This window comes from Euprymna scolopes, chromosome 38 (assembly GCF_053919585.1).
Source record: "Euprymna scolopes isolate OS-2025 chromosome 38, ASM5391958v1, whole genome shotgun sequence".
Taxonomy (NCBI): Eukaryota; Metazoa; Mollusca; class Cephalopoda; order Sepiida; family Sepiolidae; genus Euprymna; species Euprymna scolopes.
Genome location: NC_136519.1, coordinates 10,209,446 through 10,281,534, shown reverse-complemented (window position 1 = coordinate 10,281,534; position 72,089 = coordinate 10,209,446). Strand labels below are relative to the sequence as shown.

Genomic DNA, 72,089 nt, shown 5'->3' with positions numbered 1-72,089 from the left:
AAAAAAAACTCGATCGCAAGGCCTGTATAATTTTTTTGTTGATGCTTTGACAATGACAAAGGAGTTTCTTTTAGTGAATAGCATGGTTTAAACTTGGTAAATGAAAGCAAGTAAACTGTTTATGGCACGTTCATGCAATAATTTTCTCTCTCTTGTATTTTTCGATCTAATAATATGTCTCTTAGTGATGCCATATTTTAATTTAGTAACCGTTCGTTTATAAAACGAAGAACTGGATTCTGGAATATAAGAATTTTCATAGCTCTGCCAATCAGAATGGAGGGACTTTGGAGAGAGCCTTTATTATTTATGAATCGGAAATTGGAAAGATTATGTTACATCTATGTATGTATGAGCCAGTTACAGTCGTGTAATCACAGAATCTGTGGAACATGTAGAATTTGTCCCGGTGACAACTGATAGCAGTGGTAGGACTAAATATTTAGAGATAAAAATAGGAACTCTTTCCTCTAAAGATGTTGCGATTGTGATGGTGTTGCTCGTAGGATGAAGTGTAGTATTTTATTATCACAACTAAATGTGTCTAAAATGGTGTTCAAAAACTACATAAGATAGTGGCTAATAGCTTAGATGTATTGAATTTGTATGTGGCATCTGTTGTTGCAAACCTACGATACTTTTGTCCAGAGGGGAATTCCTGTAGTCATTTTATTATATATGGAGATGATAATTATAGTCACATATCTTTGTAACCTCTTTTCAGACGAGAATATTCACCAGACACGTGAGAGATTTGCTATTTTTTCTTGATGATGGCCACAAAATGGATGTTCAATTTAGTAGGGCATTATATTGAAAACTTATCCCTGATAATAAAAGTCATTAAAAAAAAAATGTTTTTTTAAATCTTTTTTTTTAATCTGAAAGTTGAGTCTGTAATCGATGAGATTAACATTAAAAAGAAGTGAAAATTGTGGAATTTAGAGGGGGGGGGGATCTCGTAGACGTCTGCCAAAGTTACATATGACTTTATTATATCATCAGATCAATAAGGAAACCATAAGAAAGAAAAGAAACCGCATTGGGCTATGTTATTTCGAAGCTAAATGCTTCTCATCAGAAGAGAAGAAGGCCCAGAATTATAAAAAATGTAAAATATAGATAAAAAATGGCTTAAGAACGTTTAGATTGGAAATGAAAGTGAAGGATGTATGTAGCGAATCGCTATTTCGCAAGCATATTCGCTGTTTACTTTCAAAGGGAAATGACTCAATTGAAATTATTTTAAGTTTTTAAATGGATGCTAGATTGGGGGGAATGCTGGTTCGTCATACAAACAGATGGTGGGATGTTCACTGAATTCTTCGTCCCGAAATCATGTAAATTCTATGGCAACTAATTTTTGTCTTTTCATGCATAGGTACAGTAAACAGGCTGGGAGCATTGTAATTTTGATTATAAATACAGTATGTAGGAAAAATCGAATGTTTTAGTTGATTGCTATTTATTGGTGTTGTTCTTGAGTGTTACATTTTATTTTATTTTTTTACTAGCGGGGGTACCCGGCGTTGCCCGAGTGTTTGTTTCCGGGACGGGGGGGAGTTTTAAAAAATGTTATGGTAGGTAAGTAGGAAGGATCAAACCCGGAGTCATGAGTAAAAGTAGGAAAATAAAGTGTGAAAAAAAAACAAAAAACATCTGCAACGTTAACAGTTCGGCCACCAAGAAAAGTCCATTCCAGTTGTTTAGAAAAAAAAAAAAAAAACGACTACGGTAGGTCGGCGCGAACGTGAAAATATAATGTGAATTGTCCAGCACGCTAACCACTACGCCACAGAGCACTGCAGCTTAGTTTAGTGATTTTAAATAACTTCACATGAAAGAACTACAAAGCCAAACCGGTGTTCTCTTCTCAACTGTTCCTTGTGAACGATCCCCAAACGGTGTTAAGTGGTGGCAGGGGGAGGAGGAATTTATTAGAGAGAAAATATTTTACCACTTCCATTGATCTTAACCGATTTTGGCCGTGACTTCTCAGCAGAAAAAGTATAGAAATCTAAGATTATCGAGGAATTTGAGAAATAATAAGCCTATAACACACCTCAGATATTGTTCTGCCGTTTGTGCATATTATATTTGCATGAAATATCTTGATTTTAAATCCTATTAAGGTCAAAATCCGACGGGAAAAAATGAGTTGATTTTATTTATATAGAGATTATAAAGTATATATATATATATATATATATATATATATATTAAGGATGAAATGCTTCCAATATTTTTCCTGATTCTGATACAATTAGCAATTCTGATTCTTTACCAATCTCTAAATATTTAACTATAGATTTGTTATTTTTTTCCAGTTACCATAAAGACACATGTTAAATGTGCAGATATTTTCCTAAATGTAAAAATACACTTGTGGGGTATGTTCTCTCGAATTTAGTTTTATTGGTAGTTTAAAATCAATAAATATTTACTATTTTATCATTATTACCAACAATGAAAGGTGTTGCTTTAAACAAGATTAAGCAAAAAAGACAATGAAAAGAATCGTTTTTGCATTAGACACAAATTTTTTCGATTCTGATACCTTCAAATGTTCTGATTTTTAGATCCTTGGTTCCGATTCTGATTAATCGTCTCAACGTCTATATATATATATATATATATATATATATATATTATTATTATTATTATTATTATTATTATTACAGTTTTATCTGCTTAGTTACACATGTTTCGGTTACCCAATCGTATCAACAATCCAGTAGCTTCATCAGACTTTAAAGAAATGGTTATTATGATTAGAAAAACGATATTAGAGCAAGCACAAAAAAAAAACGAATTAGAATTGAACCCCCCCCTTCTTTTTGCTTTTTTCTAATATCGTTTTTCTAATCATAATAACCATTTCTGTAAAGTCTAATGAAGTTACTGGATCGTTGATACGATTTGGTAACTGAAACACGTGTAACTAAGCAGATAAAACGGTAATAAATATATTTGCTCTGCAATAGTATTGAGCACTTTCTTCAGGTTTTTACTAATTACCATTTTTGATATATATATATATATATATATATATATATATATATATATATATATATATATATATTTAAATGAATATTCAAATTGATAATAACTTCCTTTATAAGGATACTAGCAGAAAGGCCTGACATTGTCCGGGATTGAATGATGATTAATGAATGTTTCACACTCCCATATTTTTATAATCATGAAAGCTGGTGAAATCGGCCATTTTTCAATCAAATCGATTGATTGCCTTCTCTAGTTGGCGACCCATCACGCTACACCAGAAGGAAGCTTCACATGCATCCCTGCGGTGACTTAGTTCAAAATATATTGTAGTCTACATTGCACTGTAGACAACCTACTGTTGATTTTATAAAATTATTTTTATATATAACGGCTTGAATAAAATTTTAGAATGCAAAAGTCAAGTATCATGGTTCCATTGAGCTCTAAACAGAAACATTCATTTTGAATGCGTCCCTGTCATATCAAAGAATCTACTGTTAATTTTATATGCTTGGCTTTTCAGCTTGTGCAGTAATAAAACTACTCAAATGCACTTGTGATGTTAGGCTGTACAAGGTGTACACTTTGGTCAAAATCGGCTGTTCCTTCTTTTTCGACTATCGATACTTATCAAAGACATTCCGATACAGAACCTATCTCAGAACACTATCAGATACATAAAGTAAATTTGTTTGAAATTTCATAAAAATTGACTCAGCCATTTTAGAGTTCATAGAAAACGAACTCACAGACACACAGACAAGGTTTTTTTTATATAATAGTAGAAATATTAAAATATGTTAAAGCAGGTATAAAGTACAAGAATAAAAACTTTGAAAAATAAAAATATAATTAATTAAAATTACACCTCACTCACCTTCATTCTGTATCTATGTGCGTTCGGTTTCAGAAAAAAAAAAAAAAAAAACTATTTGCTTTCTTTAAATTTAAAATTATCACTCGGGAGGAATCGACCTTCTAAACCCTATCTGACTGTCAAGAATATACATTTCAAATCGGTAAGAAAACCTTCCTTTCCCGCCTAATAAAAAGAAAATAAATTTATTTCCAAGATTTTACACTGACTGACACAATTCTACTAATTAAACCAGAGTAAAATTATTATTTGAAAAATAAGATCAAATTACTTTTTCTTCTCTTCTCGTTTTTTCTTCTCTTTTTCTTCTTTCGTTTTCTCTTTTCTTTTTCCTTCCTTTCTTCTTTCTCTTTTCTTTTCATTCTTTTTTTTCTTTTTCTTTTTGTTCTCCCTTTCTTCCTCTTAATGGTTCAATTTTTAAATAGGGATTCAGTTTTATTTGTACGTCTACTCTGCCGGTAGTTGCTTGATGCTTACGTAGCATCCGGTAATTGGGGAGAGGTGTCTATAGTCATCCTCGTCCATGTACCTTTGCTAGTTTATGCTTGATCCTAGCTAACGTTCTCATTCACCACAATACCTCAAGCACACCGGGGGTCGTCCTACCTAAGATTTCAAAATCATATCGTGTGCGTGTGTGTGTGTGTGTTTTTAATAACTAGTAGGAAAGAGTTGTAGCAGCCGACACCCGCTACATCATAGGCAGGAACTACTTCTCACAGCTTCGAGATTTGAAATCCATTTCTCCCTAGCTTGTTCAATCACAAGCCAGCTCTCAGTCACGTGACCGAGTATATAAAAGGCAAAATCACAAACCTTTAACTCTCTTTCTCGCTCGTCTGTCCAACAGCAAAGGTCCTGGATATGACCTAAAACTATATCCGATGGTGAGGCCCCACCTTGCGGGCCTTGGGGAGTGTGGAGCCACCCTTTAATTGCCATTGCTCCCAGGTCCACTCTGACCCAGAGTGGTAGTACTTGTTAGGGTCCCAACTATGGGTTAAATAGAATCCGACTTAAAAAATAAATATACTCCATTAAAAATCGTTCCTCAAAATAACTAGATTCGGCATTAAATAACCTGAAGAAACAACCAACCAACAGCAAACATCGCCGGGGGGCTTTGGCCCCCAGGCCTAACGTGAGTACTACGAGCTAGCTATCGCTCTTTTCAAACTCCCATTTGTTTCCCCGTTCAGTACCCAAAATGAACATTCTTTATTCTGCTAAAGAACATACATCAATACAACTCACACACACGCATGACAACACGTCAACGCACTCAAGACTTTGTCCTTTCTTTCTCTTTTGCCCCGGCGACTACTAGCTATAAACACGTGCGTGCACAAACACTGAATTATTTTCTCCTTCAAACAGCCGGCATGATATTAAATCTATCTTTAAACACATTGAAAACTTTTCTCTCTCTTTCAATGAACTCTCCTACTAATGCGTTTCTCTCTTCTAATAAAGTTACTAACGAAAATGACAAATGAAGTTGTTTATAAAATGTTAAAATAAGACTTCGTTTCGTTGTCTTCATAATTAACTAAAGAGTTAAGCATACGTGTACAATGTATAAAATTAGAAATTTGGAGCTACTGAATATTGTCTTTCTCCTAAAATCTCATGGAAACTAGGTGATTAGCAAAGAACATTTTTCTCTTTAAAAAAACTCAGTATTTGATTCAATCTTTTATGACTCTATCTTACAACATCTTAAATTGCAATGTAATTATTAAACAATAAACCAAATAATTGTATCATATGACGTCTTTAGGAAGGAGAAATTGCGGTACAACCACCACCTATGTAGGTCGTAGGTCATGACACAGTTTCTCTGGATTATAACAATAATAAAAAGTGCCTGAGTATACAATAATTCCTCCTTCTTTGACCAAGAATATATATGAGGGGCATTCCAAAAGTCAGGCATCTGATTTTTTTAACTAAAACCTAAAATGCTGAAGAGCTACGAAGACAGAAGTGATACCATTAAAACGAGCAATCTTTTGCGTTCCATAATTTATTTTTCTGCATAGTCATCACTAGGGCTAGGACAACAGCATATTCTTTTCATTATTTTGTACCCTCGAGTGTGTATCCGTTGATATCTTATATGCTTTTATATAGAGTGATGTGGTTCTTTGTTGTTTAACTGTGTCGGATATATACTTGAAAGTCAAAACAATGAAAAGAATATGTTGTTGTCATAGCCCTAGTCATCACCATTCTCTTGCACTTTTGCCGGCCTTTTTTAATGCCTCGGTCATAGATGTCAGGAATGCACTTTGTCACTCACATCTCTGTCGCCACTCTGAAATCGACAAACCCATCTCCTAACTATGCTGACATCAACTGCATCGGCTTCATAAACATTCAACATGCACGGGTGAATATTGATTGGCTCAATTTTTCTGCATGTAGTAATTCAATGACGCATCTCTGCTTCTGATGCACATCCGTGACAGGAGTTGATTTTTTAGAGTCTCACACCATCAGTATCTGCAATAGAGAGATGAAAATTTAAGGTCATGAATGCATAAGTTCAGTCAGACATTACTTTTGGAAAGGCCCTCGTACTTTGATCCACCCTAGTTTGAAGGAGCGATATATTCCTATTTACTTGTTGGCAAACAAAAAGGACTCCCTACTCAAAGTCTGCAGCAAACGGTGTTAGGTCAAAATTGGTTCCTGATATTAAAGACTTCCTGTTTGGATTAAAAATTAATAATCAAATAGGTGCTAAAGAGAACCAAGAAACGTTTTAAACTAACTTTATGCCCAATTATTGCCCAATCGTAAAATGCACATAAAAATATTTTAATTAATACAAAAACTGAGACATATGCATGTAATTATTATGTTTTTTTTGTAAACAGTTCACTTTTTGTAAGTAAAAAAAAAAAAGATACTCGAACTGAGATCGAAACCAAAACCTAAAGGCAGTGAGTTAAGCAAGATAACCATTACACCAGTTTGACATGATCTTTATAAAGTGCTTTCCAACCTACTTATCCTGAATATGAAAATGCTGTCATGTTTCACGACCGTGCATGCGCACTCGTGAAATAGTTGACAAACAGAGGAAAATCTGATAAACCCTGTGTACTAATTTTTCAATTTTGATCCCTTAGCTACTCTTTTTCTGGATAAACACGGATTAAAAAGTTTTCCACATGTCTGAATAACATATATACAAATTTTCACGTTTGTAGATCAAAAATTGTTGAGTATATAGCTTGAGAAGTGTCCTCTCACTCTCTCTCACACACACACACACACACATTCTCACTTTTACAGATATACTAGCAAGCTGCCCAGCGTTGCTTAGTCATAAAATACACATGAATATTATATTTTAATTAAAACAGAAACTGAGACATGTGCATATCTTTTTTCACTCCTTGTAAGTAAAAGAAAAAAGAAAATACTCAAGCTAAGATCAAAACCAAAACCAGTGAGTTTTTTGAGAAAGTTTTTTTTTTTACACGTTTATTGACTGCATAGCTACTTTCCGAGATTCAAACATTTATTTTTCATGCAAAACAGCTCTTTCAACATGTTAAAAATTTGGTACATTTTTTACAGATCTGTTTCGTTATGCAGAACTAAACGGTTATTATCATATGTCAATATTATCTCTTTCTGTGCATATACTCCTCAGAAAAAATAGAAATTCCTTGCTTAGAAAGAAAAGAAAAAGAAAATTCATAGAAAATTCAACATCATATATTAGTTCCAGCAGCTGTCTTCGTTACAGTTTAAACCTCTCTTGGACCCCTACACTGTCCGGCACTGTCGAAAAGGAACAACTAAACAAAAAGAAATAAATCCGACTCTTTTTTTTTTTTTTTATTACATTTTCACCCCAAACAAGGCATGTTGTCACTTTGATGTAGGGGGCTACTATCAGGACCTAAGTTTTTTTTTTTTTTTTACATGGAGTTCACCACTTATCAAGGCCCGGAAGCCACTCGGGGATAAGGGTTATTGCGTGTACAGTAATCAATGGGGTAGCATCGTAGTAATCATTAGTATTGGAGATTTAATAAAGTTGCAAGGGTACTATGCAGGGAGTTTAGCAGCAAGATGTCTATTCACATTACACTTGAACTTCTGCATGTCAGTACAGTTGGGGAAGCAGGAAACCGGAAGAGAATTCCAAAGTCCTGCAGTTCTGGGGAAGAAGCTATTAGAGTAAAAGGCTTTCTTATATCTAGGGTCTCAACTGTGTAGGGGTGGGATTTCGCTGCTTGTCGGAGGTATTTTCGTCAAGGGGGTACTAGTGCTTGTAGTTCATCAGAGCATCCACCATTAAAATACTTGTAAAACAGGCAGAGGGATGCAACATTACATAGGTGGGACAGGGGCTGAAGTTTAGATGACAGTTCGGAACGTATTAGCTTGGCTATTTTCTTTTGGGCCCTGTCCAGGAGCGAGAGACTAGTGGCAGATGCACCAGCCCAAATGTGACAGCAGTACTCCATATATGGGCGAATGGTGGCTTTGTAGAGGTACAGGATACTTTCAGGAGTAAGTAACTTTCTAGCACGATAGAGAGAGCCCACCTTCTTTGCCTTAGCAATAATCTCAATGTATCTATTCCAACTCGTGTTTCCTGTGAACGTTAAGCCAAGGAGCTTGAACAAAGTGCTCTCAGGTAAAGTATCTCTAGCCATAGCTGTTGGTGGTTGGTAAGGTTTCATGTAATTATTAAAGGAAACGAGCTTTTTCTTGGCAGCGTTGAACGTTACTATCCATTTTTTACCCCATTCCACTACAGAATAAAGGTCTTCCTGTAGGGTTTCGGCCATTACCTTAGATATTTGCTCATTAGTTTTCCCCACATGCCTGCTATAGAGCGTGGTATTGTCAGCAAATATACCCATCTCAGAGATAATTTTATCAGGTAAATCATTTATGAATATTAGAAATAACAAAGGTCCAAGGATTGATTCGTGAGGCACACCAGCATTTATTTGAAATTTTTTGGATGTACACCCATCAAGGACAACCTGGATTCTTCTCTCATTTAAGAAGGATCTAATTATGCTAAGCATTCGTCCAGTAATACCATAGGATTTTATTTTCATCAGAAGACCATCGTGCAATACCCTGTCAAAAGCCTTAGATATATCAAGGGCTACTGGCCTTCCCTCACCTACCTTATCCAGTGCTTGATATAAACGTTCAGAGATTACAGTTAAAATATCTGCAGTAGAACGGGCTTGCCTAAATCCATATTGGTGGTCTGACAGAAGTTTAGCAGCTGTAAGATGGTGGACTAGAGCTTGATTAATTAAGGACTCAAATATTTGGCGAAACGAGGGAGGAGGCTAATTGGGCGATAATTTAATGGGTCAGTTCTTTCTTTTTGTAAACTGGTACCACAGAAGCAGTTTTTCACCAGCCAGGAAAGCAAGATTCGCTAAGGCATTTGTTAAAGAGTCTGGAGAGAACAGGAGCGACTTCAGCGGAGCATTTTTTTAATAGCACAGCCGGGATGAGGTCAGGTCCGCATACTTTTGAGGTGTCTAGGTTTTTTATAATATCATGTACTTGGGAAGGCGTTATCTTCAGATCATCTAGCATGGTTTCTGTCTGCAGAGGAAAACTAGAGAGAGAATAAAAATGTTTATGAAGTTTTTTTTTTAATCAAACATCAGAAGTGTTGGTAACATATTTTTTTTTTTACATCAAACATAAAAATATAACTTATAAAAAATATTTATGAACTGTTTTTTTCTTCCAATGAGATTTTGTTTAAAAAATGTTTATGAAGTTTTTTTTTTAAAATATATTTATGAACTATTTTTTGTTTAATTAAAAACAAAAACAAAAAAAAAAAACAGTTCATAAATGTATTATTGAAAAAAAAAAAAAAACTTCATAAATGTACTGGAGAAAAAAAAAAGTGTGAGAAATTATTTCTCACATCCCAATTTACTCCCTGCAGAGGCAAAAGAATCCACAAATACAAAATCAAACTAAAAATTTATTCAACTGTAACAGCAATGAAAGCTTATTGGTTCTGGTATAGTCCATTTGCAAAACGGTGGCTAGTTTTGCCTCTATAGCATAGAGTCGATAGTATGAACTCCTATTTACGGAGTGTTAGTTCTTTGTCCCTCGAAAGGATCTATGTATGTTCATAGTGGACTCGGCGGGAATGTTGGCGCCGATAATTAAGCATAATGCGAGTCACTTGGGACTCTAGTTGAATTGAGATAAGATTCAATATTTGGTAAATAAAACATGAAATATTCATAAATGTCAACCTATAATTACTCCTGATCTGAAATGGAACATGTACATCAAGTCTGTTGCCAAGGTCGCTGGAAAGATGGTGGGATCCTTCTACTGCTCCAGAAGATATCTCACTACTGACGCAATTCTCTATCTATATAAAAGCCAAGTACGTCCAAGGATGGAATACTGCTGCCATATCTGGGCAGGAGCTGTTAAAAACAGCCTATCCTGCCTTGGCAGAGTACAAAATAGACTTCGTGGCTTAGTGGGGGATGCCCTTTTCTCTACCCTGCAACCTCTCTCCCACAGAAGAGACGTTGCGAGCCTATCCTTGTTTTATCGTTATTTCCATGGCAGGTGCTCGTCTGAACTCCAATCTCTGGTCCCCCCTCGCCAATCTTTCACGAAAAACACCCGTCTAGCTGAATCCACTGTGAAAAATTTCCCCGACTCTTTATCTGTGCCTAAATCAAAACGTGGATTCCATGAACAAAGCTTCTTTCTTAGAACTGCACGCCTGTGGAACTCTGTTCCCTCTGCCTGCTTCCCACCTGACTACAACTTGGATGTCTTAAAATCCAACGTTAACAAATTCCTAATGAACCGCCCCCTTAAGTAAACACTTCATCAAATCTCCACATTAAAATAATGTACTTGCAATAACCCTTATCCCTAAGTGGCTTCTGGGCCTTGATAAGTGGTGACCACTGTGTAAAAAAAAAAAAAAATTAGGATAATTTCAACAATATAAAATTGTCTCTGCTTGTAGAGATGTGATCCTTTGTTTACCAGCTGTTTCGTGATACAACATGAAGAAATTGACGTGGCTCCCTTCACGTGTGGGAGCTGCTGAATTGGAGTCCATCCCTTGCCGAGTTCCTGCTTGGACTAAAAAATAAAACCATGATACAAAAAGGGCGCCAAGCAATTCACTTGACTCATTCAAAATTAACCAATCACGGCCGACCACCAAACTGCATGGGCGGCCTAAACAAAAAAGATGGCGAATGTAAATGGAATTTCTCACAAAAAAACATTTAAAAAATATTTTCTATAACAGCTCTATTTTTATGTTTGATGGGGGAAGAAATTGTCAACACCTGATGTTTGATTTAAAAAAAGACAAACAAAAAAACTAGTGCATAAATGTCTTTTTATTATAAAAGTTATAAACTATTTTTTATATACAATGTTAGTCATCCGTACCGTAAAATTTGTCTGACGTCACTTCCGCCGAATGGCTTTGTAAACAAAGTGAAACTCTAAACGGAGCCCCCCCCACGTTTTTTTTTTGTTTGTTTGTTTTTTTTAATTAACCAGGCTGAATTCTGAATAAAAACCCTGTTTTTTCTTGCATTATTTCAGGAGAGGTGCGTAACCAGTTTCACTATAGGTATCACACACAGACACCCTTACGGTAGGTGTGTTAGAAATTTCGTGAAAAATAGTGAATAATTCCACCCAGCTTTCCAAGCTTATAACTCCTCGAAAAATGTAATTCAAGCCCTAATTTTTTTTTTGTCAATTAAAGGAGCAAGGACCAAGGTTTCATTAAAAAACAAAACAAAACAAAAAACAAACAACGTGGTTTAAAAAAAAAAAAAGGTTTTAAACTTCGGACTTTACAGGTAAATTTCTAAAAAAACACTACTTTTTTGTTGTTTTAAATTTGAATATATTATTTATTGACCTTTTCTCTTCAATTTGTGATATATAACACTTTGGTGAGTAAATTAATTATTTACTTGTTAATAGACATTTCAAAATGGGAAGCGTGAATTATTCGACCCCCTGTCTTTCCAAGCTTATAACTACTCGAAAAATGTAATTCAAGCCCTAATTTTTTTTTTCAATTAAAGGAGCAAGGACCAAGGTTTCATTAAAAAAAGAAAAAAGAAAAAACAAACAACGTGGTTTAAAAAAAAGTGTTAAACTTCGAACTTTACAGGTAAATTTCTAAAAAACACTACTTTTTTTTTTAAATTTGAATATATTATTTATTGACCTTTTCTCTTCAATTTGTGATATATAACACTTTGGTGAGTAAATTAATTATTTACTTTTTAATAGACTTGAAAATGAGGGGGGGCGTGAATTAAAAAAAAACGTTTGTCTAAAATATTATATTCGGTTTATTGGAAAGAGCATAAAATTTCACATTGACCCTGAAAATATCGTAAAAATAGAATCAATAGAAAAATTTTGATAGATTTTTAAAGTTTAAAAATTGAAAAATATTGAGTTCGTAAAATTCATTAGTTTTTTAAAAAATAAAAAAAAATATTTCTATTACTTTTAAAACAACTTTTATAGTTTATTTTGGAAGTATAATCCATAAATAAAATAAACAACCCACTTTTAAAAGAGAAATTACGAGTTTTTTTAATATTTTATTCGCAGTTTCGCGTTAGGGGTGTCAAAAATTCCTACAAAAATTCTGATAAACCTACCCTTATGGAGACAAAAGGATACTTTTTTTCTTTTTTTGAAACATTTAAGTATTTCATCGCCCAAACTATAAAAAACAATGATGTCATTTTTATGACGTTTAAAAAAAAAAAGAAAAGAAAAGTGAATTTGGGACGCTAAAAACGTATAGTCTGTAAAGTGCCCCCCCCTTTTTTTGGGGTAACTAGATTTTTTTTTCACCTTCAAAATCGACCTTGTCTTTAAATTTGGCCTGGATAAAACTTTCGACAACATCATGTCATCGTAATTAAAATAAAAATCTTAAAAGAAATAATTAAGGTGCATGTCCAGAATTCGACCTAATTTAAAAACAAAAATACAGAATAATCTTTTTATGTACGTACCTGTCACAGAATGAAAATGTCATATTCCAAAAATCACGTAAATTGATCAAGTAGTTTTATTTTTAACTAAGAAAATCAAATTTTATGAGTAAAACAAAAAAGAGGCTCTCCTGCATTCCCATTTTGAAATAAATAAACGACTAGTAACTTTACAATAATTTAAACTTACGAGATCAGCCTTGTAATGCTAACGATTTCACATTAATCGCTTAAAAATGATTTTCTTCATTAAAAAAAAACAAAAAAAACTACTCGATCAATTTATGATTTTTGGAATATGACATTTTCGTTCCATGGCGAGATGATAAAGATTTTTCCGTACTTTTTGATTAGGTTGAATTCTGCATAAAAAACTGAATCATTTTCTATTTAAAAAAAAAAAAAAAAAACGTTTAGACGGAAATCATGAGAAAGTTTAGAGTTTTAAAGATTCAGCCAATGAAAACCTGGCATTATATTCGAAATTAACCAATCAAAAGAGACGGCGGGAGGAGAAATTGACCAATCGGAAGAAGTTTCGAGGCCAACCGTTCCTATTTAAAATTACTTGAGAGAAAGGGAACCTGTTCGTTATTCCTTCTTAGTAAGCCGTCATCTCCACATTTGGATTTTATTTTCAAACAATAAGTAAGTTCTATATTTTATTTACCAAGATAAAAATATCGACGTTTTTATGTTTCATTTAAATCTTTAAGACATTTGTTAATATAAATATTATTACTGTAGATATTATTTTCGTTTTAGTCTTAACTTCGCACTTCACGTTTTATAGTTTATTTTTCAATTTTAAGAGTAATTGTATCTAATTTATAGATGTTTTTGACCTTTTAGACTTACATTTATAAATATATACAAAAATCTGGTTAAAATGTTTAAGAGAAGATAAATTAGTCTTCCACGTAGCTGGATAAATTGTAACTTATTTTAAAGCGTTTATTTAGTTTGAAATCTGAGTGTTACTGTTGCGTTAGGATAAAATAATGGCGGACCTTAGACTGTTATCTTTGTTTTGCTGTAAACTCGAAAATAATGGTCAAAACCAATAAAGCAGTTTAAATTTTAACTTTTCGATTCTAACCCTTCATAGGTTTCTACTGTACGTCAATTAAATTTCGTCTTCTTTCTCCATTAGCACAATGCCGCAGCAAGATCCAGAACGTCTCAAATCTTACAAAAATCTCGGTAGAGATATGTCGGTAAGTTTTTTTTTTTTTTTTTTTTTTTTTTTAAATAAATTTGTTTCCCCGCTAAGTGAAAGCTAGACTGAACTCGTTGATCGTGCCCAAATGAGTAATGCCCGGGAGTAATAGAAATCGCGTTCAGACTACATCCATCATAAAACTTTAAACTTGGAAATACGATTTAATAGCGCGGATCACTCTGTATTAGCACCCAATTTAATCGTGGAACTTGAATACTAATTACAAAAATAGCATCTTAAATTAGGTGAAAGTACAACTTTTTTCACGAAAAGCCCCCCCCCTCCATGTTAAGAATGGCTTTCGTTTAGACTTGTTTTTATATTTTCCCCACTAAATATTTACATTTATTGGCAGTTCGTGGGAACGTGGCCCCCTGCGTAAACGGGTTTTAATTTAATGGCTACTCCCTGAGGTTCTTAACTTTGATCTTAGTGTATATCCTACAGTGTACGATTCAGACTTTTTTTTTTTTTTTTTTTTTTTTTTTTTTTTAGCGTATATTTTAATTCCTTTAATTAAATTGATTCATACTTTTATTTCGTATTTTCTGTATATTTTCCCCACTAAATATTTTGGTAATATTTTCATACACCTTCAAAATGCTTTTGGATTTTTTGCTTCAAAAGTTTTGTAAATAAAATAAAAACAAGCACGAAATAAAAGTATGAATCTTAATTGAAGAAATAAGAATTAAAAAAAAAAAGTACGCTCGATAAAGAGATATACAAAGTGAAAGAACCACAGGGAGCGGCTATTAAATTAAAACCAGTTTACGCAGGGTCCACGTTCTGACAAGTTTGCATAAGTGCTAAATTTGGTGCTAATAGAGGCTTGTCTTTTTGTTCTTGGCCTTTGGGCCGAGTTCAAAGTGTCTGTTCTGCAGATTATTGCTGCACTTAAGGTAATTTGTACCAGTCAATGGAGGCGAAGCCCTCTATACCGGGACATGGGACAATTATTTTTGGTAACGAGTGCCCCCTTTTTGCCTACTTTTAGGGGAGCTGATTTTTACCCCACATTAAAAACGGCCTTGTGCCTAATTTGCTTTGGTGGGAAACAAATACACAATTTGGTACTAATGCAGAGTGATCGATCCGCGCTATTTTTTTTTATTTTATTTTTTTTTTTTTAAATCGTTTCCACGTTTAAAGTTCTTTTATTCAATTGTAAGATTAAAGTACAGAATAGGTATAAAACATCCTCCCCTCCCCATATTAAGAATGGCTTTTTAAATAACGTTATTTCAGCACTGATCACACTTTGCATGAGTACCCTAAATTTAGTTCAACAGTAATTAAATTAAGGACCTAACGCACGCGACAGATTTAGCCCCCCCCCCAATGTCATACGATGTATTTGCACCATTTAACTGAAATTCAAATATTTCAGTAATATTTGAATTTCGTTTTGTTATAACGTACGAAAATTTCCAGTTCTCTTCGATTTATATATTTTATAAGCAAAATAAGCAGTCTAAGTTATGTCCCCTGATTCTGCAATCTTTAAAAAAATTGTCTAAACAAAGATTTTAGATTTTCAATATTTCTTACAATTTGTAAGGCTTTGTTACCACTTTAACTTTTCCAGATAAAATTTGAAAAATTAAACTTATTGGTGCCTATTTAAATTTTAAGGTTTAACATTGTTTGAAAGCACTATTTACAAAGAACTCTGCCCCTCATGTTAAGAATGGTTTTAAAAATAACGTTATTTGGGTACTAGCGCAGTTATTGATCCGTTGAAATGTTTAGAAATCCATTCCTAACATGGAGGGGGAGGTTGGTTTGTATATGTTCTGTACTATGACAATTTAGTAAAAACAAACTTCAAACTTAAATACAAAAATAGCGCGGATCAATAAGTGGACCACTTTTGTTCCAACAAAATTAGTTCTTGAGCCGTTTCACTTAAGTTAATAAAGCTACCGAATTTCCATTACTAACGATTACTATATTGTCCAATTGACCACTGTACACTCTTAACCCTTCCTCGAGTGGTCTCTGGCCTTGATAAGTGGTTATGCTTATGTAAAAAGTTCACAACTTAAGCTTTGGGTTTGTATTACTGTACACATAGATTCGAAAAAGTTGTCAAAAAAACAAATATATAACAAATGTTATCAAGGCAAGATAAGTTACTTTTCTATCAAACTGGATATATTTTTCGTGTTTTTATTCAATGTAACATGTTTATTCAGCTCGAAAAAGTGTTTACCGATGTATTAGAAAATTCAAGATGGCGTCTGATTCTCTCTTTAACACGGTAAGTGTGGGAAAAGGTGCTATAAATAAAAAAAACTATACAAAATACTGTTAAAAACCCGCCGAATATGTCAACCTATGTCACGGTAACATATATTGAGCGGGGTTTTAACAGTATTATATCCGGTTTTTTATTTATAAGACCTTTTCCCAAACTTACCGTGTTAAAGAGAATCAGACGCCATCTTGAATTTTCCAATACATCGGTAAACAATGTTTTTTCGAGCTGAATAAAAACACGAAAAATATATCCAGTTTGGTAGAAAAGTAACTTATCTTGCCTTTGATAACATTTATTTATTTATTTTATTTATTTTTTTTTTTTTGAGAACTTTTCCGAATCTGTGTGTACAGTAATACAAACCCCTTTTTTTCTTTTTACAGATGAACTTTTTCTTTGACTAATTCGATGCAATCAAATGCACATGGCGTCGAATCTTAAGATAAAAAAACTTCAATCTTGTTATGACAACCCTATCTCCCTTGTAACCATTCATCGTTACACGAGAATATAAGATTCTTTAAAACTGGACGGAAGTGTTTTTGTGGTTGTTTAAAAAAAATGAAATGGAAATTTTCTCCTGTTTAGTAAATTCACTCTTGTTGTATGAAATCTAACAAGAGAATGGGCCCAACTCTTTTCCTGATTAATAATCTCCCGAATCGCATCCTTACATCATCCGTAGACATTTATGCTGATAACACGACGGCAGTCTTGCAGTTAAGTCCCGGCAAAGTTCGACAACTCATGAAGGGTCACATCAGTATTTTACACTGTCAAATCACGAATATTACGAATTAGTTTTAAAGAATATGAAAATCTTCCATTCCATCTAATGGAAGAATTGTGTAGACGGCGTGAGAAAAGACTCATTTCCACGGATTATTAAAAGCATAAGACAATAATACACTCAAATGTTTAATTTTCAAAGTTTTATTTTGTATATATAAATTTATATTTTACGTGGTTCCTTCAGATTTTATTTTCTTTCTGTTGAGACAATACACTTTCTAAATTTTTCTGTTAAATAGTTATAAATGTATTTTGTTCGTTTACTTTAATCAAGTGCTTACTCCTAATATCAATATTTTTTATATTTTAAAACTAATTCGTAATCATGATTTGACTGTAAAATACTGATGTGACCCTTCTAAAGTTGTCGAACTTTGCCGGGACTCAACTGCAAGACTGCCGACACTACTAATCTGGCAGGTGTATCAGAATTTTTGACACCCCTAACGCGAAACTGCGAATAAAATATAAACACGTAATATCTTTTAAAAGTGGGTTTATTTTTTTTTTATGGATTATACTTCCAAAATAAACTGTTAAAGTTGTATAAAAAGTAAAAGATTTTTTTTTTTTCATTTTTTTTTTAAATGAAATTGAATTTTACGAGCTCAGTATTTTTCAATTTTTAAACTTTAAAAATGTATCAATTTTTCTATTGATACAATTTTTACGATATTTTCAGGGTCAATGTGAAATTTTATGCTCTTTCCAATAAACAATATAATTTAGACAAACGTTTTTTAATTCACGCCCCCCCCCATTTTCAAGTGTCTAAAAAGTAAATTACTCACCAAAGTTTTATATAACAAATTGAAGATAAAAGATCAATAAATATATTCAAATTAAAATTTTTTTTTTTTTTTAGAAATTTACCTGTAAAGTCCGACGTTTAAAACCTTAAAAAAAAAACTTTGGTCGTTGCTCGTTTTAATTGAAATAATTAGGGCTTGTTTTTTTTTTTTTTTTTTTTTTTTTTTTTTTTAGTTATAAACTTGAAAAGACGGAATTATTCAATATTTTTCACGAAATTTCCGACACACCTATGACAGCACATCTAAGACCGTAAACGACGAAGTTCTCTCGTTTCTCTCTCCTCTGATCTTGAGCAAGTGGTGGTGGTGGTACACACTACTGGTACAATATGGAAAGTGGCTTGTTACTTTTAATGCATCTAAAACCAAGCTTTTATCTTTACATCGACACTTTGGTCCACATCTGGCATCAATTGAAATGAATGGCTCGTCTTGGAGGCCTCATGTTTTGACAAGCTTCTGGGCTTGACATTTACTCCTGATCTGAAATGGAACACGTACATTAAATCCGTTGCCAAGGGCGCTGGAAAAATGGTGGGATCCTTCTATCGATATCCAGTAGATCTCGCTGATGCAATTCTCTAAGAGCCAAGTACGTCCAAATCTGGGCAGGCTGCTAGAAAGGACTTCTGCTTTGATAGTTCAAAATAGACTTCGTAGCCTTGTAGGGGATGTCCTTTTCTCTTCCCTGCAACCTCTTTCTCACAGATGTTGCGAGTTTCTCTGCTTTATCGTTTGCATGGCAAGTGCTCGATTGAGCTCCAATATGCCCCCCCTCGTCAAACTTTCAAACACCAGTCTAGCAGAAAACTATCAATAATCCCCCCCCCCACTCTTTATCTGTGCCTGAACCTAAGCGTAGATTTCATGAACAAAGCTTAGAACTGCACGCCTGTGGAAGTGTCTTCCGTTTTCCTGCTTTCCAGCTGACTACAATATGGTTGTCTTCAAATCTAACGTGAACAAGTTTTTGATGAGCCGTTCCATATAAGTTAAAAACTTTACCGAATTTCCATTACTAACAATTACTTTATTGTCCAATTGTCTACTGTACACTCTTTAACCCTTATCCTCGAGTGACTTCTTGGCCTTAAGTAGTGATGCTGATGCCTTTGTAAAAAAAAAAAAAAAAGTTTTAACATACGGAAAATTTTTAAGCAAATTATATTTACATGAAATGGATTTTAAAATGGAAAGTCTGTTAACGAAAAATTAAATGTTTGGAAATTTTAAACAAATTACAAGAAACGAAACTGAACTTTTAGGTACTTGTACAGTTTAATCAAGACATTAAAAAAATGAAAATCTTGGAAAAAGATATTGTACGTATCCGTTTTGATCTGATCTCCGAAAAAATTTTACTTAATTTGATCGAGTATTTTTTTTTTTTTTTTTTTTTTTTTTACAGCGGAAAAAACGTTTTTATGACAGCACGTTGAAGGCAGACATCTTGGAATTAAAGTTTTATTTGGATTTTTAAAAACGCCACGTAAAACTAATTGCATTTCCTTTTCAATTTAAAAAAGGATACTTGTACAGTTTAATACATTAAAAAATGAAAATATCGAAAAAAATTTAAATTGTACGTATCCGTTATGGAATGACCTCAAAACAAAATTTCCCTTTTTTATACAGCAAAAATTTGATACCGAGCAAAAGGTTCGATTTTTAGGAAGAAAAGCTAGATGGAGGGAGTGTCCGTGCTTTAAATTATCTCCCCCGTGGCGGTTTTTAAAAATTCCAATTAAACGTGCTGTCATAAAAACGTTTTCCGCTGAAAAAAATCCATTTAGGCGTTGAAGCTGTGGTAATGTTGACTGGTTACTTACTGGCCTACGACTAAAAATAGTTTGTCTCAGTTTTATTAAATAGAAATTTAAGGAAAACATGGAATCTTATACAAAGGAAATGAAACGAAACTTCTGTGTATTCCTTTCTTCCATTAATTACTGCAATATTTTGTCACCTATCACCGTAAGGAAAAATAAAAATACCCCCCCCCCCTCCGAAACAAAAACACCCCAAAAACAAATGAAGTTTTTGTTTAATTTCGATAAAAACAAAACAATCCTATGAGAATGGAGAAAAAAAACTTGTACATATTTATTGCAAAAAAGAGCATGGAAAAGATAAAAACGGGAAAATAAAGCAAACAAAAAAAAATGACACTGTGTAAATGTTAAAATTTTCCACAAAACAATTCGTATGGGACCCAAATGTTCAACCTGTAAGCAGACCCAGTATCCATTGATCCACGAAGATGCCATCAAAATAAGTTTAATGTTAACCAATTCAAGGAAGATGGGTAGGTGCGCATGCATGGTTGTCGATTGACTTTATTTTATTTTTTTTTCTGACTCTCATTGAATTTGTTTTCAAAATGAAAATAAACAAACACGTTATACATAACCCCCCACCCCCCAAGAAAAGTGAACTCTTAAGATTTGGCAGTCGTTTGTGTAATCCCCCCCCCCAATGCCACAACCTTTTTTAATGTTTAACGTAAAACTCATTGATTACAAACTTAATTTTCAGAAAAAATATGAATAAAAATCCGACTTATTGTCGGATCAGTTTTCAATTAAAATGTTCGGGGGAGCGGGGTTCATAAACATATGCCAGTTGCGTTCATATTTTCATTTTATAACTTTTGACAAGCCATCAATGATGTTTAAATCAAATGGTTAAATGAAGAAAGCTTCCAGTTTAGAATGAAGTAACAGTATTTTCATTAGATGTCTACATCACCAGATGTAGCTGCATTAACTTCTCTATATGGAAGTTATGACTTTGATTTGTGTAACTGTAAACTAAATTATAAATGATTTATGTAAATGCATGGTGATCGAGCGGACAAGGGCTGATGTGTTCAATTTTTGTATGATTTGGAATAAAATTTCATGGTAGCAGCCAATAGAAGGAATGTTAGTAGGGAGAAATTGTTCGAATAGTGAAGTGTAATAGTATGTATACAAGTGTTTAATCCAGTTAATAAGGGTCAGATCAAAATAAATGTAATGGTTATATATTTACCCGGTCTTGTCTGAGGAAAGTGGGAGGACTTCTCAGGTAGAGGGGAAAATATGAACTACTTCATCTAAAGATCTGGGCAATGATGATGCCCCTCCTATGATGTAATATAGGATTTAATTATAGTGAATAAGTGTATAAAGCGTAAAGTTACACAAGACAGGTTTTGAAGGTTTAGACAGTTGTGTGGCATATGTTAATGAAAATCTACAGTAATTTGGTGCAGAGGGGAATTTCTGCAATCAAGTTATATACAGGATTACTGTTTTGTGCAATAAACTGTATTCTATAGAAAGTTTCTGCTTAAACTTTCCTGATCCCAAAATTTGGCAATAGAAAAAATATTTGAAAATTGTACATTGTTGGGTGTGCTAGCCATTTTTTTTTTTTTTTTTTTTTTTTTTTCTTCCATATTCTTTCTTTGACACATGCTTATTTGTGAATTAAAATCATGCACACCATTTTTCAAGATTAAGGTTATTTGATGCGGGTCTTGCATCCACTCCTGCAAAGCAGGTACCCATGTGTCCAGCAAAGTTCTGTGCAAAGCACAAGTATCTTTGGTAATTGTATATTTTTTTTAACTTGAAATGTAAAAGCAAATTTTTCCTGTGTATTTTCAAACTAAACTTATATTAATTTCACTAAATTGTACTTTAAAGTCGCCCTTTCAAAAAACATTTTACTTGTATGGCTTGTCAGCCCAACTCTTCAAAGTATGTCTGCATGATTGAATGAGGGGCTTATCTTCGTGTATGCACGCTAACTTTCATCACATCTGGGTTTCATTCAAAAAAATTATTGCGGTGAAAAGTTAAATGAACGACTAACTTTTGTCTTCATCTTTTATCATTGTAGGAAATGAGACGTCGAAGGAATGAAATGTCAGTGGAACTCCGCAAGCAAAGAAAAGATGATCAGACTATGAAGAGGAGGAACATCGGAGATCTCTCAGATGATGCGATCAGTCCATTGAAAGAACGTAATCAGGTTAGTCCTCAATAGAAATCAAAGGTTTAGTCGTGTTTATGTTCTTAATCGCCTTTCAGGTGAGTCCATTACTTGTGTCCTGACAAAATTATAAGTTATGAAAAATTAAGGATGTGCTGAGTGTATTAACAAATCCTCCAATTTTTCTGTTTAAAAATGGACTTTTTTCATTTTAGTAACATGTCATGCTGAACTGGTCGCACAACTCTTCTACATTAAAAATACAGTAAAATTTGATAAATTTTAGTGCTTATTCACTTATGGCAGTAATTAAAAGTAAAAACAAGTTTGTACATACTCATTACATAATGTCATATTCCAAAAATTATGTAAATTGATCCAGTGTTAAAACTAAAATGAAAATTTACGTTTATTTTACTAAATTGCATTGAACATAAGGCTTATTTTTCACCTGTACATGTTAATTTCATATTTAATCATGGCCAAAAACACTTGGTCAGCAAATTTGATTTGCTTGAATAAAAACTAGAACAAACATGATTTTGAGAACTTCATCTTTGTTCCATGACTGATGTGTGCATCATACAAACTTTCGGTATTTTCTTTAATTGCGGCCATAACTCCAATTTTATTTTATTTTATTTATTTTTTTTATTTTTTTATTGGCATTTATACTTTGCCATTATACGTAAATGTTTCCACCTGAAATGTGTTGGTTTAAAACAAGCACTGAATATATTTTGGTATTATCAGATTAAGTTTTTAATGAAATTTGACTCTAATGCCCCCCCCTCTCTCCAACCTCCCTCACATGTGTTAGGAAGTCTTGGATGGGAAACTTGTGAACATGGGTGACACCCTTCCCCCTTCCTTGTGTCTTTCTAGTATTTCTTCGGTGGATAGCCTTAAGAATGTTCAATTACATCTTTTTGTTTGAAAGAATAGGGATACGATTTTAATTATCCAAGCCCTAGAGTATTGGAAGGGTTGGTCCTCTTGCTTTAATCCAGTAAATAAAACTGGTGTTTATAAAAACATCATTGAAATTAGTGGAACACCAAGTTTTTAGTAAACTCTCAATTCATTGTTTGACAATATAATCATGTTGACGTACGAGTGGATCAGATTAACATTGAGCTCTGTTGGTACTAAATGGTGACCATTTGGGAGTATCAGGCGCTGTATGTAGGTGGACCACCCCCACAAGAAAAACCTGTTATCTCCTCGCGATTGGGAACTGCTTGTGGTAGATAGTTTCTCCTTATGGAAATTGGTTCCTCCCACCTCAAGGCACTCTCTTCTAGAAGTAAACTGCCCAGTTTTCGTTTTGTTTAAAACCAAAAACAACTTCTCTAGAAGGAAGTGAAAATGGTGTTGTGATATTAAAATGTTTGATGCGAAAAAAATCTGTCTACTTCTGCCAGATTTGTTTCTGTTGAAAAGTAGGTTATAGCCGGCTAGCATGCTTCCTAATTTCTGTAGTGCTACCAGAAGCGGTGATAAGGCAAATTAGTTCCTTCGCTTTTAAAAAATCTTTTGGTCCCCAATTTCTGAGAGGGACATGTTTTCAGTTGCGTCTGTTAGTCCAGACTATTGCCAGATAACCATTCATTAGTTTTCCTGAAATTTTGTCACATTGTTTTATTAAATAGATGTGCACAATAAAAAAAAAAAAAAAAAAAAATTAAAAAATTCATCCCATCCCCCCCCCCCCGGGGGCTTAAAAGGTCAAATGACATTTTTCCCCATAACTTTTGATCCATCCATTAGATTTTTTTTTTTTTTTTTTTTTAACTTGGCCAAAATGTGGAGCCCATTGTTAATATAAATCCAGTATGGTTGGCCCTGGCAAAATTCTGGTTCACGACCCCAGAGACTTTTAGTGCTAAAAATGCCTTTTTGTGGCTCTTATTTCTCTACAAACTGGATATGTCTGACCATGTAGTCGTTTTTCACGGTCAACTCTAATATGCATATGTTAAGACCTGAAACTGTACCATTATCCATTTACACTCTGATTCGGCATCCCCAGGGGCTCAGTCAAAAATGACCCTTTTTGCCCTATAGCGTTTGATCCATCCATTAGATTTTTCTGAAACTTAGCCAAAATGTGGAGGCCATTGTTAATATAAATTCAGTATGGGTGACCTTGGCAAAATTCTTGTTTGCATCCCCTGGGACTTTTAGAGCTAAAAAAACATGCCTTTTTTGGGGCTCTTTTTTCATATTACTCCAGAACTTGATATGTATGTCTACATAATAGCTTTCCATGATGATGAATTCAAATATACATGTCTTAAGGCATGAAACTGTAACGTTTGTTCATTTTCACTGGGATTCTATTCTCAGGAGCTGAAAAGGAGTCGCAAATGCCCCCAAATTGCAAAAAAAAAGTTTTTACCCCCATAACTTTTGCTCCATCAATTCAGTTTTTCTGAAACTTGGCGAAAATGTGTAGGCAACATTGGCCCTTCACACGTCTCACATTCATCACTTTTTTCATGCGCGGCTTGTTTTATTTCAATATTTCATTTCACAATACTTATTCTGAAATAAGTGAAGGAATTGATTTGCCTTCTCACTGCTTCTGGTAGCACTATGCTGGGAATGTGGAAGTAAACTTGCTAACTAGAAAGGCCCCCCCCCCCATGTTTAAACTGTCAAACCCTTTCCCACAATGCACTGCAACTGAATGTTAAACTCTAGCAGATGAACATTTTTTATTTTTTTTTTTTTTTTTTTTTTACTTCAAACTTAAAAAAATTTATTACAATCTCTATTTTTAAGGGTACAAGCTCCTTGACAATTGAAGAAATTGTTAACGGTGTCTGCTCAAATGCTCTCGAGAACCAGCTTGAAGCGACGCAAGCTGCCAGGCGACTTCTATCTAAAGAACGTAATCCACCCATTGATGTGATAATCAAAACTGGTATCATTCCATATTTGGTCGATTTCCTCAAGAGTTCAGATCGGTAAGAGTTTATATAACACTCATTTTGGACTGTATATTTAATTCATCAAATTGCTTAACTCTGCATATTTTAAACCAAAACGATTTAGTTTGTGCCATAGCAACCCTCTGCATATGTAAAATTGAGAATTTCTTACTTCCGTGTAAAGGTTTCTGCCATGTATTATATAAAGGGGACCTTATGTCTGCTAAAAACTTCTCATACGCATACACGCACCAACTTGGCATTGTTAGTGATCTCTTGGACAAATATTTGAAAATTATTAGTCTCTTCATGTAGAAACACTTCTATTTCAAGCAGAAGTCCCCTAAAATCTTTCTAGACAATTTCAACCACTTTGTAGGTCTATCATTTAGTTTAAATACAAGAATTTTCAACATTGTTAATCTCACTAACCATTAGTTTCAAGGTTTGTTGTACACATGCCTACCGGGGGATTTTTTTTTTTATCGGCAGTTTAAATCGACTGAGGGTTAAATTGATTGAAAAGAAAAATTACAATTCTTTAATAAAACAAACTTTACTAGTTTAAATACAAAACTTTTTAAAGTTTAAAACTTTAATCCATACAATTTGGGACACTAAAACAACGCAAAATATTAATGACTAAAGGAGCTGACAAATTGCAGAGTGAAATGTTTTGACTTTAATGAAGTTAAATTTATAACATTAAGTGTGCATGTGCTAATCTTTACCTTTCATTTGAAATAACTATAATTTATGTCATAGCCTCTGTAATTGTGACCACATCGGTAAAAGCGTTCGGTTATTAATGAGTTATGAGAGTTTGTGCCTGGCACTTTTTTTTTTATTTTTTTTTATTTTTATTTTATTTTTTTTTTTTTTTTTTTTACAATTTAACGACTGGTAATATTCGTGTGTATATATGTATGATTGTAAAAAGTTAGTTGTATATACATTTAAATAGTTTATGCTGGAACAATAAGGTACATATTTTTTTACATGATAAATAACACTCATTTTCCAATTTGACCAATTGGGAATCTGGTCCATTTTGACGGAAAGCTGCAATGAAAATTCTCCCTAAGAACGAAGCCTTGGGTTTTATTTTCGGCAACTTATTCCAGTTTTTGTTCTCCCCCCCCCCCCCCCCCTGGAAAGTTGCAACACTAGTCCTAGGTTGCTACATTTGATAGGTGTTTGGACTCTCTCGTCGCTTCGAGCCATTATGACTGATCAGCTGTAACTCCTTTTCTTCAAACTCTAAAAAAAAAAAAAATCCCCCACATATCAAAGGCTATCTCCCTCTCTAAATGATATTAGCATATGTCATGAAGATAATCACCTGATGTTTTTACACATTTCTATTCTGTCAACTAAATTGTCTAATTAAGTTTACATTCTTAAATTAATGTAAATACTAGCAGGATCTAGAAACTCCAGATGGGACTGATTCATATGTAATATATTGATATTGGCATTCTGTAGATGTTCAGCGTAAATGGAGACTTTCTGATATTGTAGCTATTTTAAAACTGCAAAAGTATTTATCCAAGATAGCAGGGGTGCCCGGTGTAGCCAGGTTGTAAAATATGCTTAAATATATTAATTCTTGCAGATTTTGTATATAGTTAATGTTATATGTAAACTTTAGTTCCTTCAGCTATAATTGAAACTAAAACTTAAAATTCTTGATAAAATTAAAGATTACTAAGGTGCCATCAGCTAAAACTGAAACCAAGACTTATGAAGAATTCTTGATAATTCTATTAAAAAATAGATTGAAGTGCCATCAGCCATAACTGAAACCAGAACTTATGAATAATTCTAAGTAAAATTTATTACGTGAAATGGAAGTACATAACGACCTGGATGTAAACGTGATACAGAAAATAACACATGCGATCGTATTAAGATTCTAAAATGTATTTAGCTGCCAAAACTCTTAGGCTTAAATAATTGACTAGCACAGTTTACAGCAACCCCTCTCCCATGGAAAAGGAAATCTATGAAAAATCTCTGCCTGTCTTGTGTTGCCTGTGACATTCTAGGCAATAAAAAAAAATTTCGGGAAATTATTTTTTTTTTTTTTGACATGGTAACTTAATTTTGAAGCTTCCTACGTAATCCCATGTTTTGCTGCACTGCTGAATGTACTCAAATTAGGATTAAAGTAACTCTTGAATTTTTTGTTTCTTCTAGACCAGAACTTCAATTTGAAGCTGCCTGGGCTTTGACCAATATTGCTTCCGGTAACCGTGAACAAACGAGTGCAGTGGTCAATGCTGGTGCCGTCCCTCATTTCGTAAATCTCTTGTCATCTGGTGATCAACATGTTTGCGAACAGGCAGTCTGGGCACTTGGCAACATCGCAGGTATGGAGTTTTTATTTGTTTGTAAATTAGTTTTGTGCCATACTAGTCTTGTCTAGAAATTTAATATTTTATGCCAGTTCTCACAATGCAAAACTTTGGAAATAAGAACATTACCAACCTTGAAATCTATTAAAATGGACAAAGTGAAATGGATGAATAAACTTTGTAAAGCATAACTTGACTTATTTATAATCTTAAATTAGTAATTATCTCTGAACTTGCATACATTTTCTGGTAAATTATCTTTGAACATCATATATAGCACTATATAGGTTATATAGTGCTACAATGAGTCTAATGAGCCAAAATATCTAGAAAATAACATTTAATCCAGAATTTATAAAAAATATCTTCTACATGACTAAGCATTTTCTCTTTCGACTCTGGACTGTTCTACAAAATTTGCAGTGATTTTTGCCATAATTATCCCAGCTTAAAACCGTCTGATCCTCTTTAGCGGAATTAAGACATACTGAAACATTCACTGACTTATTTTAAATTCTATCTGCTGCATCGCACATCCAAAACTTCAATGTGAATTAAACGACCATCGAAAGTTTTTTATTGAACTGTGACGTTTTTATCATTCTAACACAACTGATAAGTTGAAGTTTCTTCGTCCTTTAGTTTGGTAGGTGGTAGGATTTTTTTCTTTTTTTTTTTTTATAATATACTTTTGGAAGTAATTTGATTCAAATTTGTATTAAAATTTGAAAGAAATGGCAAAGTCAGATGAACATGCTAAATTCAAGTTGTATGATAGCCCGGGGTAATTAATGCATAAAATGACAATACAAATTTCCGATCCTAATTGATGCTAATTTGAAAATAGTTTCGGTGTCACAAAATGAATTTTGAGATCATCCAAAACTGATTAAAAGGCATTAGTTTGTTTATTGGGCCTAAAAAAAAAAGTAATAGAATTTTCAGTCCTTTTTATTAAATTAAAAGCACTTTCCGACCAGTTCAATTTCACAACTAAATTTGTGACCAATTAAGTTTTTGAAGCAGTTTCTCGAACATTTCTAATCACTTTGAGATGATCAAAAATTAAAAGTATGGTGTAACCAGTTTTTCTTTTCAAAACTGGTGTGCTAGAGGATATCCATTATTTAGAAACTTTTTTAAAATTCTATTACGAAGATATTTTTGACTAGAAATTTTTTTTTCAAATGGCAGATTAAATGTTTTTGACTCCTAATGGGGGTATGAGACAAATTCGCCAATCATTTTTATAACCACCGGCTGTGCTAAACAACCAATAAAAACCTTCCAAAGTTAGTATAAAAATTGTCGAACTTTGGATTCAATCAGTTCGTCGCTAAATACGTTACGGACCGCATTTGATTCTTGGCCGCCATCTTGGTTACTGCCAATTAGTCAGGATCTGATCTGAACTATGCCGCCATCTTTGTTCAACATAATGTCACAACACGTGACAATTTGATTTCTTTTAAACTGATCAATATGGGGCAATATAAGTTTCGTTTTTGAAAGACTTTCCTAAAAGCAGTGGGTCCATATCAGTTCTCTAAGACTATGGACCTTCTAAGACTATGCAAGGGAAGCCATTTTCTATATTAAATTTATCTTGCATTTTAATATTAACTTTGATCCATCCACATTGTCAATGGATAATTGGTCACTTTTAATGTAGTCTGTTTTAGTTCCCCTCCATGGAAGAGGAACTGTACAACCCCTGTCCCGACTACAAATTCATGACTAATGTGATAAAATGTAATTTTTGAAAATATGCTTACTAGTAGGTCTCGCCTTTGAACCCTCCCATCTCCCACACCTAACTATTTGTAATTTTTACTCCTGGCCTGTTCACCCCCCAATGACTTTGGGTTTAGTTGTACTGCATATAATTTGCCTTTTTAATATTTCAAAGTGCTTGTATAAAACTGTGCCATGGTAAATATTTAGAGAATTTAAAAATTTGTAAAATACATTATTGAAAATTAGATTTGGCATTAAGTAATTTAAAAAAAAAAAAAAATGGTTGCCATAAAATTTAACTTCGCATGTACCCGCTCCTACTGATCTCTGCAAACCTGGCTAATTTTTTCTGTGCAGGTGATGGACCAGAATTAAGAGACTTTGTAATCAAGAATGGGATTGTACAACCCTTGTTGAGTCTTGCCAAACACGATCTTCCTGTAAGTATTTAAATTTTTGGTGCTCGTGTATTCATCTTTTATACCTCGTTTCAAGTGAGTACATTATGTATTTACAAAAATGATCCACTTAAAATAGAATTTACTGAATGGAGTTTCATGTTTGAATGTGGAAGAGTTGTGCAGCCAATTCAATAGTACAAACTGACTTATCTCCCTTGATTGAAAGGTCTGTCATTTTTATACCATTTCCTAATGTATTTTAAAAAATATATTTAGTACATGCAGTGGATCATTTTAATTTGAATTTATAATTTCAAAAAGATGTGTAATGTTTTAACCCGAAATGTGTTGGTTTAAAAGGTATATGCAAGCACTAAATTTTAATCCAGAGGCTCAATCCTGTAAGGAATTGCAAGAAAAAAAATGGCTACAAATTGCATTTTTTTAAATTAAAAATGTATACTTTGTTTGGGCAGTGTAGAAGAAATACTGTTCTCTTTATGACTAATTTTTAGTGCCATGGTGACTATGGTTGTCTTAGGAGTGCAACTATAGGATGAGTAGAGCCAAACTGGTTGTGTGCTTATGAAGATAGTAACTTTACTCTCCTTGGTGCTTCTTTAGAAGTATCTTTGTACATACTCATGATGGAACAAAAAGATGCATCAAAATTTATGCAAATTGATAAAATAAAAATTAGCTTGTATGGTTAAGCGACATGCTCACCATTTTGAAATTAATCAGTTTATTCCCCTTTAAAATTTCTTGTTGGAAACTGTTCAAAATCAGCTTTGCACATTGTAATGCATATGAATTCCCATTGTTTTTTTTTTTTTTTTTTTTTTTAAACTATTTGATCAATTTTCATTATATATATATATATATATATATATATATATATATATATATATATATATATATATTACTTTCTATGGACGAACACCAAATCCTTATTTGGAGAATCATAAAAAGCAAGTTTTTCTAGTGAGACTAAAAATGTTCTGCATGCATTGATTTTAATAGTTCCATTCTTGTTGAAAAATCTTTGAAACTCCTGAATTCTATCAAAGTGTATGCTAAATTTTAACAATTTAAAAAAAATTTTTAAAGGCTGGTTTTCTGAGAAACGTCACGTGGACAATCTCTAATTTGTGCCGAAACAAGAACCCTTCTCCTGATTTTGCCACCATCCAAAAATGTCTTCCAACACTTTCTTGCCTCCTACGACACACAGACGATGAAGTTCTTTCTGATACACTTTGGGCATTCTCTTACATCACAGATGGTCCCAATGAAAAGATCCAAGCTGTCATTGATAGCAGTAAGTATAAACATCTAATTTTTTGTCCTTAGTTTAGTTCCTGTTTGAAGACGTTTTGTAAATGTCCATGACCTATATTGAAGGTTGATTCTACTTCAGAGGCTGTTTATTCTAAGAGCATTCATTTTACATCCTGTTTTGTTCTAGAAGGCTTCAGTATTAATCTAATTACCTTTTTTAAGAATGGTTTTGGTTGAATTAAAGCATTGCTTCAGCATCATCCTAAAATGAAGTACTGTTGTGATATTTTGGAAGGAGCTGCTCGTGAGCACCTTTTACCGGTCTTTGACAGCTTTCAAAGCTGCCTTTGAAACCTAGGTGATGTCCATTTTGCTCCTTGTGTTGTATTGTGGTGTGGCCCCCAGGTTGGGAAATCGTAGTACTGCGTAGGACTCCCTGGCTGTGGTACATAGCAGTTTTAATTACGTCGGTCGTCCGTGGGTTCACTTGTTTACTAAGCGGTTGTCATGACGAGTTAAGACTAGTGAGTTATCTCACCTTAGACTGGCACTTTTTCCTTATCTTGCCTCTCGTCAATTGTCAAAAATGTTATAACAACGTTGAACCTGAAAACAAAGCGGTTGACAACTTAGAACGATCAGCCGTAACTTAAAAATATGCATTAAAAGACGTAAGTCACAATTGCGTTTGTTTTTTGTATAAAATTATATTTTACAATATATTTACAATTTAAAACAATTCGTCTTTTTTTTTCTTTTGGTGATTTTGAAGTTCACCGCGATGGTAACAGTGTTCTGAGGAGGGGAAAATGACGTTTCAACGATCCGGTCTTCAGCAACACGTGCTGTCCCTTGTTTCTCCTCTCTCTGCTAGCTCTCTGCTTCTTCTCGTTAGATTCACCGTTTTTATTGGCATTTTGTCGCTTTGTTTTTCCTATCCACGCGTTCTGTCAATCAGCTGATCGATAATAGAACATGCGTTCTTTAGTCACGTTTTGACAATTTCTTTGCCGGTTCTTGACCTCAGATGATCATCCGATTTTATCTTTAGCTGACCGACACGTGAATTTACCACTCATGCCAATATCTGTACTTCCAGAGCTTACGAGGAATGTCACGTTTCTTTGTCTTGTAAACAAAAAAATCGTCGTCCGATTTCTGTTTATGACGTAAGCACTTTCTCTTTTCAACTGGTAGACAATCGATTATTCGATGCCCACTCTTTTAAATCTTTTATTAAAGAAGTTTTTTCTTTTCAGTTATGTATGATGGTTCCAGCCATCCATTACATAACACTTGCAACCTTTTTCACATAAAATGTTGCGAGCCTATATATTTTTCTAATGGCAAATGCTCAACTATAGTCTCACTTGTCCAGTTAAATTTCAATTTTCCCTATTCTGCACCTAATTCTAAACTCCCTTTTCATGAACAATTTCTTTCATAGAATTTCCTGCCTGTAAAACTCTACTGCGGGCTTGCTTTCAGCTGACTGCAACAGTGGTTTTCCAAGTCAATATACACAAGTTCTTGAAACGAGTTCCTTAAATCAAATTCTAGATTTCCAATACTAGTAATCACTGCTTCACTATCTCCCACTCATTAATCTTTATTCTCAAGTGGCTTTCATGCCTTCATAAGTGGTAACTCCTTCATAAAAGGTTAGTCAAAAAAATTGGTCCATGGTATAACTGGGAGTACTTCATACAACATGAAGTTCCAAATAAGATTTTGGCTCGACCTTACAATGTCGAGCACATATGCAGTCTCATGACTAGTTTTATGAACCTATCTGATGCCATGTTAAATTTTTAATTAAATTGAAACTATTTCCAGTTTAAAATGAGTTATTAAAATGTAGCAAAGTACTTGATATTAATAACATGGTACAACTATACTGAATGAAAATTGGAGTTTTGTCGGCTTAAATGAGCTCAGCTTTGATTATTCAAGTTTACTCGAATTTAAATTTCCAAAATTTCTATATTGTATGTATTTTGCACAAAAGCTTTAATATAGAACAACTATTAAATGTATCTGATGTGCTACTGTGACTATTCCATTGAAGCTGAAGTTGCTTTTTTAGATCTAAACAAAGGGTTATTTTTCAGATTGCTTGGGAAATCCAAGCTTGACATGTCTGTTTTGGCTGATACAATCTTGCGGGTTCTCTTGCATTTGTTAACGGTGCAGGGATAAACCAACAAAACCAATCAAGCTGGGCTTAACAAGTTTATTGCAGTTTTTCTCCATCTCGCCCAGCATACACTTTTCTTCAACCACATGCCAGCCATTGTTAGCCATTTCTAGTCTGACTTTTTTTTACACGTAGACTTTGCTTCTCTCTACCACCTGGTGTCCCTTTTCTTTTTGTGCTAGCTCCTGCACACTTCCAAGTTTGCATACGCATTCAAGTGCAGCTCTTGTTGCTAATTTAATCGCTTGCCATTCATCTTTTGGCTGCTATTTCCCATGCACCCATGTGTTGTTACATTTAATTTTCTGCAATTCAATTCAGTCTTTAATGCAACTATTTTTACTAAGGCCACCAGCATCTTGTACCTAACAGCATCTAAGGACAATAACTAAAATCTTAACACTTCCCCTGTTTGGTTAGCTAACCACTATTCCCATGCAAAAAATTTGTTTGCACTTAATTAGCATTTATTTATAGTTTGAGTCCGATCTTTTTATTTTTTCCAGATGTTGTTCCAAGGTTGATCGAATTGCTTCAACATTACAAGATTTCTGTGATAACTCCAGCTTTACGAACGGTGGGCAACATTGTCACCGGTGATGATTCTCAAACACAAGTAAGCTTTCCTCTTTTGCTTGCTCATAGCATATTAGCAAATATGCTCCTGCATCCCAGATTTTTAATCTGGAGACTGGTATCCTGACTATTCTCACTCTCATCTTAAAAAGGCTATGCTTGGGACGTATATCTATCTACAAGATATTCCCCCTCCAATAATAAATGAAGCTTTAAGAATACATTAATTTCAATTAGTATAAATTGAATAGAGTTCATGTAATTTAGTTACAAAGGAAATAAAAATCCAGGTCAGCATTTTTAAAGTTTTAAGATATTCTGTTTTGACACCACTTAGTCTCTTGCTGCCACCTGTCTGTCTAGCGTGGCACACATTCCTCCTGATTGCAGGTCCTGGATATTACCTTAAACTATATCTAGTGGTGAGGCCCCAGCTTGTAAGCTTTGGGGAGTGTGGAGCCACCCTTTAATTACCATTGCTCGCAGGTCCACTCTGACCCTGAGTGGTAGTACCTGTTAGGGTCCCAACTATGGGTTAAATAGAAACCGACGTGAAAACAAATATATTCTATTAAAAAAAATTTTTCTTCCGAATCTTTGGATTCGGCATTAAATAACCCGAAAAGGGTTCATATGCCGTAAAACAACCAACCAACCAATCCTGACTGCATGCCAGCTGGAGCCGACCCATTCTTATCTTCGACTTTACATGTCCATTTTCTTTGACGCGCATTTAACTTTTGCCTCAAGCACGTCTTTTTTCGTGTCATGCCAGCTCATGCACACTTCCTTATTTGCATATGCACCTTTTTCTGCTGCTGCTGCTAATCTCTTCACAAGCGAGCTATCTTTCGCTTCAGCTGATATCCTCCCATGCGTTCATATGCACCGTTACACTTGGGCAATGTTAAAGACCAATACTTTGGCCATTAGATCAAATTGTCACTTAAATAATACAAATGTAGAATTTTAGCTGTTTTTTTTTTTTTTTTTTTTTTTTTTTTTTTTTTTTTTTTTTTTTTTTTTTTTTTTTTTGTCCTACAATTTAATCAGAATATACAAATTTTCATTAAATTCTCATTCTAAACTCTGTCCTTACATAATTGTAAATTTAAAAAACAAGAAAAATGGAATCTCTAAATGTGTCCAACCATTTTTGTTCAGATAATTCTTTATGGTAGTGAAAAACATTTTTGGTTTATAAAAAAAAATAAAAAAATAAAAAAAAAAAAAAAAAACAATTTGGTTGTCCAGAATTCCTCTATTAAAAATTTTTATGTACCAATATATAAAAAATATTCCAAAAATGAACTGGAGTATCCAAGAAACAAAGGGAGATAACTAAATTCATACTAACTTACGTACAGGTTCGCATTGATTAAGTGGTTTTAAAGTATGTTAAAACTATTTCATCAATTGTGATTTTCGGATGATTTTTCACTTCATCATAGGTATGTACATGATAGATTTTTTTTACCTTGCTTTTAATATAGGGAATGCTGGACAAGAACAAATTTTCTTCAGACATTTAATTTTTCTGACCAATAAATTTCACTGGCAGATTAAGTTATACATTCAGAAATTCCACTTAAGTCAAATAAGGATTTCAAAACATTTTTATATTTAAAACTTTTTATGTTTAAAAACTTTGTTCAAATTTGTCTTGCTAATCCCCCTCCTTCCTTGAAACCCAGAGCTGATCTGTTTAATTTCTTACAGGTTGTAATTGAATGTGGTGCGCTTCCCATCTTCCTAACTTTACTGAAGCATCCGAGGCCAAATATCCAGAAAGAAGCCTCCTGGACTATTTCTAATATTACAGCTGGAAACAGTGCCCAGATACAGAGGGTCATCGATGGTGGATTAATCCCTCTTATTGTTGATCAACTAGCAAAGGTAGGCTTTTTTTTTTTTTTTCCCCAACTTTATATTTATCAGAAACTGCCTGCAAGCTGAAAAGCACCTGAATTCAGATGAGAATGGATGACTGCAATTGCTGATAAAAATGTCATTTAAGTTGATCAGATTATTAAATGCTTTTAGTACCTCTGAAAACTATTTTCAGTTAAATTCCACATTTAAAACAAATCTATGCATTTGTGATGGATTAAAAGTTGGTACTTGTGCAGAATATGGACCACACTATTAGATTTAATCTTAAGATTAAATTAAATTTTTACTTTTTTTTTTAATTATAAAAGTAGGGAATAATTACAAAACGTTTCCCTCTGTTAATTTCTAAATGTTTGTAGTCTACGTATGTACTTTAACATCTGAATTTTTACTAAATATTCAATTTGAAGCAACTTATGTACTAGTAAGCCACCCGGTGTTGCCCAGTCATAAAATACTTTAATTTTAATTTATACAGATTTTATATTATATTGTGCCCAATATATAGTGATTTCAAGTTCAAAAGATTTGGGTACAATCAGCTAGAATTGAAACTAAAAAAAACTTAGCCCCATCGGTATTCACTGCTATATGAAAAATATCAACTTAAAATTAAATTATACATAAATGTATATTTGTGCATGTGTAGAGAGCACCTTGAATTTACTTATACTTGCCAAGTTTCATTCTCAGTTTTGCCTTCTAAGCTTTTTTTTTTTTTTGTTTACTGGCTAAAAGCAAAATATTTCACAGGTCTGAATCTCTTACATAGTTTACAATCTGCAGACCAAAAGTTGCCGGTAGTTTGGAACATTTCATGTACAGACAAGATCACTTGTATATATCAAAACAATATAAAAATATATATATACTAATGTATACAGATTTATTCATTTATTCAATAAGGATGATACATCAATTAGGGTTGTAGAGTAAGTAAAGCTCTTTATACCATGGTATTTCAAACCCTAATGCACTCAACAAGGACTTAAGAACTTTGGATAACACCTTTGCTACTTAAGAATTTCTCCCATTGTACTTTTTTTTTTTTTTTTTAACGTTACTTTACCTCTTTATTTATATTAACTTATAAAATAAAGGTTTTATGCTTTTTACCCCATTTTTTCTTTATTTTATCCCCTTTTTCTACCATTTTGTTTATCCTCTTATTCACTTATATTTTTATTTTATCTTTTATATTTCATTTAAAAAAAAAGTAATTCCGACACCCCTAATATATACAGACCAAGCATGAATCCCTTATTTCAAACCTCTTCCATAGTTATAAGCCATTTTTTTACGTATGATTAAACAGCCTCTTTCAATCACTTATCCTATATTCTTCCCGAGAGTTTAAATGCACATATGCACACGTATTAAACCTACCGTCGCACACACACACACCTACGTTTATAATTTTATAATAAAAGCTAATTCCTTTTATATCACAGATCACTTTAGTTCTGTTTCTTTCCCAAAGGTCCAATATTTTTCTCTTCCTGCAGTTATTTTGCTTCAAATGTAGTTATCACTAAACATTGCATCCCTGGTTACTTAGCATCTTCTCTCTTCTGATAAGCATTAGGCTTCAAAATACCATGGTATGTTTTACTTATCCTACATCCCTAATTTGTGTGTGTGCATGTCTAAATTTCAAATTATTCTGATACTCTATATAAACTCCAAAGCAATTTGAGCTTTGCGTTAACCCGATAAGTCTCTTAAGAATCTCAAGTCATGCATTCAAAAAAAAAAAAAAAAAAATGCATGCACGATCCAGCATTGAATTTTGTGTTGATGCAACATTCCAAAAGGTCAAATTTTGATTTCAAATCGATTTAATATTTTTATATACAATAAAAAGTTGCATATAACAAGACAAGATCTTATTGGACATTTTCTTTGTGCAGGGTGATTTCAAGACCCAAAAGGAAGCTATTTGGGCTGTGACTAATCTGACCTCTGGTGGTACAGTTGAACAAGTTGCCCACCTTGTCCATCTGAATGTGATTCCTCCGCTCTCAAACTTGTTGACTACAAAAGATTCCAAGATTGTTCTTGTCATTCTGGATGCCTTCATGAATATCTTGATGGTAAGTAATAACTTTTTTTTTTTTTTTCTTTTAGTAAAGGCGAAAAAATATAAAAGCGAATTAAATTGGTCGAATTCTTGCATGGTTACAATTCCATATATTGAAATAACTAAATTGATTTACTTCTGTAAATATTGATGTGAAGGTCTGCAAGATTTCTCCCCCCCCCCTTCTATTTTATTATAAATGTAAGTTTAAATGTTGGATGTGAGAACTCTGCTTTTTAGAACTACCTTGTTGTATTTTCTTAAACAACATGGGTAAAAATTGCATTTAAAGTATAAACTCGTGATCCATTTATAAGCATCCACATCTGATATTTCAAAGAAATCAGTTTGTTTTGCTGACCTGTTTGTGTCCGTCTGTTAGAGGATGAGTCGGCAAAATATAAAACTTATTAGGATTTTTTTTTTTTTTTTTTTTTTTTTAGAAATGTCAACAATCGTTAATTAAATCTGAATTGGAAAAATGTGTGTGCCAATTTCTCACTGCCATAAAGTTTTAACTTGGTTTTCTTTGCTGGTGGTAATAAGTTGTTAAATCCATTCATTTTACTATCAATATTCCAGCAACATTTGTTTGAAAATATATGCACATTATATGGGTTTTTATGGTAATCTAAGTAAAAACTGTCAAAGTAGGACCCCGGGATATGGCATTAAAAATTCGTAACAAAATGCAGTATATAATAACACTGTAAGGCAAATACCATAACCAGGGGGCCGAGGGAAAACCTCGTATTCTACATTGTAACCTGCAAAACGTATTCTAGGGCTACCGTATCCTGGGGTTCTACTGTAGTTGGGCATTTTGAAAGAATCAAAATCTGAAACTATTGATGAAAAATACTCGTGCATTCCTGTCCTTATATTAAAATTATTGGCGTCCAATTTTATCGCTTCGATATAGGAATAAAATCCTTAACTGGTTAACTTTTTAGTTGAACTTAAACTCTCTTGTAAACATTCATTTTTAACAAATTACAAGCAACAAAGCAATAGTCAAAAAAAATTAGAATTAGTTGCAAAGACTTTTTTAATTACAACCGTCATATACTTTTGATAATTCGTTATTGTTTCAACAAACATCAATGGAAATTTTTTACCATTTGTGCCTTCAATTTTTTTTTCCCAATTTATCAATTTATTTTTTTTTCTTGATATTTATCTTAAATAGCCCAGGTTTCCAATTGGGGTAAAGTACACTTTGACTTAGCCACTGCAATATTTATTTGTCCCCCCCCTCCTGACAAAGGAGGGATTGGACCTAGTAATTCACTCCTGTTCATTTGTCCTTTCTCAATAACCAATCCTTGAATTTTTTAAAAGTAAATTTTCCACTTGTGGAGGGAGATCCGTATGCTTGGTTTGTTCTATTATCCGACATTATTATCCGACATTATTATCCGACATTATTATCCGACATTATTATCCGACATTATCTGACAGCCATTTCTTAAATGTTGCAGTAAGTTTAAGATTTTCATGTTGAAAGACCATGTCTGTTCTAAGATTGAGAATTTCAGAATTCCTTAAATTTTTTTTCACTATAAATTTTAATGTTTCATGATTCCTTTTAACTTTTGAGTTCTCCAGTACCATTAGCCAAGAAACAGCTCTAAACCATGGCTTCCTCCATGGTTTACTGTCAGTAAGATTTTCTTTGAATTGTAAGCTTCACTGGTTTTTGCCGAACAAATGTCCTAGTGGCCAAAAAGCTAAATATTTTGGCTTTATCCAGTGTTGACTCTTTATCAATGTTTCTTGGCAAAATGTAATTGGGCTTTAAGTCTTCCATGCATGGTCAATATACCTGGAGTCTATTTGTCTTCCGTATTTAGTGTTTAAATGGAAATAACTTAAATGTTGCAATATTTTCTTGGCTGTGATTTTCAGGTCCTTTTCGACTTCTCATACAACTTGTTTAACAGCTCAGTGAAAGTTTTTTTTTTTCCGACCTCGTCCAGTAAGGTTTTGAGCATTAAACTATTGATCATTTCAAATTGTTGACATTGAAATATAAAAACGTTTAGATTAATTTGTATCAACTCCACTGTATGCTTCCAGAATTGTCTTTAATTGACACCGTGCTCTTTCATTTTTGCCATCTTGTGTGTTAGGTTAAAGTGAAGTTTTATAATTCTGGATTTGTTCTTTGTTAAAGAACACTGTAATATTTTGAACTTTAACTACATGACTTTTTGCTTGGAGTTTAAAATAAGGTGCCAAAAATTTGACTAAGGATTTTTTCTAATTTTATAAAGAAACTTATTTACAATAAATTAAAATGTATTTTGGTGATATTCGAAAAGTTCAATGAAACATTTTGATGCAAAACTAGACAAATGTGTTTATAATTTCAAGAAATATTAAATAAGGTGTCACTTTTTCTTAGCCAGAATAGGTACATTTTCACTTCAATTGCTAAGCCTCCCATAAATCGGTTCTTTGCTTTCCCTCTCCCTTTCTTAAACCATTGTGAGGTACAAGTAAACAGCAACCGGTTTGAATGCTGACATTTAATAACATTTGCACATTAATTTAAATGTATTTTTTCTTTGTCCAGGCTGCTGAAAAGATCCGACAACATTCACACGTCTGCATGATGATTGAGGAATGTGGCGGCCTCGATAAGATTGAATCCCTCCAAGCTCATGAAAATGAGAACGTTTACAAAGCTGCATTGAGCATCATAGAAAAATACTTTTCAGACGAGGTAGGTTTTTCCTTCATAGTAAGTTTGTATTTAGATTGAAGTATAAGGGGCTACTTGGCTGGGACACTGGACTGCAAGCTTTTTGTTCATAATTTTTTGCTGGTTGTTATAATGGAGAGCAGGAAGAACTGAGAACACTCAGATACTAGAATTAAAAAAAAAAAAAAAAAAAAAAAAAATCTGGTAGTGAGGTGAGATTTTGCTTAAGTGATTACCATTTAATAAATTTTAAGGACATAGACAATGAAAAGGGCCTTTGATTTAACAATGCCTTATACAACCCAACATCCATATTGACCAATCGACAAATTTGGTCCATGTTATGGTCAAATTTAGAATCTGTTTAATTTTGATATCTAGGTTGAAAAGTCCTTATAAGCAATAACATTGTTTATTGGCTCATGTAGCTCCTATCTTATACAATCTCGATCAGGAAATCAATTTCTAGTTTGTAACTAGAAATTAAATTTCTTTTGATATTTGCTTTAATAACTCAGCAAAATTTAGCATAATTTCAATAGTATAATTATAGGGATGTTTCATGATATAATTGTAGGGATATTTTATAGAAAATTATGGTTCAGATAAGAGGATTCATCCTTTCATTGTTGGGCAGAATTTTGCAGTTTTAACTAAATTATTTCAAGTATTAAATCTGAACAAATTTTAAATTGAACTGTCAATTGTCTGCTTCATTTTTTGTCCTCCAACAACTACTAAAGAAATAGTTTAGTTTGGAGTTCCAAAACTGCTTTGTGAACTGCAGTAAAATGTTTTGACAAATGTCAAGTTTTATCACTTGGTGTCTGGATTGCTATTGATCAAAATTTGTATACAAAGCAAATTTAAAAAAATTTTTTTTTTTTTTTTTGCAGGATGAAGAGGATGCTGATCTTGCACCAGATGCAGGTGAAGAGGCTTACACTTTCAACACAGAAACTAATGTACCGTGTGGTGGCTTCAGCTTCTAAGGAAATGAAAGGAATTCTGAATGGTCTGACTTCTTTGAATGTGGAATTTGAATGACACATACACGCACACATACATACACACAACCATTTCTTTTAAAATATTCTTTCTGCATTCACGACACTTTTTTCTATTTTTACAGAAAATAAAAATCTGTTATGTATTGAATAGTTTAAACTGTAATAAAGTGAACTTTTTCTTCATTTTTTTTCTTTTTTTTTTCCTCAGTAAAGTTTATTACTTGTTAAAGTAATTGCTAAGAAACAATATGGCAAAATGTCTTTGGCTACTTTTAATTCGTTTTTGTTGCACCTACCAAAAGGTAAATAAATAGCACACCCAGATCGGTTTAAATTCAGTTAATTTGCTTTCAAAGCATCACTTTAGCTTAGTCAGATAATGTACTTCCTGTGTAGTGCTACGGGGAAACGGTAACAAGGGATATTGTTAAAGTATACGATTTAAAACTTGTACAAATAAAAATAATACGATTAGTCTATATTTATACTTATAATAATAATAAAAAAAATTTTATTTTAAAATGTTATAAGAATGTTTATGAAATGTTCTTGAATAAAAATAAAATTTCGAACCTTTCCAATACATATTCCCAAAAGTTTTAAGGGTTTTAAAGTCTTCAATAGTTTAAAAAAAAAACAAAAAAAAACTAATTTCAATTAGTTAAAATATTATTCAAAGCTTTTAAATAAGATTGGAGAAACATGTGCACAGGAGATATACATGTTGGAGTAAAAGCAATTTTTGCTTTGTTACTGCTTCTATTAGCGCTTATGCTGGAAGTTAGTATCTTAGCAGACTAAACAAATTAAATTTCACATGATCCCTCCTGCAAGAATTCAAACTGAATCAATCCAGTCAGTGAAGTACAAATTTACTGATTAGCATGGCTTTTTTTTTTTTTTTTTTTTTTTTTTTTTTTAAGTTTGATATTACAATACTATTACTTTAATGCAAATGTCTATATATTTGATTTCAAATCTAATTTCTAGATTTTGGGTAAAAATTGACTTTAGCTGATGACTAATCCGTACAGCAGTTACACCAACCATTTTTGGCTGAATCAAATTTAAGATTGTAAAAGATCCAAACCAAAATAAGTAAACATTGTCTTTTATCCCATGCAATATGCTTAAAAGAAAACGTTAAATGATACTGGAAAAGATAAAATTATTAGCAAAGATGAGCTTCAATTAAAAACCTGACCCCCCCCCCCCTCACTGTAGGTTTGTCACATAGTCTCCTCCTCCCATCAAAGAGTCCATTAAAGTTTTGTCCAAAGTAAAAGGCTGAAAACTGAAATTATTAATGTAGGAATTTTAGGCACTTGATATATGGATACAAAATTCAAACTTTAACGGTTTAAGACCAAAACTAATGCCGAGTTTTAGAGTAAATCTTAAAATGAAGGTAAATATGTAGTTCAGCGGCATAAATAATTTAACTGACAAAAACTAAAAACTTGTATAAAACACCTTTGACCCTAAGGCTGAAATCAAATAAAGCCTGAAAACTTGGTCACCATGTTTTTAAAATTGGCCTTTCTAAGGTTTTACAGATTGGCCTTATGTTTTTAATTTTTTTTATGTGAACCGTTTTTGGCCGCCATAGCTTAGTAATTAAATTTTAAAAGCAATGCAGCGGCTTTGATTGCCGTACATTTAGTTTAATAAAAAAAAAAAAAATGATAAAAAATAGTTTTCTGGTTTTATTTCGGCCTTTGTGTCTATATTTTTTATATAAAGTAGTTTTTATAAATTTGTCAAATAACTTCTGCTGAACTACGCAATTCGAAATGAATTCATTTTAGTAAATATCCGATCTTAATTGGGAAATCCAGGTTTTAATTTTTTCTACGTCATATGGTGGTGATAATTCTTTCAACATCTTTAGATATTGAAGTCTTGAATGTTCATTAGTGTAAGCGTCAGTCAAGGATGCTCGCACTAATGAGCATTCAAGACTTCAACATCTGAAAACGTCCCTAGAATTGAACAGCGTTTTTAATTTTTATTTTTTTAAATTAAAGCCTGGATTTTCCTGAGAAGGAATTTATTTTGAATATTGAATTCATTTTAATATTTACTAGAAGGCTTCGTTTTTGGTCTTAAAACCATTTGTTTGAAATTATTAGCATTTCACTCCTATGCAGCGTCTTCAATTGGTTATTGAAATGAGCAGATCTATGATCACGTAGATACAAAGAATCTTTAGAGATCTTGCATCCATATATCTATATTATAGTGAGACCTGCTTTCTTGTAAAACGATTTAGGAAATCTCAGAAATTGCAAATTACTAATAACTTTTATCTAGTTATAGGTGATAGAGCAAGCTACCTCTATGGATTAAACAAGAGGATTCTGTTTGCCAAGATACACCTGAATATCAGTTACATCCCCTAAACTTAAAATTATGCAAGGATGGAATACTGTTGCCATATCTGGGCAGGAGCTGCTAAAAACAGCCTATCCTGCCTTGACAAAGTACAAAATAGACTTCGTGGCTTAGTGGGGATGCCCTTTTCTCTACCCTGCAACCTCTCTCCTACAAGAGACGTTGCGAGCCTATCCTTGTTTTATCGTTATTTCCATGGCAGGTGCTTGTCTGAACTCCAATCTCTGGTCCCCCCCCCCTCGCCAATCTTTCACGAAAAACACCCATCTAGCTGAATCCACTGTGAAAATCCCCCACTCTATATCTATGCCTAAATCAAAACGTGGATTCCATGAACAAAGCTTCTTTCTTAGAACTGCACGCCTGTGGGGCTCTGTTCCGTCTGCCTGCTTCCCACCTGACTACAACTTGGATGTCTTCAAGTCCAACGTTAACAAATTCCTAATGAACCGCCACCTGAAGTAAACACTTCATCAAATCTCCACACTAACGTAATGTACTTGCAATACCCCTTATCCCTGAGTGGCTTCCGGGCCTTGATAAGTGATGATTAGTGTAAAAAAAAAAAAAAAAAAAAAAAAAAAAAGTTAGTCGGAAGAATCCAGAGACAAATATTCTCGTGTCACGTTCTTACAGATTTACCTCCCTTTAAATGTAAAACTGCAGCAAAATAAAATATTTGCAAATAACAATCAATTCATGCTCATGTTATGCTATTTCTTGAGCTCTTAAATCTAGCAAAATAACTTTGCTGATGTCTTAGTAACACTTATTTTTTTTAAAAATGGAATTTTGTAAATGAAAAGTTAAATTGAAGCCGTTCATATATCCAAAGCCTTGATAAAGTCTGGCATGAAGGTCTAATAAAAGTTAAATAGTACCATAACTGGAAATAAATATTAGATCCTTAGACAATAGCTGCCCAAGCAGCATAACATTAATGCGGAGTGCATCAACGGTTGATCCTTGGATTACCATTCCTGATATTAAATGAACTGAATATTGTCAGAGTATATTTGCTGATGCTACAACGCTCTAGAACATGCATGGGGGAAGAAGGGATGTACATAAATCTAGGACAGTAGTAGAATCATTAGAAAATGGCCTCCAGACTAGTGGAAGAGGGGCACAAATAGATGGCAACATTTAATGTTAGTATTAATAAGCTCCTCTCCTTTAACAATTACAAGAAGCCTTCTCAACCATCCATAACAAATAATGCACCTGAGAATTCTTCCTTCAAACTCCTTGGCTTAACATTCATGGGCAATATGAATTGGAACAAATACCTTGAGGACATAACAAAGGCTGCTGCAATGATGGGCTCCTTCTATCGTACTAGAAGACTACCCACACCTGAGAACATTCTGTACCTCTACAAGGCCACCATTACTGTTACATGATAAGGGCTGTCCCCTGTTCATGTAAGTATAAAAATAGAGATTAGTTAAAATGAAAATAAGAGAAAGCATAAATCGAACCCTGGACATAAGTTTTAAAGAACAATAGGTTTAAATGGAATGTCCAGTAAATTGTTAATTCGGATGAAATAAATAATAAATAAACTATTCAATTGTTAAAAGAATGTGGATAATAAAATATGGTTAAATAAATTAGATATGTAGGTTAAATTCCTTTGTGGAAACAACACAAGAAAAATAGGTTATTGGGAAATCGATGTCGAAAACGTGCAAAGTCGCGCATGTTGAAACACGTGAATTTTGCTCACGTGGCCGGGATGCATGGATTTCTCAATATAGGAGGTGGGAGTTAGTTGGTCGTGGAGACAGTCAGGGGAGACATACAGGCGGACGTCTGAAGCGAGACGTCACTTCAGAAACTAAGATGTGAAACTTTTGAGTTCTTAATGAGGAAATCCCGACCGGTCGTATTAAATGAATTCATCATGTGTTTTGGATAAAGCTCATCTTTGTGTTTGTGATTTCTACAAAAAGGTAAATTGTATTGTTATTATATGTCTGTGTTATAAAATGTCATTACAACAACATCTCTCTCTCTAAGATACAACATCATATGTAATAAGACGAACTCTCACTAAGAGTCATATCATTACTAATAAGAACTCACGTAACATACGCGCACAAGTGGTATAGTCTAATAATAATAACTATATAACATTACTCCGTGTATGGAGTACTGTTGCCACATCTGGGCAGGTGCATCTGCCACTAGCCTCTCTCGGATAGGGTCTTAATAGAATATTCTCTGCATTTGTGCCCCCTCAACATACATATCCCAGACAAACCTGCTTAGGAATAGAATCTCATCTCTTCACTAATTCGAAAAATGTAGGTGAAATGAGGAATTTCAGAACTGCACAATAAAAAAAAAAAAGCACCAATGAAAGTTAATGTTCAATTAGTTTCAAAGCAGTTATAGAAATTGAAATAAGTTTAATGACAATTACTGATGGTTTAGGCACTGTTTGTTTTTTTTGTTTGCAACAGTTGAGGACTGTTCAGTTGGTTTCCAGAGATCTAAATCAATACTGGACTAGTGTAGATCAGGTAGAGGAGAAAGTTGCTGGTGACTGACCCAACAATGTTTGGAGTTTTTTTTTTTTTTTTTTATATGAAATTGCTCCAGACAAGGCATGGAGCTACTTAATATAAGGAGGTCAAATAAACTAAAAAAAAAAAAAAAATTGCCGACAAGTGTTGGATGAAATAAATTCTGAGCGAGGAAACATTGTTCATAGAACGTGAAAGACTAAAGGACAAAAAGGGAAGTGAAAGTTAAGTGACTGCCGAAATTAAACTGAAGATGAACTTTCTACTCTTTTTTTTAAGTTGTGAAGTCTAGTTAGTATTGAACCAGAAATACCTGATCATATTTTCTCTGCTATTCTCCCTCACACCCTTTTATTTTTCTTTCCAGCTGTAAAGCTGTCTTCCTATAATCGGTCCGTTTATAAAATATTTATTTGTTTTGTCTTTAGTTATCTGTGATATTCAAAAAAAAAAAAAAAAAAAAAAAAATTTTTTACATCCAGTACTCGTGCTTTATTATAGCATGACCACAAAGACGATGATTAGGTCACATGTAAAAGATGTAGCAAAGCAGGTGCGACTTGTATGATCGGTTGTGGTGGATTTGCTGATTAGCAACTCGCTCTTGTGGGACACACGTCCAACATGTAAAACTGAGGTAGAGATGCTAACCAGTTTGTAAGAAATAAGATGAAAACGGATGAGAATGCAGATGTGGAGAAGAGTATATTTGAATGGCAAAGTTTTTGATGAGATTCTTCACAAGTTTGTTACTATGGTGATAGTATTGGAGCATACGAAGGGAATTTCTGTCATTACTAACCAGCAGAGTATTACCACTACTGCCAACCCAGAGAAGAATCTATTGGGTACCTCTGCAGTGTAATGCAAAGTAAAACCTCATCAATGACGTTTGAAGATTGCAGGGAAAGAAATGATGTATGTCTGTAAAAACTCATTAAAACACTTAAATCTGATGACTTCGGTGGAAGATGAAATATCGGGAGATCTGTGTAGAACAGGAGACTTTGTTGGTTTGGTCACATTGAAAAATGGATGAGAGATGGCTGTATTAGTAGATAAGAAACAGTAGCAAGGCAAAGTAAAACATGGACGGAAATGATAGGAATTCATTTGCGGCAAAGAGGGATAAATAAAGACCTGGTCAGAGATTAGGTTTAACGTAAGTTTGTAAAAGTCGTCTTAGCATATTCATTAATCATTATTTATTATTTAGTATTATTCTTTCTTGTATTAATATGCTAGCGGAAGGAGGGGGCCGGCTTTGTTTGGTCATAAACTACACTTAAATATATTTTAATTTGTCCAAATTTCATATATATTCTTATAGTCGTGATTTCAAAAGTAAAAAAAAAAGTATTTGGGTGACTTCATCTAGAATCGAAACCGAAAGCAAAACTAGCATTCAAAGCTGTTGATGTTACCACTGCACCAACGTGACACAGGAACTAATTAAAAATAAACTAAGATGAATGTACAAAATGTATAACAACTTTTTTCATTTTTGACCTTAAAAACAATTTTAACCGACTAAAGACCCATAAAAGAAAGGGCCTTAAAAATCCAATCATTTTCAGACCCCTAGCGCCGCTCTAGGTGTATCAGAATTTTTGTAGGAATTTTTGACACCCCTAACACAAAACTGCAAATAAAATATAAAAAAAAAAACTCGTAATTTCCCTTTTAAAAATGGGTTGTTTATTTTCTTTATGGATTATACTTCCAAAATAAACTATTAAACTTGTATAAAAAGTAATAGAAATATTATTTTTTTATTTTTTAAAAAACAGTAATGAAATTAAATGAATTTTACGAGTTCAGTATTTTTCAATTTTTAAACTTTAAAAATCTATCAAAATTTTTCTATTGATTCTATTTTTACGATATTTTCAGGGTCAATGTGAAATATTATGCTCTTTCCAATAAACCGAATATAATATTTTAGACAAACGTTTTTATTTTTAATTTACGCCCCCCCCCCCATTTTTAAATGTCTATTAAAAAATGAATTTACTCACCAAAGTTTTATACATCACAAATTGAAGATAAAAGATCACTAAATAATATAGGCACCGCCAAAACTGGGGGGGGGGGGGGCAGGTCAGTACTTTTTGACGGACCGTCTTTTTAAAAATTTACCAAAAATCAGGTAATTATCCGATCAATACGAAATTTTCAGCGATTATTAGGAGAAGAATGAACTTTATAACAGTGTACTTATTTTTCATAAACGATATATATATATATTTTTTTTTTTGCTTACAACCCCCCCCTTGTTTTGAAGTGGGAACAAATATGCTTAAAATAATCATCTGAAACTGAAATCAACATATTGTGTTGTTGTAAGGGACAGAATTATAGATTAAAAAAAAAAAAAAAAATTGTTTGCATACCTTATTTTGACGTCTGAATATCAGAACTTCGATTGTGTTTAATTATCCCGCTTTTGAGTTTTGAAGTGTGAAATTCGGTGAATATGTTAAGTAAAATAATTAATTTAAGTTAAGCAAAACAAAAAAAATTTTTTTTTAATATTTATACGAAAAAAGCTATTTTAAAATTTTTGATAAATAAATTAACAATTTTTTTTTAGCGAGCCGAATAATGCATGACCATTATTAAGCAGGGCATGCTTTGAATAATCGATACCAAAAAAAAAAATTCGATAAATATTGTGCCCTTTGTGTTAAAAATAGCATCATTTTTTTCGATCCCGTTTGAAAACGTTTGCCGCCTTTCGACTAAGGTAGACCAAACGCGCTGAAATATTTTTTTTTTATTCTGCTTTAAATTGCCCCCCCCCCATTTTGGGGAGCCTGGCCCCCACACACATACACATTAAAAACCAAACGCATACAAATGGTCACCCATCTGGTACTGGCCAGCCTCAGCTTAATAATACATTGAAATTTTCGTCACTGAAAAATAAGTTTTTTTGGCCTGTTTGGACTTCCATAGTTTGCTTTTTATCAAACGAAAACGTAAACAGAGTCGATCTGAACTCTACGTCAACGCGAAATATCTGGTTACCTATATGAATAAGTGGAATTATTTGAAATTTAGGTACTTATATTATAATATTTTTGCATATTCTCTTAGAAAATCATCCTAAATCTTAGTTAGACAATAAATAAATTAAATAATTATTTCAAAAACCCTTTTTTTTTTAAATATTTAAGTACGTTTTTTATGCAAGACAAAAAATGTCAATTGTTAACTTTTTGGGAAAATTTAACATTTAAAATTGAATTAAAAATAGTAGAAAAAGTTTTACATTATTCTGTTTTCTATATGATAAAATTCAGGGTTTTATCTTTCTGGAAAAAAAACGTTACTCAGAAATAATGGATTTTAATAAATGTAATTTCGTTTTAAAAAACAACAACAACTTGATTTTGCGGCCATTTTTGGCGGTGCCTAAAATAATATATTCAAATTTAAAACAAAAAAAGGAAGTTTTTTTTTTTTTTTTTTAGAAATTTACCTGTAAAGTCCGAAGTTTAAAATCTATTAAAAAAAAAAAACACGTTGGATGTTTGTTTATTTTATTTATTTTTTTAAAATGAAACCTTGGTCATTGCTCCTTTAATTGAAAAAAGGTCTTGAATTACATTTTTCGAGTAGTTATACGCTTGGAAATACTTTTCACGAAGCGCCGCTCTGCGACTTTTAGTTTCGGAAGAGATAGAGTTTAAAAATATGGAGACAGAAAGACAGTGAGTTTTATAAATTAGATGTATTTGAGGTCTGTGCAGACGACACGACACATGTAAATTATTCACAGTTTCTCTAAATGCTCCCAGAATTATTATTGATTGAATAAAAACGGTGATAAATATATAAGTAACTAAGAAATCAGTTCAGTTAATTATACATTTTTTTGTTAAAATTCAATCGCAGAATTGAGGTATATTTTAACATGTATTTTGTGTATTTATGAAAAAGTCGTAAGGATTCAAACGTTGATTACCTCAGATTTTAAATGTAAAAATAAGTTGGGGGTAGAAAGTGGATTTTGGGTTTATTTTCAGCCTCATAACTCGCATCCCTTATTTTGTCCTTTGCTTGCATCTTATAAGCAATGTTTCTGACAAAGGAGGAAGAATTGTTATTTTCTGGGTCAGAATGTATCCATACAACGCTTATCGGTATACAGTTTTGACCTAGAAGCTTATTTTTAGCTCCTTACATCAAATGGCTCCATACCTTGTCGGGGAGGGGGGCGCAACAAAAAAACAAAATGACAATAAAAAATAAATATAACTGACGTCTTTAATTCTGCTGTTTAATATAACAACGTAAGGGAAATAACTCTATTTAACTTCTGTTGAAATTACAATCTTTCAGAAATAATCTCCCTTGAACCGTGTAAAATAATCTTACGAATTTTTGCTTTCAGAGTGTATGTTTCGACTTTTACTTTATTTCACAACTAGCATGGATACACGGCGTTGCCCGGGTCGACATAAAGTTCGGTTTGAACACACCTGTTATACTAAGGATAATGAGCACTTTCATTGATATCCCCACAACAATTTCCAAAAATAAAAGAACAAAATAAGAAGTATGTGATAAATCTCCCCACCAGATATTTCAGCAAAAGAGATACAAAGAGACGTAGCTATTCTCCGGATATTGAGCACTATCTGTTACCCATGCACTGGATCCCCCCCCCCTAAAAAATAAATAAAAGCAACTTTTCTTTCAATCAAAATAGCAGCAAGTGCCTGCGCGCTTGCCCTTACGGCCATGACTGCCTATGACATTGCAAAATAAGTTTTTTAGTTTTAGTGAATTACGCATGCGTGACTTGCAAAAAACGCGATGCAAAAACGGACCCTCCCCATCCTTCCAAAAAGTGGTTCAGTTGACCGCGATAGAATTAATCTTTTTTTTTAATTTTCACATATTATGCATCCAAGGGATTGCTCTTTTAGATTGTACTGATTAAGACCCAGTCGGCTGCAGCTGACAAAAGTTTTTACTAGACACGCAAACACACACACACACAAACATATATTCAAAATCACATAGTATTCGTTGCCAAAATAAGATCTTTCTATGGCTTACTCACATTAGCTTTTACGAGGAATGGTGCACTTTCTCGAAGTGATGTTACCTCAAGTATAAGCATGAAGCTAGATACTCCAACAGACAAGATGAATTCTTGTCCTGGAATCCAGTAAGACCAAAATAAAAGATATACTACAACGTATGAAAATGGTTAATTGGGGAGAGGAAAATGATGTTCTCAATTTCTTTACTAACTCAGTGTTTAGGAGATAAAAAAAAACTATAATAGAACATTCGAATATCTATGTATCTCATGTAGAGTTCAAGTGTTAGCCCCAGGTTGTCGGCCCCTTGATTTCTGAGGACTTTGACTGAAGTAAAATAAAACACACACTTACACACACACATTTACCCCCCCCCCCACACACACACTAACACAACACACACACACTAACACACACACAAACAAACACACGCTAACTCAAACTGAAACACACTAACACAAACCCACACTAATACACACACAAAAACAAACACACGCATAAGCACATGCACAAACACACACACAGCCGACTTTCCTTTATACAATAGATGCCATAACAGAATTTTCTCCTGAAAAAAAGGCCAGATGAGTATTCATATGCAGCATAGTTACAGAGGAGGGATCGAGCATTAGCCACAATTGTTCTTCAAGTAGAACTGTCAATTAACTGAGGACCCGATTGACCCTCTTTGAGGTCAATAGATAAACAAAGTAAAGCAGATATGTCGTTTTCAACGAATCAGATTCAATAGCTGAACAGGGGAGAAAAGAAATTGTAATCTCCAGTAGTAATTCAATATCAAGACGGTGATGATGATGAAAACTTGCAAAAGGTGGCAGCATCATGCAGATCACCAAAGATTAAGAAAACTCCAGATCAGTATGGTCAATAGGTCTATATGGTCATGGTGCAGTGGATAGAGGCATTGAGTCTTCAGGTGAGTATTGTCTGTAGATAGCGGTTTCAATCCTAGGAGGATTACAGTTAACAAAAAGAATAAATGCGCATATATATATATATATATATATATATATATATATATATATATATATATATAAGCTATAAAATATATATGGCGATTAAGCTACACTGAATATTCTGTGTTTCATCCACTCTAGGACTCTTCAGGCTTATGCACGAATTTTGCGGTTGTTTATCGTTTTTATATATGCATTTTCTATTGAGATTTTAGTTAGCCAATCAGCTTTCTAGTATCCACAGCGCCCTTCCTATCAGACAATGAGCATGCACTTATCGGACAAAGGCCTATTTGACCTCTGATTGACCTGTTCCTTTGTGTGTGCTCTATTTAGCCTGAATATCTAGTTTCTTGATCTGTTTTAAATCTAGGTTAGGTTTTTTTTTTGTTTTTTTTTAGTTTATATATAAATATATATATATATATATATATATACATACATATATGCATATATATATATATATATATATATATATATATATATATACATACATATATGTGTGATCGTTTATGTATATTCATGTTTATTTAATTTATTTATTTGTTTATTTTCTATTGTTTTTGTTAGTTTTAAAACTATTTTGTATAGCTATCCTAGAGTAAATTTTATCTTGTGAACACAGTTGTTTGCTATTTCTCTTCTACAGTTTAATAGATGTTGGGGTTCTTTAAAGTACAGGATAGCAAATTTTTCATGAAGGCATAATCTACATGGGTCGTCTAGGTCTCTGCATGTGGTAGCTTGTCTTATTTTCCATTCGACTACCGGTGAATGTCCGCTTTCCTTGAGTTCCCAGTATTTATTTGCTAGTGTTGTTTTCATACAGTGTTTTTTTATTGTTGAATGTACTTTTGTGGTCATAATATCGAGTATTGGTGTAAGGAGGGGTAGGGTAAATTTATTCATTTTTTTATTTTTACATGGTGATCACCACTTATCAAGGCCCAGAAGCCACTCGGGGATAAGGGTCATTGTGTGTACAGTAATCAATGGGATAGTATCGTAGTAATAGTTAGTATTGGAGATTTGATAAACTGTCATTACTTAAGGGGGCAGTTCATCAGGAATTTGTTTGTGTTGGACTTGAAGACATCCAAGTTGAAGTCGGGGAGGAAACAGGCAAGCGGCAGAGAGCTCCACAGGCGTGCAGTTTTAAGAAAGAAGTTTTGTTCATGGAATCTACATTTTGATTTAGGCACAGATAAGGAGTGGGGAAAATTATTGACGGTGGATTCAGCTAGTCGGGTGTTTTTCGTGAAAGATTGGCGAGGGGGGACCAGAGAATGGAGCTCAGACGAGCACCTGCCACGGAAATAACGATAAAACAAAGAACTAAGTTATTGAAAAAATCATTTTTTGTACAATTTCTTGGATATTTTGTTTAAGAAAAAAATACAATATCGCCGCATTTTACATTTTGTTTTTATTATTAATGTCTTAAAACTTTGTTACATTAAATAAAGTAGTTAAAAAAAAATCATTTTTCTAATAATTCTTAGTAAAAGAGAGTTACTTCCCTTAGAACAATCAGTTAAGATTCCGAATTGCCGTATGCATAAATACGAGGAACAAGCCAAAAGAAATTCCTCCGATTTTTATTCCGCCTGAACAGATCAGAGGGGATTATAAATTGCATCGTTATGATGATGTAACTTATGCATTTATGACCTGAAAGCTTCGTCTTTCTCTATTGCAGATATTAAGGGTGCAAGACTGCAAGGAAGCAACCCCCTCTCATGGATGTGCGTCAGAAGCAAAGATGCGTCATTGAATTCCTGGCAAAAGTGCATTAAGAATGGTGGTGACTATGTAGAAAAATGAATTCTGGAGCACAAAAGGTTGCTCGTTTTAATGATATCACTCCCGTCTTCGTAGCTCTTCGACTTTTTCAAAAACAGAAGGTTTTACTTTTGGAACGACCCTCGTATTTATGTACGTATCAAAAAGTTTAGCCATGTTGATGACAAGTGACTTAGAAACATGTATATCTAGGGATAACTTTTATGCACGAAAAATATTTAATAGATATTTGAATTAAAAAAAAAAATCAGTACTTGTACAGGGTAATCAAGACATTAAAAAATGAAAATATAAAAAAAAAAAGGTTATATTGTACGTATCCATTGTGGACTGAAGATCTCTGGAAAATTTTTTCACTTAATTTGATCGAGTAGTTTTTTGTTTTACAGCAGAAAAACATGTTTTTATGAGAGCGCGTTGAAGTCAGACATCTTTTAATTTTTTTGACACGCCACAGGGAGATAACTCAATTCAAAGCGCCGACACTCCCTCCCCATCTTTAATACTAGCTTTTCTTCATAAAAATCGAACCCTTTGCTCGGTATCATAACAAATTGTTGTTTCGCTGTAAAAAAAAAAAAAAAAAAAAAAAAACATCAAAAGAAAAGAAAACTATTTGATGAAATTAAGTGAATTTTTTTTTTCGGGGAACTTTGTTCCATAACGGACACGTACAATATAACCTTTTTACGATATTTTCATTTAATGTTAATAAAAAAAATTAATAATTACAAATAATACGTCTCAAATGGGGGCGACTAGAATGTAAACAAAGGGCAGATAACTACTTTTATGAGCGTCCAAGAAGCGAAAAGAAAATACCACAGCGTTAATAAAAAATAGATAAATCAACAATCTCACACACACACACACACACACGCACACACACACACACACACACACGCACGCACGCACGCACGCACGCACGCACGCACACACACACACACACACACACACACACACACACACACACACACACACACACACACACACACACAGAGGAATGATAAAAGTGTCGTCCTAAAGAAAACAACACTACAGCTTTTTTTTAAAACTTTTACTGAAAAAAATCAGCTCCACTACATAATAAAATTACCTGAGCTGCACTCAGCTGCAGCAGTGTCAGAAATCGCCATTAAAAATTCGTGGTAAACACCGGAATATTTAGACTTACTGTCTTTCGAAGCTGTAACTTCTTGAAAAATGTAATTCAAACCCTATTTTTTTTAAAATTAAAGCAGCAAAGACCAAAATTTAAAAAAAATAACAGGTTTAATAGCAAATTATGCAATATTTGTTTTTTTAAATCGGTTTTCTTTAAAAAAAAGATTTAAAGAAAATCAACGAAATTTTACTTCGATTATAAAAAATATACATAAATTCCAAAAAATTACTTACCTATATAAAAAAAACAACTATTCAGTGAGTACTTTCATTGTTCATGTTAAGAGTTTATCCATATACTTATATTCCGTGTCCTTTTTAAATAAAATACTTTTTTAAACAAGGATTACAAAAAAACGCGAACTCAGATTTTTTTCACTTTTCAAATAAAGGAAGGCAAATATCTGATGTTCTTCGCTTTATCTTCCGGTGGCTTCTAAGGGCAATAATTAATGTCTCTTTCTATTGTGTGCTGTAAACCAAAATTAGTATTTTTGAGTCTCCTTATATGAAAAATGAACACATTCACTTATAAGGTTTTGCCGTTAAGAAAAAAAAAAAAAAACACTCTACCGATTAAAACTTTTTTTTTATTCTCTTAATGAAATACATGAGTTTTTTATTAATATATTTTAATACTTCTTTATCGAGTGAATTTTTTTTTTAAATATCTAAAAAAAAGAAAACATTGAATGAAATAGAAAAAATTGTCGTAAGCGTCCGATATTTACTTGACAATCTAAGCATAACATAAGCTTCCACTAAAAAAAAAAAAAATCAACGTGTTTTTAAAATAAAAAATGTTTTACACTTTAGACTTTACAGATAAATTTTTAAAAAATACTTCTTTTTTTTTGTTTTAAGTTAGAATATTTTATTATTGATCTTTTATCTTCAATTTGTAATATATAAAACTTTGGTGAGTAAATTAATTATTTAAATTTTAATAGACATTTCAAAATGGGGGGGGTGAACTAAAAAAAAACGTTTGTCTAAAATATTATATTCGGTTTATTGGAAAGAGCATAAAATTTCACATTGACCCTGAAAATATCGTAAAAAGTGAATGAATAGAAAAATTTTGATAGATTTTTAAAGTTTAAAAATTGAAAAATATTTAACTCATAAAATTCAAATGATTTCATTACGTAAAAAAATGGCTGCATGAAGGCGCGCCGGCACTTTGTAAACACTGTTTTTTTTTTTTTTAAATAAAATAATATTTCTATTATTTTTTAAACAACTTTAATAATTTATTTTTGGAAGTATATTCCATAAAGAAAATAAACAACCTACTTTTAAATGAGAAATTACGAGTTTTTTTATATTTTATTCGCAGTTTTGTGCTAGGGGTGTCAAAAATTCCCCCCAAATTCTGATACACCTAGTAGAGCTGACATATATTCAATGTAGCCGTCTTTAGCCTCAGTTACTGCCTTGATACATGTCCGGAACTGGGAGCATGCCTTTTCTACAGGTGCCAAATGGAGCTCGGCAAATACTCGGTGGATGGTGGCCATTAGATTAACTTTGGTATTGTGGAAGGTTATGTTGGTGAGTTTTTTGACGTATGACTAAACGAAGGAGTCCAGCGCGTTCAGGTCGGGGGAGGAGGGAGGCCAGTGAGTCTCCTTGGACTTGTGGGCCGGTGCCGAATCCTGCTGCCACACCCAGTGTCTGCCAGCGGCCACATGGTTGCACCAGGGAATCACCACACTCTTCAGCACATTCAAGTACACTTTGGTGTTGACTTTCAAACCGACTTCGAAGATGTGAGGTGGTATGATGTGGTCCTCACTTGAAACCACACCAAAAACGATAACCATGACCAGAAACTTTGTTTTCATCATCCTGGGCATGCACTTATTATTCGTGGCAATCCAGCAATGCATTTTGAGAGTGCTGGCAATGGTCCTGTTGTCATAACATGATGATCATAGAGAGCATGAGTTGTATAGCGGCGCATCTCCCATTTCGCTCGTTGAACATTGTGTCACTTTCAGACATGATAGAAGGCTCCTATCGCTCTTGGGATTTGTACACAACTGGTCAACTAGTAGATGGTCGGCAACAAAAAAAAAAAAAAAAAAAAGAAAAAGAAAAACGGTTTGAATAAAACAGAAATGGAATCATGTCCTCTTTTCTAGCGCTACAACTTTATCACTCCACCCTGTACAATAGATGGAGGAAACGACTGTGGAATTTCCGTAGGTCCCGCCAGTGAATGTAAAATACAAACAAGTTCTTTTCATTTCGTTTCTTGTTCAAACAGTAAAAACAAAATAATTTTAATCCCAAAAATCATCAACTGGAACTTTCATTCGTTCATTTCCCGAATTGTTGTTCCACCATCAGCGACCGATCCCGGCACTTAAGCTTCATTACGAAGGAATGTCTCTAATTAAGGAGAGGCACAGATATTCCTAACGACAAAAATCTCTCAGGAATTTCAGTTTCCCAAAAGCAAAATCTGTTAAATGTCTCTCGCTTAAGACTTCATATTATTTCGATTTTTTTTTTGTTTAGTCGTTTTTATTTGTACGTCTTCTAATTTTAATACTATACTATGCCATCCATAGGCCGTTGGGTCAGTATTTGCGCGCCCACATTCTCACTTATTCACACACACACACACACACACACACACACACACACACACACACACACACACACACACACACACACGTTTATTTTTTTCCATGACATGGGCTGCTTCCTTAGAGTTTTACACTGTTAATATCTGCAACAAAGAGATGAAACTTTCAGGTCATGAATGCATAAGTTCAGTCATCATAACAATGCAATTTACAATCCCCTTTGATCTATTTGTACGGGATAAAAATGTAAAGGATGACTTTTGAAACGCCACCCGTGTGTACACACACACACACACACACACACACACATATATATATATATATATATATATAATTATTTTTTTACTATAATAATTAAATACCTACAAACACTAATGTTTCACCCTTTCGGGAATCTTCAGTGCAGGGTGTCACGATTAACATCAGTCGACAGATTCGAACGGCAACACGAGCCATCTCTGGTTCGATAAGCAAAGACCGTATCCATTCGGCTACTATTAACCGTGTGAAATAACGTTGAATTTAAACATTTTAATTTCTAAATGTTCTTTACGGCAGTCAGACAGTGATCTAATCGTTATACGATGATCTATGCCTAAGAGCTAAATTGACCGACTAAATTCAACTGAAAGTGCTCAACGATAAGAAACGAGTTTCTTAAAGGGGCTCTCTCATATATATATATATATACATATATATATATATATATATATATATATATATATATACAGCCCATGTGCACGCACTAACAAAATGCAAGGTAAACCAACACACATACACAATAATCACACAAGTATATTATGTTATTCACTTCATGAGCATTTTGACTTGTGATATTAACTCAATATTATTAGCTAAACACGTGTTTGCAATATGAATATTTTCATGGCATAACGTCCTATGAAATGGAGTTAAAGGTGGATTTGTAAAGCATTAAAAACTAGTATTTGTAGGCATAAAAAAATAATTATTAATATTTATATGTATATATAATATTAATAATTATTTTTAATGTATATATAATATTAATAATTATTTTTAATGTATATATAATATTAATAATTATTTTTAATGTATATATAATATTAATAATTATTTTTAATGTATATATAATATTAATAATTATTTTTAATATATATATAATATTAATAATTATTTTTAATGTATATATAATATTAATAATTATTTTTAATGTATATATAATATTAATAATTATTTTAAATGTATATATAATATTAATAATTATTTTTAATGTATATATAATATTAATAATTGTTTTTAATGTATATATAATATTAATAATTATTTTTAATGTATATATAATATTAATAATTATTTTTAATGTATATATAATATTAGTAATTATTTTTAATGTATATATAATATTAATAATTATTTTTAATGTATATATAATATTAATAATTATTTTTAATGTATATATAATATTAATAATTATTTTTAATGTATATATAATATTAATAATTATTTTTAATGTATATATAATATTAATAATTATTTTTAATGTATATATAATATTAATAATTATTTTTAATGTATATATAATATTAATAATTATTTTTAATGTATATATAATATTAATAATTATTTTTAATGTATATATGATATTAATAATTATTTTTAATGTATATATAATATTAATAATTATTTTTAATGTATATATAATATTAATAATTATTTTTAATGTATATATAATATTAATAATTAATATTTATATGTATATATAATATTAATAATTATTTTTAATGTATATATAATATTAATAATTATTTTTAATGTATATATAATATTAATAATTATTTTTAATGTATATATAATATTAATAATTATTTTTAATGTATATATAATATTAATAATTATTTTTAATGTATATATAATATTAATAATTATTTTTAATGTATATATAATATTAATAATTATTTTTAATGTATATATAATATTAATAATTATTTTTAATGTATATATAATATTAATAATTATTTTTAATGTATATATAATATTAATAATTATTTTTAATGTATATATAAAATTAATAATTATTTTTAATGTATATATAATATTAATAATTATTTTTAATGTATATATAATATTAATAATTATTTTTAATGTATATATAATATTAATAATTATTTTTAATGTATATATAATATTAATAATTATTTCTAATGTATATATAATATTAATAATTATTTTTAATGTATATATAATATTAATAATTATTTTTAATGTATATATAATATTAATAATTATTTTTAATGTATATATAATATTAATAATTATTTTTAATGTATATATAATATTAATAATTATTTTTAATGTATATATAATATTAATAATTATTTTTAATGTATATATAATATTAATAATTATTTTTAATGTATATATAATATTAATAATTATTTTTAATGTATATATAATATTAATAATTATTTTTAATGTATATATAATATTAATAATTATTTTTAATGTATATATAATATTAATAATTATTTTTAATGTATATATAATATTAATAATTATTTTTAATGTATATATAAAATTAATAATTATTTTTAATGTATATATAATATTAATAATTATTTTTAATGTATATATAATATTAATAATTATTTTTAATGTATATATAATATTAATAATTATTTTTAATGTATATATAATGTTAATAATTATTTCTAATGTATATATAATATTAATAATTATTTTTAATGTATATATAATATTAATAATTATTTTTAATGTATATATAATATTAATAATTATTTTTAATGTATATATAATATTAATAATTATTTTTAATGTATATATAATATTAACAATTATTTTTAATGTATATATAATATTAACAATTATTTTTAATGTATATATAATATTAACAATTATTTTTAATGTATATATAATATTAACAATTATTTTTAATGTATATATAATATTAATAATTATTTTTAATGTATATATAATATTAATAATTATTTTTAATGTATATATAATATTAATAATTATTTTTAATGTATATATAATATTAATAATTATTTTTAATGTATATATAATATTAATAATTATTTTTAATGTATATATAATATTAATAATTATTTTTAATGTATATATAATATTAATAATTATTTTTAATGTATATATAATATTAATAATTATTTTTAATGTATATATAATATTAATAATTATTTTTAATGTATATATAATATTAATAATTATTTTTAATGTATATATAATATTAATAATTATTTTTAATGTATATATAATATTAATAATTATTTTTAATGTATATATAATATTAATAATTATTTTTAATGTATATATAATATTAATAATTATTTTTAATGTATATATAATATTAATAATTATTTTTAATGTATATAACGTTGAGTTTTTGTTATACTGACGCTGATATCAAAAGCCCGCTTTTTCTATTTAAAAATTATTAAAACGAACTTTTTAATATACTCACTCATGGATATGCGAGCGACTACATGGAGGCCAATTAGTTTGCATTTTCATTTGATTGGTTGGTTGGTTGTTTTTGTTTTATGGCATATCAACCCTTTTCGGGTTATTTAATGCCGAATCCAAAGATTTTGAAGAAATTTTGTTTTAATAGAATATATTTGTTGTTTCCCCGTCAGTTTCTATTTAACCCATAGTTGTGACCCTTACAGGTACTACCACTCCGGGTAATTAATTAAAGGGTTGCTCCAAACTCCCCAAAGCCCACAAGCTGGGGCCTCACCACTGGATATAGTTTAAGGTCATATACTGGACCCCCATTGAGGGACTTTTACCCTCTGCAGGGGCGCAGTCGGCATATTCTAATGCCCCACCGACAGGGCCGCATTTTCATTTGAAAACCGAGCGTTCATTTATTAATTAATTATTTACGGTTTCCTATTGGATGATTCGTTTTATTTAACTATTATGCTGAATTCTATTTATGCATAGTTTCTATATTGTGCATGACTGCATAGTATTTAGGATGAAAAATTTCTAGCACAAGCACATATATAATTTTATATGTTTGTGCGATTATCGGGTGTTAAAAACGTTATATATATATATATATATATATATATATATATATATATATATATATATATATATATACATATTACTTATACATGTATGTTAATGTTGTAAACCTGCGCTAAGGGTCACAAATGAAAGAAACCACAAGTAGTGTAAATTGTATAAAATATAATACGTATTTATCATAAAGAATACAGGAGTCACTAAAGTGGTATGAGAGGAACGTGTTCGTAGCATGCGGTTAAACATGGTATGAATGTCTCCATTTAGTCTCTGAAACCAGTGGTATTCATAGGACTGGTTGATTCCACTTAGTTCTCAAATAGGGAGGATTTGTACCCCACAACAGGTAACATGCTGAATTGTTAAACATAAGTTGGCAGTATTTATGAAACATTAGGATAATGTTAAGGTTACCAGTATTTAATTTTCTGTTTATGTTTGTATTTTTATTTTTTAGTACTACTGTGTCCTGTAGGGCAGTGTTTTTTCATGTAAAAACGTATTCTCAGAATCAACCATGCACTTATGTTACCGCAGTAATCGGTAAAAAGTATATTTCGATTAAATTTAAGCTTTACAGCATCTGTTATTAATTTGTTAGGTGAAAGTATGCAATAGCTGTAAAACACCTCATCAAATCGTGGCATATATGTTTTGTGCAAACATCGCCTCCCACTTGTAGGCGATCAGAATGATATAAATAGTGTTATCATAATAAATTAGTTAATGCGTAAAATTAGATTTGTAAAGGAAAAAAATAAGCAAATATTGTCCGTTAAAACCACAACTGATATGATATCGATCAACTTGTAAGCTGTTACAGCTATTTTGATACTACTCGCCCGTTTTGCATCTGACGACGACAACCACAAAGGAATAAAAATGTAGAAGATACGTATTGTACCTAGTAGTAAATGTATATTTGTGTATGTTTTAGTCTTAGCAGAAAAGCTAAACAGTCATTAGTTATTTAAAAGGGGTGGACGATTCGTTCACTGTTATTATATGCTAAAAAATTAAGTGTCTATTAACTGAAATTGACGCCGTGCGACTAAGTATGTGTCGTAGCGAATTCACATTGTAATGTTGTGAAATGTTTGTTTAGAATGATCTAATTCCGGAATAAGAGAATTAGCAGGTAACTAATCAGAGGCAGCAGACTTTCCTTGGGGAGACATTATTATTTTTTTTATTCTACAACAAGAAAGATAACGGTACATCTGTATGTGTATGTATGAGCATATTACGACCGGTGTAAGTGTAGAATCTGTATGACGTGTAAACTTCCTCCTGGGTCGACTGTTTGCGGTGGTAGGACTAAATATTTATAGGGAAAATAGGTACTCCTTCCTCTAACGATGTTGCGAATGTGATAATGTTGCTCCAAGGATGTAATGTAGTATTATTTTATCACGATTGAATGTGTCTGCAAAGGTGTTCGAAAGTTACATAAGATAGTAGCTATTAGTCTAGTTGTATTGGATTTGTATGTGGCATCTGTTGTTGCAAACCTTCGATACTTTTTTCAGAGGGGAATTTCTGCTGCTACTTTATTAATATAGGGAAGAATAGAAAATAGATAGAATAGAACAGGATAGATAGAATATATATATATATATATATATATATATATATATATATATATATATATATAGATAATTATAAAACTCAAATGATCTTGTAACGATGTATGTAACCCACTTTCCGGTTTACGACATCCGGTTGCGCATGTGCGCATGACCTGCGCACTGGAATATTAACGTTATTATTTCAAAATTATTATTTAACATGGGAAGAGTTGGTTGGTTGATTTGCGGCACATCAACCCTTTTCAGGTTATTTAATACCGAATCCAGTGATTTAAGAAACAAAAAATTTAATAGAATATATTTTTCTTTTCAAGTCGGTTTCTATTCAACTAATAGTTGGACCCTAACAGGTACTACCACTCCGGGTCAGAGTGGACCTGGGAGCAATGGCAATTAAAGGGTGGCTCCACACTCCCCAAAGCCCGCAAGCTGGGGCCTCATCATCGGATATAGTTTAAGGTCATATTCAGGACCTAACATGGGAAGAGGGAGGTTTAAAATAACTTAAACGTAATACAGAAATGAACGATGGAAAAAAAAGCAGACTATTAACAATTGTTTATTTGGATAATTTAAACGCCCCTCCCCCCAAACAAAAGAACAATTGGGACACTGAAATATTAACGTTATTATTTCGAAATTATTATTTAACATGGGAAGAGTGGGGCTTAAAAAGAGCCGTGCGTTGTATCTAGCGATTGTATTTTGAAATGTTTGAACTGTGCGTAGGCAACGCGAGAATAACGTCAAGGATAAGAGTTCATATAGAAACGTTGTTTTAATTTAAATAAAATAAAATATGCATCTAGTGCGCTTGAAAGCCAAATCACAACGTAATATCAAATTAAAACGTTTCTATACGAACTCTTATTCTTTGACGTTATTCTCGCGTTGCATACGCACAGTTCAAACATTTCAAAATACAACCGCTAGATACAACCCACGGCTATTTACAAACAGACTTCTTTCTCCAAATTTACAATATGGCAAGGAAGAAGAAAAGAAAAGAAAAACAAAAACAAAACAAAACACACTGAAATATATTTGTGGTAAATTTCAAACAAGTAAAATATTTATTTTCCTAATATTACGTTGTGATTTGGCTTTCAAGCGCACTTGATGCGTATTTTATTTTATTCAAATTAAAATAACGTTTCTATATGAACTCTCATCCTTCACACACACATACACACACACACATATACTTATATATATATATATATATATATATATATATATTTCTGTAGAAATATATTTTCTCATAATATATATCAATCCTTATTTAAGAAGCACAATGTAATTACAGAGCAATATAGAGAATAAATGATAAAAACTATATTCCAAAATTCATGATGTTGACCATCTTATAATTTATTCCTTTAATTCAGTTGACTTATACAATTCTTGACAAAATCAATCACTTAATTATTATCATATCAATCAGTGAATCTATTATGCCCTTAACTCACCAGAAGAAATAGCAGCAATCAATCCGTCTAAAGGACTTGAAGTGTGATTTGACACGATTAAAATCAGAAAATTGGAAGAGAGACTGCGAATACCTTTTTTATTTTCCATTACGCCATATTGAATTTTTATCAAACAAAGTGATCACACCTAACTATTCGTACTATCAATTTTAATTAATTTATGAATCTTCTACCAAAATGTTCGATTTAATAATTAGTAAATTTATTAATTCTAATTTGTGTATACATACTTATGAAAATAATATCAACAAATTATAATCTATTATACATGTTTGTATATACGAAAAAAAAAAAAGCTAAACACACACACACACGCACACACACACACATACACACACATATGTATATGCGTGTGTGTGTGTGTGAATATTTTGAATAAAAAACAAGAAAATGGCCATTGTTTATTCGTATTTGTATAATTCACCTAAAAGTTGTTTTGGTCGGATTTCCTAAACTTCAAGTACAATATTCTAATAATTGTCCAAAACAAAACCTTTCTTTTTATTCATTGTCTTATTTGAGCTGCCTCCCCCCCCCTTTTCACAGACGGACGGAAACCGATCCTTCACTTCCGGTCCGAATTCATTCCAACGAAATATCACCGATTAAACAAAGGCAAATTATTTCCCGGATTTAAATTTTTGTGTTTAACGGAAAAACCTTTGAAATTTCTCTCTCGTAATATTTTCAAAATCTAATTTAAAATCTAACAGCGAATGAACAACGTTCTTATCTCCTGAAGGGAGGTAACCTCGCAACGTAACTAAATTTAAATCTTCAGATTTAATTTCTCTAAATTGGGTTCAACTTGTCTGAGCTTAATGTATTTAAAAATTAAATATTTTTAATATCCATATATATATATATATATATATATATATATATATATATATATATATATATATATATATATATATATATATATATATATATATATAAAGTTGGTTCGTTCTAAAGAAATAAAATCATGTTTATACGTTACCAATTGATTTGAAATTTTCAAACAACCCATTTTTAGAGTCGAGGTATGTTTTTATGTTATTAAAATAAATTTACCTAATTAAAATTAAAATATTAAATAAAATAAATATATTTATTTATCGTTTCTGCGAATCTGTTCTGTTGATAAAACTGAACTTCCGGTTCGATTCATTTCACAGCCACGAATTGACGAAAGGTTTAATTTTCTGTTAACTCGATAAGTAAAAAAAAAAACAAAAAAAAAACATATTTCATTTGTTTATCTTCCAAATTTTTTAATTTACACATATTTTCTTTATTATATAAGGCCAAAAAAAAAAAAAAGTTTGTTGCTTGCTTTTGAGTTTTTTTTTTTTATATATAAGATTACTCCTGCAGAGAGTGATCCGTGCTGAAATAATGTTATTATTTAAAAAGTCATTCTTAACATGGGGAGGTAAGGATGTTTTGTACCTATTCTGTACTTTAACCTTACAATTGAATAAATAAAAAAAATACAAAAACATATCGTAAAACGTTATTTAAACGTGGAAATATGATTTAAAAAATAGCGCGTCTCTCTGCATTAGCACCATTTTTATTTATTGTTGTTGTTTCACGAATTTTCGGCCAACTATTCCTCTGGCCTTCATGAAAAGAAGTCCTTTTATAAATGTTCAGTAAATTTTTCCTTTTATTATTCTTAAAGAGTAAAACTTTTCTTATTCATGAAAGGAGTTAAGCCTACGTAAATAAATAAATGTTTGTACACGTGACAAATTATCAATAAATGGTTTAGTTACTTTTTTAAAAAATGTTTGTAAAAGTTCGAAAGGCGACATTACGTTGTTGTACAAACATTACTCCCATGCTTAATTTCTATACTTATAGGTTTTTGGAATTTTTTTTCACTGGATTATTATTGATTGGACACTAATTAAACAGATTATTAAAAAAAAAAAATGTAAAAAAGAAATCATTATTTCGACATTTGAAAGTGGTGCTCACTTTTTAGTTACAACGTTCTGATAAATCAGTCACCCATTTTGTAAGCAATAAAAACGCGGTATATCAAAACCATAGAAAGTAAAAATAATGAGTCTCTACCGCATTTGTAAGTCAGAAATATATTTGTTTCTCAAAGAAAAAAAAATAGAGAGAACAGGACGTTTTTTATTGTTTTCATGAAAATAAAGTTTCGAGATTTTTAATTATTTTTTTTTTTACTTATTTAGTCAGTTTGTGTTTTTTTTAAAAATTGTTTTTGTGAAAGGTGAGTTTTTTTTCATAACTTTTGTTTTGTTTCTTTTTAATTTTTTTTAAAGTATTATAAATTTCACTAACATGCTTGAGAAATGTTTAATAATTTGGTATTTTTTAAAGTTTGTTGCTTGCTTTTGAGTTTTTTTTCTATATAAGATTACTCATGCAGAGAGTGATCCGTGCTGAAATAATGTTATTATTTAAAAAGTCATTCTTAACATGGGGAGGTAAGGATGTTTTGTACCTATTCTGTACTTTAACCTTACAATTGAATAAATAAAAAAAATACAAAAACATATCGTAAAACGTTATTTAAACGTGGAAATATGATTTAAAAAATAGCGCGTCTCTCTGCATTAGCACCATTTTTATTTATTGTTGTTGTTTCACGAATTTTCGGCCAACTATTCCTCTGGCCTTCATGAAAAGAAATCCTTTTATAAATGTTCAGTAAATTTTTCCTTTTATTATTCTTAAAGAGTAAAACTTTTCTTATTCATGAAAGGAGTTAAGCCTACGTAAATAAATAAATGTTTGTACACGTGACAAATTATCAATAAATGGTTTAGTTACTTTTTTAAAAAATGTTTGTAAAAGTTCGAAAGGCGACATTACGTTGTTGTACAAACATTACTCCCATGCTTAATTTCTATACTTATAGGTTTTTGGAATTTTTTTTCACTGGATTATTATTGATTGGACACTAATTAAACAGATTATTAAAAAAAAAAAAAATGTAAAAAAGAAATCATTATTTCGACATTTGAAAGTGGTGCTCACTTTTTAGTTACAACGTTCTGATAAATCAGTCACCCATTTTGTAAGCAATAAAAACGCGGTATATCAAAACCATAGAAAGTAAAAATAATGAGTCTCTACCGCATTTGTAAGTCAGAAATATATTTGTTTCTCAAAGAAAAAAAAATAGAGAGAACAGGACTTTTTTTTTATTGTTTTCATGAAAATAAAGTTTCGAGATTTTTAATTATTTTTTTTTTTACTTATTTAGTCAGTTCGTGGTTTTTTTTTTTTTAAATTGTTTTTGTGAAAGGTGAGTTTTTTTTCAAAACTTTTGTTTTGTTTCTTTTTAATTTTTTTAAAGTATTATAAATTTCACTAACATGCTGGAGAAATGTTTAATAATTTGGTATTTTTTTAGATTAGGTCCACCTCCACAATTTTCCTTTCAATGACGACATTTATAGGTTTCCGAGTATGCTGAACACGCAAATTGCATTGAAATTTTGCGGAAATAAATAGTTGTATTATGCATTGTATTCTTCGGCGGCCATCTTTTTACGTGCACACGCGCCATAAACAAATACACACACGTAAAAAGATGGCCGCCAAAGATTACAATGCATAATACAACTTTTTATATCTTGATAACTACTTATTTCTGCAAAATTTCGATGCGATTTTCGTATTCAGCATAGTCGAAAACCATTTCAAATCGTCATTTAAAAGAAAATTGAGGAGGTGGACCTAATCTAAAAATTTACCAATAATTATTAATCCCGTACGCCTCCCGATACATTGCTTCGTTAACATGCGACCATTTTATATCTCCCGAAGACACTTCCGTATTTAGAAAAAAAAAAATAAAAATAAATAAAAAGTGACCGATTTACCAGAACGTGGTAACTAAAAAGTGAGTATCCCTTTCAAATGTTGAAATGATTTTTTTTTCAATTTTTTTTCATAATCTGGTTAGTGTTCAATCAATAATAATCCAGTGAAAAAATTTCAAAAAACCTATCAGTATAGAAACTCCACCACGTAAGTAAATAAATAAAAAATGTTACGTGAGCATGCGTTAGCCTTGACTAGGGGGGTACTAAGGGAACGACAATTAAATAATTCTGCAGGTCGCCATGGAACTCAACGCCCAAGGAGTATCAAGATAGTTTTCATGATCTGAAGAAATTTTTTTTTCTGAAAAGTGGGTGATCACTTTTCCATCTAAATTTAACTTAAAATGAGTACCCACTTTCTGGCCACCTGAGGAAGGGGCATTTATTTTCGTGTTTATTGGCTTAAAGGTTTTTTTTACAAGGCAGTTTGGTACGCGAATGCATATTTAACAGTTTTCGTTTATGCTCACGCATAGCATAAACAAAGGCTACGTCTGTGAAATGGAAAATAGTCCCAGAGTTCAGGGGTTAATACCATGCAAAAGAAATCAAACAAAAAGACTTTTAAGCCAAGAAACACACAGAAAGAAAAAAAAAATAGCATCCATTTTTTTTCTATCGAATTCATTTGCTGTTTTTATTGAAAACTATTTTCCCCCGGATTTTTGATATAATTTTCCATTAAGGGCTGTGCGTCTTACGTTCGTAAATAACGACATTTTTTTTAATAGATTTTGGTGTGCTAAAAACGAATCTGCAAACCGTTTCCGTCACAAAAAAAATAGTTTTTATGATATGAAGAAATTACTTTTTCGAAAAAGTGGCGATCACTTTTCCATATAAATTTAACTTAAAATGAGCACCCACTTTCTAGCCACCTGAGAGAGGGGGATTTTTTCCCATGTTTATTGGCTAAACAGCTTTCGTTTATGCTTACGCATAGCGTAAACGAAGGCTACGGCTGTTAAATGGAAAATAGTCCCAGAGTTCAGGGGTTATTACCATGCAAAAGAAATCAAACAAAAAACTTTTTAGCCAAGAAACAGAAAAATGCCCCTCTCTCAGGTGGCCAGAAAGTGGGTGCTCATTCTAAGTTAAATTTACATTGAAAAGTGATCACCCACTTTTCGAAAAAGTAATTTCATGAATGTCATGAAAACTTTTTTTTTGCTACGTAAACGGTTTGCAGATTCGTTTTTAGCACACCGAAATCTACAATAAAATATTTCGTTATATATGAACGTGAAACGGGCCTTAAAGTAAAATAATACTGGATTTTTTTGAGCAGATTTGCCGTTTAGTTGTACAAATATCCTCACACCAGGTAATCACTAAAAGGGATTTTTAAAAGTCGTCACCTGTATCGAGCAAAAGTTTAAAACCACCGATTATATGCCAGCCTACATCATGGTAACATATATTGAGTGCGTTCCTAACAGTATTTTTAGTTTAAACTCATTTTCCCAAAATTTCCCCAAACTTAACATATTCGATACAGTCTGCCGCCATTTGTATTTTTCAGATATACCGATAAACATTGAATGTTTTTGAACCGATTATATATTACATAAAAACACTAAAATCTTATCCAGTTAGGTAGAACACTTACTTTTCTTGCCTTTGATAACATTTATTTGTTATATATTTATTTTTTGACAACTTCTTTGTATCTGTGTTTAGTAATATAAACCCTTTTCATTTAATGTAACGTTTAGTCGGCTCGAAAAACAGTGTTTATTGGTGTATTTGAAAGCTACAAATGGTGGTGGACACTGTTGATTACTTTAAGTTAGAGAAAGTGAGTTAAAACTAAAAAAACTATACAAAATACTGTCAGAAACCTATCCATTATGCCAGCCCATGTCATGGTAACATATGTTCGGTGAGTTTCAGACACTGTTTTGTATAGTTTTTAGTTTTCAACTTACTTTCCCAAACTTAACGTATTCAACAGAATTCGCGACCATTTCTGTTTTTTGAGCCAATTAAACATTTTACATTACATAAAAACACTAAACAATTATCCAATTAGGTAGAAACGTAAATTACCTTACCTTTGCTTTCATTTATTTGTTTTTGGACAACTTTTTCGAATCTGTGTATAGTAACCCCCCTCCCCCCACCATCAACCAAATATTAATTACTAAATCACATTTTTTAAAACAACAACAAAAAAAGCATTTAGCGTTTCAACATTTTTGCTACGTTCGGCTTCATCCACTGATTGTTGGTCAAGTCCGAAACATGAATGATTGACAGAAACTCTCGAGGATCCAGATCAAATTCTGCAAGAGCACCATTTTTTTCAGTTTCGCCTTCTTTTTCACTTTTTGCAGTGGATTGGTGTACTAATATAAGAAACATGCATTTTCTCTTTTATTAAATTTTTCCATTACACCAAATTGAGCCACTGCAACGCGTGGCAGGGTACAGCTAGTATATATATATATATATATATATATATATATATATATATATATATATATATATATATATGTGTGTGTGTGTGTGTTTCGTGTTCTTATAATCGTCAGAATGAATGACGACGTATACACACACACACACACACACACACACACATATATATATATATATATATATATATATATATATATATATTGTGTGTGTGTGTGTGTGTGCGTGTGTCTACTAACTATATATATCTGGCGTTGCCAGGTCGAAATATATTGCCGGGAGGTTGAGGGTTTAATTACATACTATTTAGCATATACCGGATATCCTAACTCGTTTTGATTTTCCTGAAAGTGGACCACATATTGGATTTTATGGAAACATAAAACACATCCATCTTCATCTATGAAAATCAAACAGGGAAACTACTTTTATGCTATAAAAGGGGAAATAACTTTCATAGATTAAATAGATAAAGCTTACTTCCGTTTTTAAACGCAACTGATGTCGGGTAATAATTATTAAAATAAATTAAATTAGAAATAAATTAAATTGAAAACAAAGTAAACAAATAAACGGTAAATAATATTTCTAAACAGAACAATTAAAACTATTATATTATTATTAACATCGAGCTAATTTTTAAAATCAATTTTCCCCAATGTAATATACGAATTAGGTTACTTATTGAATGTAGATTTCCTTTGAATGGATAGTATATAAAATCATACTGGAATAAACGTGTATAAAGTCCGTTTTCAGTATGAAAATTAATTTGAGCAAAAAGTGTACAGTTTGTATATATTAATGAAATTATAAACAAACCGACAGGAATACGACTTTATTATAATACTAGTAGGCCGCCCAGCGTTGCCCGGTCGTAAAACACCCGTCTAGCTGAAACCACTGTCAATAATTTTCCCCACTCTTTATCTGTGCCAAAACGAAAGCGTAGATTCCATGAACAAAGCTTCTTTCTTAAAAGTGCAC

The 72,089-nt window shown here is 31.8% G+C and overlaps 1 protein-coding gene across 2 annotated transcripts; it reads left to right on the top strand.

Moving 5' to 3' along the window:
* The first annotated feature begins 13,443 nt into the window (after positions 1–13,443).
* Positions 13,444–41,355, top strand: LOC145263071 (importin subunit alpha-1-like). Of its 2 annotated transcripts, XM_080119935.1 has the most exons (12): positions 13,444–13,575; positions 14,081–14,144; positions 21,905–22,036; positions 24,785–24,969; positions 27,133–27,305; positions 29,385–29,467; positions 30,539–30,749; positions 33,413–33,522; positions 35,202–35,378; positions 37,286–37,468; positions 40,034–40,183; positions 41,059–41,355. In XM_080119935.1, the coding sequence occupies exons 2-12, from the start codon at positions 14,085–14,087 to the stop codon at positions 41,152–41,154; spliced, it is 1,560 nt and encodes a 519-aa protein (XP_079976061.1). In that variant the 5' UTR covers positions 13,444–13,575; positions 14,081–14,084; the 3' UTR covers positions 41,155–41,355. The 2 variants fall into 2 exon arrangements, with proteins under 2 accessions (XP_079976061.1, XP_079976062.1); XM_080119936.1 differs by lacking the exons at positions 13,444–13,575; positions 14,081–14,144 and adding an exon at positions 19,431–20,321.
* The last annotated feature ends 30,734 nt before the right edge of the window (positions 41,356–72,089 follow it).

Bases quoted from the DNA above. Each gene is read 5' to 3' on its own strand.
- LOC145263071 (XM_080119935.1), top strand. From the start codon at position 14,085: ATGCCGCAGCAAGATCCAGAACGTCTCAAATCTTACAAAAATCTCGGT. The intron at 22,037-24,784 runs GTTAGTCCTCAA...TCTATTTTTAAG, and splicing joins CATTGAAAGAACGTAATCAG to GGTACAAGCTCCTTGACAAT. The intron at 29,468-30,538 runs GTAAGTATTTAA...AAATTTTTAAAG, and splicing joins TTGCCAAACACGATCTTCCT to GCTGGTTTTCTGAGAAACGT.